Raw genomic sequence first — 52,025 nt, 5'->3', positions numbered from 1 at the left:
TTGTAACTGTTAAGTTTTACAAAATTATCAAACTATTCTTCAAAGAACGTTTCCATCTGCGCTGCATCCAAAAAGTCTATGTTTGCATTATTAACATGTTGAATTTGTTCTTGAATGGACTTGAGCTTCTTCACTTCTTCCTTAATCTTTCCAGTTTGTTCCTGGTACCACATCTTCAAAACATTAACGGCCTTGTCTTTCGATACCGTGTCCAGTTTTTCGATAGACTCCACTCCTGCAGCTTTCTTTAGGTTGTCTAACTCTTCTTGGGCAGCTTCAGATGTTATAGAAGGGACTTTGCTAAGATCGTCAGGTTCCATTCGAGCTGCAAGGTCTTCGTAATTTTTGGAGAAAACAAATTTGTCCAGATTTATTTTCTTTACAGTTTTGGAATGAAGAGCTCCGTCAGTGAAGTCGGAACGTTCATTGATTTTGTCCACTTTATCAATTTCTTTGGACAAAGCTGCGTAACGGTCTATAAGAATATCTTCGATTGCTTCCACGCACACCTCCACATCTTTTGGTCGTTCTCCTGTCCTAGCGTATATAGTTTTTAAGAAAGCCAAGGCCCATTGCAGTTGAGCAATGCCTAAAGGACAGTCGTATTTCTCACCGGAAAATACCATCCATATCACGGCTATGGCGTGATCCAGAAGAACATAGAACGGAGGACATTTGGCTATTACGTTTTTCACTTGAATGGGCTTAGGGGATGGTGGTAATCTGAAAGTGTATGGCATCGGGGTGTATTTACCTGTTTTCTCTGGAATAGTTGGTAGGGCAGATAAATAATTAGACCAGCTTGATTTTTTCCCTTTCTCGAAACAGTGCACGGGAAATGGTTTGCCTATTCTTACGTGAACTCTAGTGCTCTTTTCTTTTTTATCTTTCTTTGCTGTTTGTTCTTCTTCTTCAGCCATTTTTCTTTAAATAGTACTTGTAATTTAGAAATGTATTTTTTTAAAGTCACTTTGACATGATTTTGGGATTACATTTTATAAGTTAATTTATCTATGGATTCAATTGTCAAGTATGTCATATGAGTGTCATTTTTAGGGTCTCAGCTGGGTCTCGGCATAGCTAAAGCATAAGCTAAAGGACACATGTTTAGATTGGAAAGTGTCCACAAGGACAATTATAAATACTGTTTGGCGCTATTCTTACAACGGTCGCTCTCCAAAGCTTTTGATAATTTCGGAGCGGTTCGGCTTTTTCCTGAATTATATCGCCTAATATAATTTATTGAAATTTATTATTATTTTATTTTTATTTTCTAAATAAAATACAGTGTGTTGCATTTAAGAAACTTTATTTTATATAAGGTCATGTGTATGAAATACCTATGAAACATTGGAAACCGACGTTATGCCTCGATTCACGATGTTTTTTGCAGTTCACAGTTCATACAGCTTTTTAAGCTTTTAATGCTACTTTTTCACAATTATTACGGGTTTGAGTAAATAAAATTTAAATTAAACTCACAAGATAGCAATAGGTAATTACTTTGAAAATGGACGCTTTAAACACTTTTCAGTATTTTTTCTGGAAATGAGGGCGGGTTAAATTTTGAAATATTTTATAATTTTTGAAAATTCTGACTTTGACAAGAGAAAATTATTTTTGTTCTTGTTTGCGGCTGTTCTTAGCAACCGCTATAGCAGCGTCCCAGAAGGTATACGCCCTATAAGTTTCGGCGGTAAGCCGAGCATTCTAATTTAATTTTATCTGTAACTGTAACCTACCATGACTATTTAAACCATATAATTATTAATATCCACAGAAAATAATTTAATTTTAAATATATGAATCTCTATTTTATCAGCAAAGTTGATTTACTTTTCTCCGATATACAGGGTGTCCGGAAATTAATGCAACAAAATTTGGTCATAGATTCTTGAAAAAAATAGGTGACCCGTATTTTTTATTTTTGGTGAGTGGGTCCTTCGGATTTACAGCCCCCTGAATTTCGCCCCTAAAAAGATTTTTTTTAATATCTCAGGGCTCTGTTGGACATAAATCACTAAATTTGGTACACATTGTTTTACCATAAAATGACATTTTTTGATGCTATTAACAGAGTAAGTAAACCGCCCAGTAGCGACAGTCCCGTTTTCAATTTTCTTTGCGGCTACGCGAAATAAGTAGGTTATCTGTCATATTAAGAAGCGAAGTTGCCACTGTTGCCACTGTTGCCATTTATCAAATATCTCTATATACTTTATTATCTTATCTTTATTTCAAAAATACCTCAGGCAACGAATCGTTTTTTTAGTTATTTATTAGCTGTAAGATATTTTATACATTCAAATTTAGAAATAAGGATAAAACAAAACAAAAAAAATATGTACAAAACTTTATAATTAATTCCACTTCAAATTATGAGCAGTTTATACCATGTTTATAGGACCACTTCATAAGTTGAGCAGTTAAATACGTAGTCTATCTGTCAAACACGTCAAAAGAGTGAGAAAGAAAATTTGGTCCCACCACATCAAAAGAGCCGACGGTTTCTGTCGCTACTCGGCGATCCACTTACTCTGCTATTAACTTTAATTTATTTTCATCAGTGGCGTCCCTACGGTATTTAAACAAAATATTATTGAAGAAAAAAAAATGGTACGCCACTGTTTTTTTTAAATAAAAATTATTTTTAAAATCTACATTAAATTTGGAACAAATTTGATAACTTGACTTTTTTTTGGTACGACGCACCGTTTTCACGTAAAAAAATAAAAACCATTTTCATACATGACTAAATCGCTAAAATTTTACCATAAATTTCAATGGCAAAATTTTTAAAACGGCAAACTTAAGTTTAAAATAATTTTTTTATTTTCCAAAATCTTGTTTTTATTACTCAAGTGCGAACAAAAATGTCCAAAAACCTAAATCGCCATTTTTTAAATTTTGTTATAAAAATTTACATATTAAAATTTTAGCGATTTGGTCATGTATGAAAATGGTTTTTATTTTTTTACGCGATAACGGTGCGTCGTACGAAAAAAAGTCAAGAGATCAAATTTGTTCTAAATTTGAGATGTAGATTTTAATAATTTTTATTAGAAAAAACAGTGGCGTCCCATTTTTTTCTTCAATAATATTTAGTTTAAATACCGTAGGGACGCCACTGATGAAAATAAAAAAGTTAATAGCAAAAAAAATGTCATTTTATGATAAAACAACGTGTACCAAATTAAGTGATTTTCGTCCAACAGGGCCCTGAGATATTTAAAAAAAAACTCTTTTTAGGTTTCGCCCCTACAGGGGGTTGTAAATCCGAAAAGGTGGGCCACTGGCCAATAAAGAATCTATGACCAAATTTTGTTGCATTAATTTCTGAACACTCTCTATAATATATTAAGTAAAATACCTGTGTAGGGGCTTCAAATTGTTTATTCCGTATGACTGTAGTAATATAATAAAAGACTGTAAAAAATACACATGACTGGTAACTAGAAGTTCTACAAAATGATCAAATTATTCTTCAAAGAACGTTTCCATCTGCGCTGCATCCAAAAACTCTACGTTCGCATTGTTAACATGTTGAATTTGTTCCTGAATGGCTCTGAGTTTCTTCACTTCTTCCTTAATTCTTCCGGTTTGTTCATGGTACCAGATCTTCAAAACATTAACGGCCTTGTCTTTCGATACCGAGTCCAGTTTTTCGATAGACTCCACTCCTGCAGCTTTCTTCAGGTTGTCTAATTCTTCTTGAGCAGCTGCAGATGTTATAGACGGAATTTTCTCAAGATGGTCGACATCCATTCTAGCTACAATATCGCCGTAATTTTTTGAGAAATTAAATGTCTTGGGTATTAGAAATTTAGATTGAAAGGCTCCGTCGACAAAGTGAGAGCGTTCGTTGATTTCGTCCATTTTAGTCATTTCTTTCGATAAAGCGGCGTAACGATCTACAAGAATATCCTCGATGGCCTCCACGCACACCTCGACATCTTTTGGCCGTTCTCCTGTCCTGGAGATGATAGTTTTCAAGAAAGCTAAGGCCCATTGCAGTTGAACAATGCCTAAAGGAGAATCGTATTTTTCTCCAGAAAATACCATCCATATCACAGCTATGGTGTGATCGAGAAGAACATAGAACGGAGGGCATTTGGCTATGACGTTCTTTACTTGAGTGGGTTTAGGGGATGGTGGTAGTCTGAAAGTGTATGGCATCGGGGTGTATTTATCTGTTTTGTCTGGAATAGTTGGTAAGGCAGATAAATAATTTGACCAGCTAGATCTTTTACCTTTGTCGTAACAGTGCACAGGGAATGGTTTGCCGATTCTCACGTGAACTTTGTTTATAGTAAAAGAAGTACTTTTTTCTTTTTTGTCTTTTGATGCTTCAGTTTGTTGTCCTTCTTCTTCAGCCATGTTTCTCTGAATAGATTTGGAAATTATGTATTTTTAAAAGTCACTCTGAGATTTTCATATAAGTCTATCCTGACATAAATCACTCCTATGGACTAATGTCTGCGCTTATGTCACGATCCGTTTTTGAATTATTGAAAAATATTTTTCATTTGATATGTTTCTCACTTTAGTTATTTTTAGCTTGTTTCAAATGGTCAATATCGTAAGGCGTGTCTAGACCTAAAAAAAAATTGAAAATTTGGAATTTTTCGAAAAAAATTTTTGAAGTTTTTTAATTTTTAATTCAGAAACATAATATCTGCTTAATAAGGCAACATATAAAGACTGAGTCAAAAATAAGTACAAGTATTTTAGGGATTGATAGATCTCAATAAAGGAAACATATTTTCTCTTTATTGTTTTTCAAATAAGTTTTAAATATTTTTTACTAAAATTTTGAGAACCACTGGAGTTTTCTTTCTTGTAAGTGTAATCTATAACTTCTGTTGCTACGAGCCCCAACTTCTGTTGCTACGAGCCCTAAAGTATGTTGGGACAAGGTAATATTTTGGAATTATTGCCCTGGTTTTTCAAAATGACTGAAAAATATATGTTTAATTTTTTAAATATAAACATAGCAATATATCCTAAACAACTTGACAATATTTTTATGAATTTGTAAATCAATCCATATTTACAGTAGAGGATTTTGTTCATAAAAGGACAAATTTGCTGACAACTAAATGTTGGGACAAGTATTTTTAAATAATTAATATCATCATAGGCGGCTTTGCTATAAACGTCACAAATGTCGCAAACTGTATACTTCAGCATTGACAGCTTGTAAGTGACTCGCCGATACTTGAGTAGTGAGATTTACTGTAAGTAATTTTAATTTTTTTAATTTTCAATTTTGTTAATTATTTAATTCAAAGTAATGGTCCGTGGGAAAGCTACAAATCAAAAACTACGCGAAATTATCATTCGTCAATACAGTACGGGAAAAACAATTCGAAAAATTTCTGATTTCGGTCTTTAATATAATAAAAAAATATGGCGAATCTGCCAACGTAGACGTTAGAGGTAAAAGTTCGGGAAGGCCAAAAGTTGTATCTCAAAGAGATTTACGAAATTTAGTAAAAATTTGCAAGTCTGCGAGAAGAAGTACTCTTCGCGAAGTAACAGTTAAATGGAATACTGTAACTGGTTTAAATATATCAAGAGAATGTTGCCGAAAATATATCCAGAAATGCGGTCTGGGGTTTTACAAGGTAAACTTTATTTTGTGTGGATAATCAATTACCTGAAGATTATTGATACAAATTTTTATTTAGGCCAAAGAAAAACCGCTACGACAGAAATTCAAAAGAAAAATCGCTACAATTGGGCAAAATCTAAATTATCGTGGACACAAAATGATTGGAATAAGGTCATATTGTTGCGAGCCGGTGTGGACTCGACCTAACCTCACAATATGGCCCGCCCTCGGATGACCTTAACATCGCATAGACACCGCAATGATTCATTCGTTCGAGAAGAATCGAGACCCACTAGAATGGACTCGTACATACGAGAACATTCGAAAACTTCTATGCGCCTAACGATCTTTGGACTATTCTAGATTTCTTTTTACCTGTCGGTATAAAAGCCGGCGGCAGTGGCCTAGAGAGGGCAGTTATAAATATACAGTTGACGCTAAAATTCAAAATAAATTCTTAGTTATAAATCGTTTGTAAATAGTTCTATAAGTCTTTTATCGTTATTATTTTTGTTCATTAGTGTTAAATAAATAGTGTTTAAATAAATTGTGACTTTCTATCCACACGGAACCGACGAAAAACGTAACAATTGGTGTCAAGTGTGGCGTGTGTGATAGACAAGAAAAATAAAAAGACTGACCATGGCTCTAAAAAAATTGTTGAAAGACTTGAAAGTGTCGGAATTAAAATGCATACTGGAAGAGAGAGAGTGCGAGACAGATGGAAAGAAAAGCATTTTGCAAGCCAGACTGAGAGACGTATTGGTGGAGGAAGGTGAGGATCCTGAAACATTTTGCTTTGAGTTGGAAGGTGACCTTGACTCGTCCTTACAAAAATTAGAAGATAAAATTACGAAAAATTCCCGGGAATTGCAAGACAATTTAAACGACAATTTGAATAGTAAAATAATTGACTTGGAAGTTAATTTAGAAGATAAAATCAGTGATAAAATCACAGAGAATTCTCAAAAATTAGAAGACAGTTTGAAAGATAAAATTATGGAAAATTCCCAGGATTTAATTAATATTTTAGAGGATAAAATCATAGAAAATTCTAAAGATCTACAAGCCAGTTTCAATGACAAAATACTTAATTTAGAAGAAAGTTTAAACAATAAGATTATAGAGAATTCTACGGAACTACAAGACAAAATAACGGAGATTGAGGAAGATGTAAATAGAAAAATCGAAATTTTAAAACAAGAAATAGAAAAGGCCAATTCACCAAAATGTCAAGAAACATCGGAGGCACCGCTTGGGCCAATTATTTTTGCCAGTTTGAGGCCGCTGCGAGAGCGAACGGATGGACAATCGCTGAAGAGGCTACCGCTTTGACTGTCGCACTGCGAGGAGATGCGACTGATATCCTGCAGACATTGTCACCATCGGAACAGGGAGATTATCAGCAATTGGTACGACATTTAGAAATGAGGTACGGCCAAGCTCATTTGGAACATGTCTATCATTCCCAGCTAAAAAATCGCATTCAAAAGTCAAATGAGTCTCTGCAGGAGTTTGAAGCCGACGTAGCCCGCCTCGTTCGCCTTGCGTACCCTGCTACGCCAGAGAATGTTATGGAGCGGTTGGCAGTACAGGCATTCTCCGACGGCTTACGTGATAACGAGACAAGACAAGCACTTCTCCTAGCCCACCCAACGCACTTGGTGGATGCTTTAGCACGTGCCCTAGAATTTGAGGCCGCGAAACAAAGTTCTAGGTCTTTAGGAAGAGTACGGGCCATCGACGAATGTTCCGACGAATCCGTGGAAGGGATTGTTCGGAAGGTAATGGACCAGTACATGGGCAAGAAGGGACCGATTCGTTGCTGGAACTGCGGACAGGTGGGACACGTGCGAAGCCGTTGTAAGGAGAAGAACGAAGAACCGGCTTCGTCGAGGTCGGAAAACTACTAAGGGTCGAAATGAAGGGGCACACGTCGACCTGTACCCAACATGCCCCAACGAAAACTGCTCAAGTCGCCTCGCTACAACACAAATTCAACAGCATTTTTTGTGGATGGTTTTGTTGATGGAGAGTTCCGGACCATGCTGTTGGATACAGGTGCGACGAAAACTATCATCAGACTGGACATTCTTAAAACATCGAAGAAGGTAAAACAACACAATGGCGACTACGTACAGCTACAGGAAGCTCCGCTCTCATCCATGGAGAGGTAGATCTTAATTTTGTTATCGGAAGCACCTGTTTTAATCATCGAGTGTTAGTAGCAGACATCGAAGATGAACTTATTCTCGGAATGGACATCATGACCACTAGAGGTTTTCAGCTAAACCTCAAACAAGGAATTTTGAAAATAAATGAAGAAGAAGTGGTTCTGCATCGAAAATGTGAGGAGACGCTTCGTATGGTGGTAGCAGAAGATGTTTCGATCCCTGAGCGCTGTGAGACATTTTTGGATGGTTGCCTGGAAGGTAAAATGAATAATGGGAGTATTATTCTGTTGGAGCCAAGGAATCATGACAGCGAAATAGGACGAGGGGTCGCTGTTGGAAAAGCCCTGCTACGAGCGAAGAAGACTGTACCGGTGAGAGTAATGAACACGAATTATTATTCTGTATCCTTGAAGAAGGGAACCCCGTTAGGGTACTGTTGTTCGGTCTCCTCAGTCATTCGAAGCGTGGAGGCCTCCAAAGTTTCGACTTCAAAAATTCCGGACAAAATGGTGAAGGAGTTAGTAAACGTTAAGGGATTATTTCCTGAAAATAGTAGAAAATTGAGAAACCTGATAATCAAGTATCAAGATGTGTTTGATAAAGGAGAAGCAGGACAGAGAGGTCGTACCAATTTAGTACAACACAAAATTGATACCGGAGATGCACAACCAATCAAACAAAATCCGAGAAGACTTCCGCTCGCCAAACGTGAAGAAGCTGATAAAATCCTTCGAGAAATGAAAGAAGACGTGTCATCGAACCATCTAACAGCCCGTGGACATCGCCGGTAGTACTAGTAAAGAAGAAAGACGGTACCACCAGGTTCTGTGTTGATTATCGGCAGCTCAATAATGTTACCAAGAAGGATAGTTATCCCCTGCCGAGGATAGACGATACTCTAGACACGTTGGCGGGATCGACAATATTCTCTACCTTGGATCTGAAGACTGGATATTGGCAAGTCGACATGGCGCCTAAAGACAGGGAGAAGACAGCGTTCTCGGTGGGCTCCGGACTGTGGCAATTTACCGTCATGCCTTTTGGATTGTGCAACGCGCCAGCTACCTTAGAAAGACTAATGGAGTCTGTGTTAAAGGGACTATCCTGGACCACCTGTTTAGTGTACCTGGATGACATTATAGTGATGGGGAAATCCTTCGACGATCATCTGAAGAATTTGGAAGAAGTTTTCAAGCGACTTGCGAGCTCTGGTTTGAAACTTAGCCCCAAGAAATGTCATCTGTGTCAAGAAAAGGTACACTACTTGGGCCATGTAGTCTCCTCCCAAGGAGTTGCGGTAGATCCACAGAAGACCAAGACAGTGGAAGAGTGACCGATACCCAAAGACAAACATGAACTCAGAAGCTTTTTGGGGCTATGCACATATTATCGCCGTTATGTACAGGGTTTCACCACCATCGCAAAACCATTGACCAGACTTACCGAAGGCGAGAGGCGTTTCTCTTGGGACTCAGATTCTGACGAGGCATTCCGAAGATAGAAGAAAGCCCTGACTAGTGCGCCTGTACTTAGCTATCCTCTTGGCAACGGAAACTTTATATTAGATACCGACGCTAGCAATGTTGGATAGGCGCTGTTCTGTCTCAGATCCAGGATGGTCAAGAAAAAGTCATTGGTTATTTTAGTAAGACCTTGTCAAAACCGGAAAGGAACTACTGTGTAACCAGACGAGAATTACTAGCAGTAGTTAAAGCAGTGGAACACTTCTACAAGTATCTCTATGGAAGAAAGTTCTTGTTAAGAACAGACCATGCTGCTTTGAAATGGCTGTTGCAGTTTAAGAATCCTGAAGGGCAGGTAGCTAGATGGATTGAACGATTACAAGAATTTGACTTCGACACAGAACATCGAGCTGGGGCAATCCATCGAAATGCCGACGCACTTTCCAGAAGACCTTGCGCTAAGGACTGTAAGCATTGTTCCCGAGCAGAAGAGAAAGAAGTGAAACTCCTAAGAACAACTGTGGTTAATGATAGTTGGCAACCCGAAGATCTTGCAAATGACCAAACCAGTGACCCAGAATTAGGTTTAGTAATTAACTGGAAAAACACAGGCCAAAGACCAACGTGGGAAGAAGTTTGCAGATATTCGCCGAACGTAAAGTCGTACTGGGCCCAGTGGAATTCCTTGGTAATAGATAACGGACTACTTCGCCGTGTGATCGGAGAGACCGGAGGGACAAGAAGAGAGAAGGCAGATCGTCATTCCAAAGAAGAGAGGGTCCCAGAAGTCTTGGAGGAAGTTCACAATGGAACCAGCGGAGGACATCTTGTGTTACCAAGACACTTGGCAAGCTGCGTGAACGGTTCTACTGGGTGAACTGCAAAGAAGATGTGAGGGCCTGGTGTAAGAAATGTGACATTTGCGCAGCCATTAATGGGCCACAAAAGCGTGGTAAAGCCCCTATGCGCCAGTACAATGTTGGTAGTCCCTTCGAACGAATAGCGATCGACGTGGCTGGTCCTTTCCCGGAGACGAACGATGGCAACAAATACATTGTGGTAGTAATGGATTACTTCAGCAAATGGGTCGAGGCCTACGCGTTGCCAAATCAAGAAGCGTCCACGATTGCTGATGCCCTTGTTAAAGAATGGATCTGCAGGTTTGGTGTTCCCATGGAGCTTCATTCAGATCAGGGAAGAAACTTTGAGTCCAATCTGTTCCAAGGCGTCTGTGAAGTCCTGAACATCCGCAAGACCAGGACGACTGCTCTACATCCACAATCCGATGGGATGGTTGAACGCATGAACAGAACTATCAACCGTTATCTGGCCAAAGTAGTCTCTGACCACCAAAGAGACTGGGACAAATTTCTTCACCTGTTCCTGTTGGCCTACCGTTCATCCGTCCAAGAATCTACAGGGCAAACTCCAGCCAGCATCGTTATGGGACGGGAAGTGCGCCTACCCTGTGATCTGAAATTTGGTTGCCGACCGGGAGAAGAAGTCGCCGGAGAAGATTATGTCCACACACTACGTCAAAGGATGGACGACATTCATCAGAGAGTCCGCCTAAATATTCAAAGTGCTAGTGACCGAATGAAGGAACACTACGACATTCAAGCTGAGCATGGAGGATACCAACCAGGGAAGTTGGTGTGGCTATATAACCCGCAGAGACGTCGTGGGTTATCTCCGAAGCTACAATCCTCGTGGGAAGGGCCATACGAAGTCATGGATAGAATTAATGACGTCGTATACCGTATCAGAAAATTGCCAAAAGGAAAACCGAGGGTAGTCCATTTCAACCGTTTGAGCCCCTACCAAGGCGAAATAGAAGATCGTGCTGGGACCGTGAGAACCTGCAGCTTTGATCCCCCTGATTCGGAGATGTCCTTTGACGATTTCATGGCCCGATACAACAGCAGTGAGAAGGCTCGCTATGGTGTAACCAAAGAAGATCAACGAGACCTCTTTTCCGTGCCTCCTGATTATTCGCTCGCTCATTGTGTGGCTCGAGATTTGCGGATGTCCAGAGGAATCGCTGCGACGTTCAATGAGAAGTTTGGGCGTGTCGGAGAACTACGCCGACAGGATCCAGAGGTTGGAAGCGTCTTGAGGCTAACCGACAATGCACATGGTCAAGCAAGGCACATCTTCTACCTGGTCACCAAGGAATGGTCCCCGAGTAAGCCGACTTATCTCAATCTATGGAAGACCCTGATTGAACTGAGAGAAGCCCTGCTAAACAACAACATTGCACGATTAGCCATTCCGAAGCTGGCGTGTGGACTCGATGGTTTGAGTTGGCGTACAATCCGGAACATGATTGAAGTCTTGTTCAGATTTACGGGAATCGAGATCCTCGTTTGCTGCTACAACCCAAAGCTGAGATCGGGAGAGAAAACTGTAGACTGCTATTTCTACCAGACTTCGCAATGTACCAGGGGCCAGCTTTGCAAATACCTCATTCACCGTATACATCTCGGGACGAGCATGTGCCTAAGAAGGGGGCAGTGTTGCGAGCCGGTGTGGACTCGACCTAACCTCACAATATGGCCCGCCCTCGGATGACCTTAACATTGCATAGACACCGCAATGATTCATTCGTTCGAGAAGAATCGAGACCCACTAGAATGGACTCGTACATACGAGAACATTCGAAAACCTTCCCTATGCGCCTAACGATCTTTGGACTATTCTAGATTTCTTTTACCTGTCGGTATAAAAGCCGGCGGCAGTAGTAGCCTAGAGAGGGCAGTTATAAATATACAGTTGACGCGCTAAAATTCAAAATAAATTCTTAGTTATAAATCGTTTGTAAATAGTTCTATAAGTCTTTTATCGTTATTATTTTTGTTCATTAGTGTTAAATAAATAGTGTTTAAATAAATTGTGACTTTCTATCCACACGGAACCGACGAAAAACGTAACAATATTTAGCGATGAGTCTAAATTTGATGTTTGCGTTGGAGATCATCGAAAACGAATAATACGAAATAAAGCAGAAGCCTTTCATAAAGATTGCTTAAAGAGGGTTGTTAAATTTCCTAAGGGGATTATGGTTTGGGGTTGCATGTCAGCAAGAGGTTTGGGCAAATTAAATTTTATAGATGGCACTGTTAACGCCCAAAAATATCAACATATTCTTGAGACCTCACTTTTGCCTAGTGCTCAAGAATTGTTTCCAAACGAAGACTATATTTTCCAACAAGATGGAGCATCGTGCCATTCAGCAAGATCAACTAAAAATTGGTTCGGTAATAATAATATAAAACTTCTATCCCATCCTTCAAGTAGTCCGGACCTCAATGTTATAGAAACTGTGTGGCATAAAATGAAGCAATATTTAAGAAACCACCCTCAACGAACAATTTTTGATTTGCGGGCAAAACTGCAGGAAATTTGGGATAATTTTTCTCCTCGAATGTGCCAATCTTTGGTAAATACAATGCCATTAAGAGTTCAGGCAGTTGTTAAGGCGAAAGGTGATGTAACTCGTAACGTATTAAACAAATTTCTTGTTGTGCTGTCCCAATATATAGTTGTCAGCAAATTTGGCTTGATTTTTGCAAAATAAGCTATTATCAAAAGTGATTTGTTTGCAAAGTTATAAAAATATAGTAAAATTGTCTAAATCATATTGTAATATTTGAATTTAGAACAATATACAAAATAAATTGAGTCGTTTTAACAAATTACTTTTTTTATTGCTAACAAGACCTTGTCCCAACATATAGTTGTTAAGGCTCGTATATTAACAAGATATTATGAGTTATAACTAAAAATTAAAAACATTTCCAATGTTTTTTCAGAATTTTTAGACGTGTTTCTGGGTCGAAATATACTACCCCTAAAAATATTTGCACTTATTTAAGATTCACCCTGTATAGTAGATTATATGTACAAAAAAAGAAAACCAAGAAAAGACTCAGTGTTTCTCAAAATTTAAGCGAAAAATCAATTTTGAACTTCATAACTTGGTTATTTTGGACTTTTGAAAAACAGTAGAAGACCAGCCTTCAAAATATTTGCACTTATTTACAGTACTCATTATATACAGTATATTTTGTGATTAACTAGTGAATTAGAAAGATAAATTACATTCTAATAATATTTTTATCAACTATTTACTGATAATTTGGGATACTTACAGTTCATACCAAATAAACTTTTAGTCACGTGATTAAAAGTTTTATTTTTATTTATAACAATTTATTCTTAATAAATTGTTACAATGACCTTTTTTAACGGAGCACATATAAATATTAGATCTCTGGTGCATAATTTCGATACGTTTAAAGACCATGTTCTAAGTAATGATTATTCTGTGATCGGAATTTCAGAGACGTGGTTGACGCCTAATATTAACAATGAAATTATAGATGTTCCGGGATACAATTTTGTAAGACAGGACAGGCATTCACGGGGGGGTGGTGTTGGCTTGTATATTAAGAACCAATTCATTTATGATATTTTACGTGGCGAGTCTGTGGATGTTGTTGAGCATCTTTGGGTTAAACTTGAATGTGGCGCAAAAACTCTCATTATAGGCACTGTATATCGGCCGCCTAATGCAAATAATAATGAATTTATATCATACCTAGAGGATATGCTTATTGATTTTTTTACACAAAACAGCGAAATAATATGTTTTGGTGATATAAATATTAATTTAATAGATAATGACAGCTCGCAAACCATACAATTTCAAAATGTAATCAAAACTTTTAATCTTGAGCAAATTATTTCTGTTCCTACTAGAATTTCATGTACTAGTTCTACACTTATTGATGTGATTTGTTGTAACACTGAATATGTCCAGGATTCTGGTGTGAAGGATATAAGTGTCTCGGACCATTTTCTGGTTTACGTAGTATTAAAATATATAGAAAGGAAGCCTAGTCAAACACCTATTAAATATAGAAATTTTAAAAATATGAATTTAACTAATTTTCAATCGGATCTTGAGAGTGCTCCCTGGGATTTAATTTTTGGTATGGATGATATTGACGAAAAAGTTACATTTCTGACTGATCTCATTCTAAGACTTTTTGACTGTCACGCGCCTATGAAATTAATCAAGTGTAAAAGATATGCATATAGTCCGTGGATAACAGACAATGTAAAATATATGAAAACGCTTAAAAACCAGGCATTAAATCGTTATCGTCGAACAAAAAATCCTGAACATTGGAATTATTACAAGCAAATGAGGAATTTAACAACATCAGCAATTAGATCAGAGAAAAAAGCATACCTTAACTATAAGTTTCAAACCTCCACAGCCAAGGAACAATGGAATGAGCTAAGACGACTTAATATACTGTCTAACAAAACTAGTAATATTCCAGAAAACCTACAAAATGTCAATGAAATTAATGGATATTTTACCCAAACAACAAAAACATGTAATATTCCTAAAAAGGATATCTTAGACTATTATAATAACAACAGTTTACTTCCTCAAAATTCTTTTTCTTTTTCTACTGTGTCAGAAGATTTAATATCTCATATTATTCTGGCTATTAGATCTAAAGCCTTTGGATCCGATGATCTAAATATCTCTTTGATATCTTTTTGTTGTCCTCATATAGTGCCTTATATAACTGATATAATTAATTCTTGTATTCAGAGATCTTATTTCCCAAAGTCTTGGAAACTTGCTAATGTGACACCATTACCAAAAAAAAGTAACCCCACAGAATTCAGCCATTTACGTTCAATTTCAATATTACCAACTTTGTCGAAAATATTAGAAAAAGTAATGGAAACCCAAATTCGATCCTATCTTTCAGTTACTAGTATCTTGCCCATTAAACAATCGGGGTTCAGAGCTGGTTATAGCTGTGGCAGTGCTTTGACTGATGTTGTTGATGATGTGGTGAGAGCCCAGGATAAGAATAATGCTACCGTACTAGTACTTCTCGATTATAGTAAAGCCTTTGATGTGCTTAACCACATACTTTTAATACTTATTTTAAAATACATAGGTTTTACAGTAGAAGCTTCATCGTTTATAAAATCATTTTTGACAGATAGATGTCAACGAGTTGTTTGGGAGAATAACTATTCAGAGATATTGAGTGTTTCATCTGGAGTCCCACAGGGTAGCATTTTGGGTCCTCTCTTATTTAGTATATATACCTCAAATTTTGTAGGGAGTCTTAAGTACAGTGGGTATCACCTGTATGCCGATGACACACAAATCTATATATCTTTTAATCAGAATCAAGCTGATGCTGCACATAGAAAACTTAACTCTGATTTGGATAGAATATTGAAAGTATCCTCGGATCATATGCTTGATTTAAATCCAAGTAAATCAACTGCTCTATTGTTCTGCGCGGAGAGTTACCGGGATATGATTATGGAGCATGTTAGACCTAGATTAGGTGATAATCTTATCTTATTTCAGAAGTCTTGCAAAAACCTTGGTCTAGTCATGGATAATAAACTAAAATTTAACGGACATATCACCCTCTGCTTGGCCAGAGCTTTTTCAAAATTAAAACTAATATATTCACAGCGGCACTTTTTATCACAAAAAACTAAAACAATCTTATGTGACACGCTTGTTCTATCTCATTTTAATTATCTAGATAATGTATATGGTCCATTTCTCGACTCAAAAGATAACAACAGAGTACAAAAAATCCAGAACTCTTGCGTAAGATTGATCTGCGGAATAAGAAGAAGACAAAGAGTGTCACATAAACTTAGAGAACTTAATTGGCTTAACATGTCCGAACGTCGTCTTTTGCACTCGGTATGTTTTTTCTATAAAATTCTGAAACATAAATGCCCACCTTATCTTTACAACAAATTACAATTTCGTACAGATGTGCATAACCTAAATATCCGCAGACAACATCTTCTAACCATACCCGCTCATAAAAAAGAATTCTTTAAAAAGTCATTTTCCTACCAAATTGCTACGTCAATAAATAAGTTCACAATTACTGATTTTTCGAGGTCTGTCCTGTCTTTCAAAAGAAAAATTAAGAATCAACTGCTCCCGGAATGAATTGATATAATTTTTAATTTTTTTTTAATCCTCTTGTGCTATTTTAAGTAGAAAGTTCTAAGTTTATTAAAGATTGTTGCTTTTTTGTGTCGTAATAATACTTTTTGTACGGTCTTTTTTTTTAGTTTTGTATGATATTGATTTGTGCAAAATTATATTATTATTGCCTTTTGTTTGGTAATATTGTTGTATATTTTTTTTTCGTGGCCTCAACAGCACCTTCGACTTTGAAGGAAGCTGACTGTGCCTTTTGTTCCAATTGTTAAAATAATTTATATATTATGTATTTTGTATGTGATTTGGAACAATAAACCTTTTTTTATTATTATTATTATTAAGCTTGACCGGCACAGCATATTTTCTTTTAATCAAAATATTTTAGGAAACAAAAATTATTATTAATTAATTATAAATATATAAACAGTTATCATTTACATCGACAATAATCACCTTCTTAACAGGTCCATAACTTCCGCTTTCTCGTTCAATATATTCTAATATAGTTGCGATGAGTTTTTTACGGCTATTAAGCTATCTTGTCCATTTCGCACTAAAAGCGGTTCTAAAAAGAACAATGTTAGACTGCAAGGACTGCTAGTAAACAATTTACAGCTTAAAGTATCACAACAATATTTATTTGAACCAAAAATTCGTAATACAAAACTAAAGTATCAAAACGAATGATAATGTCAGGAAATAAATAAATAAATGCGGCAACTTGGCAGTTTTTACAGCAGAGCTACCACCTGAATCCCCAGCGCGAAATTTAAATAACATTTAGTCAGCTCGGCGCCGAATATGTCCATAGTTGGCAACAATGAATTTAAAAAATCGCGCCCTCGATTGCGTAACTAAAGGTTTAATTAATATCAGATATACTTATTAAATTTAACATCACCGTGTTATGGAATTTGGAATTTGAGATTCGAGAAACCCCTCCTTATCGAACCTCTACACCCTACAGTAAATCCGTTTGCCAAAAATCAGCTTTAAACGTCAAGCAGTTTAAGCAGAATCGTGATTACTCAATGGTCATATTTTATGAAACACCCTGTATAATTTTTTAAAAAATCTTAAAATATGTAAAACAACAAAATAAAATATACGCGTTTAAGAGTTTTTCCGAAAAACTCACTGGTTTTTAAATAAAAAATATTTTAATATTTGAGGGATAGTTTCACCCCCTTAGAATTCGAGTTTCGAAAAATCCCTTCTTATCGAACCTCTACACCCTAAAGTCAATCTGTTTTCCAAAAATCAGCTTTTTACGTCAAGCGCTTTAATCATGATTAATCTTTGATCGTGATTAATCAATGACCAGATTTTTCGAAACACCCTGTATACATTTTTAAAAAATCTTAAAATATGTAAAAAAACAAAATAAAATATACGTGTTTAAGCGTTTTTTCGGAAACTTGACCGTTTATTAAATAAATAATATTGTAATATTTGAGGGGTGGTTTCACCCTCCTGGAACTGGAATTTCGAAAAATCCCTTCTTATCGAACCTCTACACCCTAGAATCAACCTGTGTGCCAAAATTGAGCTTCTTACGTTGAGTGGTTTGAGCAGGATCGTGATTAATCAGTATGTCAGTCACTTATATATATATATATATATATATATATATATATATATATATATATATATATATATATATATATATATATATATATATATATATATATATATATATATATATATATATATAAGGATTTTATATATTAGCACAGATAACACGTGTGTGATATTAGTATAGATAATTTGGCAAGAGTTGACAACTCTAAAAAATCTTAAGTCGAGTTCATACGCATACGCGTCCATTTGTCGTTCATCGTTGCGTCAAACCAATAATATTGAAATATGATATGTCATTTTTGAAATACACCAATAAAACCGGTTAAAAACAACAAGAGACGACGTCATGACGTATTTATTTATAAATCCATCCACAGTTAACTTAAAAAATATTAGAATCTTTTTTTATTGAAATAAATGGATTGGTATGGAAGTCATCTGCTTTTTTTCTGTCATAGTCTGTCGAAATCTTACCTGAGAAAAAAAACAGAGTTTATGTTATGTAGAATCCTAATATGCCATATAGGACGTTCAAAGGGCCACAAATATTTTATACAGATAAATCATATTTGCTAACAAAGGCAACCAAAATTTTAGATTGTGTTACCATAAGTAATTCTTCATATAAGCGCCAAATATGACTCTTATAGTGTGCTTATAGTAATATATAATAACCCTGTATTCCAATAATACTGCATTTTCGTTTCAAAGATTTATTAAAAAATATAACAGTATTTACACAATAGTCAACAAAAATAAAAATAGAAAATTACAACCAGTCTTATAAAATCGAAGAACTATAGAGAACTAAAGAGGATATCCTACAGAAATCTTAAAAAAGAAAATTAATAAAGAATATGGCTAAGAATTTAGTACCCTTTTCCTTCCAAGTCACCACTGACAGGTTGCCATGCCCCACCTTCAGCTTCTCCAGAATACGTCTGCTCTTCCAAAGCCTTGGCTTCGTAAAAACTTCCAGATCCACCTCCAATTCCCGCTTCGTAACCTTCGTTGGAAGGTAACTCTGCTCCACTTTCTTGCACTCCATAACCGTTACCCTCGTAAGAATGATGGTCTTGGAAAGAACCACCAAATCCACCAGAATCACCTCCACCTCCGTCTCCTGAATGGACCTGTACTGGATAAGGTTTCGGAACCTCCACTGGATATGGAACCTTTTTTTCGATTACTTGAGGAACGGGATATGGAACTTTGACAAACTTGGTTTCCACTACGGGATATGGTTTTTCTATGTGAACTGGATAGGGTTGTGGAATGGGTACTTTGACTGGGTAGGGTTGTGGAATGGTTATTTTGCTGTCTTTGGTGATCTTGATCTCGTCTCCAGGAACGTGGCCTTTGGAGTACTCGCCCAGGTCGATGAGGTCATAGTGCGGATAGGAAACGTGGTTGTAACTTTCTATATCTGGTACTCCTTCAAGTTCGATTTTTCCGGATGAACCGGAAGAGGAGAATAGTATGCCTGGAAAAGCCTTTGCTGCGCTGAGGCAGCAAATTGCTATCACCGTTGTCTGAAACAAAAACAGTATTAATTATAATTTTACGAGTATATGGTAACTGACCCAATTAGAGTCACTGCCTTAATTATTGTCAGATTTCGACATTTTTTTAAAAATTCTTTAAAAATTAAAAACACACTCAGGGAAAAGAATCCATAATACAGTATGTCCCCGGATTGTCTTTACGAGAGGAAAAACTTTTTAATTATTGAGATTTTGAGAAAAATGCATTCCTCACATAAAAATTTTTGCTTCTTCTAAAATGGCATTAGAAAATGAAAGTTAGAAAAAACATGAAATAGTATATTACATACCGAGGAGGGAAGTGTTTCATTACTGTCGAGAGATTAACTAAATCTAAAGACAATAATGAAAAATTTCCTCCGAGGTTGGTATACTATTTTATTTACAACCACATCATTAATTAAAAAATTTGGGACAATATTTTATTTTGAAAAAAAATAAATATGCGAAAATTTGTCGTTTTCGGTTTTGACATTTCCATATCTATAGTTACCGGTGGTTGTTATGGCGCAAACCTGGGGGGTGACAGTAAACCGGAAAATTGGAAACAGTTGTGGCGCGGTCCTACCCAGGCAGAAAGCATGGCCTTCTAGACAGTCCTAGACAAAAATCTGAATATTTCTATATGATTTCCGTCAATTTCTGTTACGGAACATTTTTATGCACGTCGGCGTCCTCTTCTTTTGTCTGTGTGTCAGCCATGTGTCAACTCCCGAGGCCTCTGGCAAGGTCGGGCGCCATTTTAATTTTTGCCGTTTTAGATTTGATTGGAAGTTTGTTTATGATATTTCGGCTGAAATTTATAAGTACAAAGGTGTTTTTTGATATAAAGTTCCTTGTTAACACTTTAATAAAGTATATATGGTATTAATTACATGAAGAAAATGATGAAATCGACGTTTCTGCGTGTAGGAGGTATGGGCCATATTATATGTAAAAATAGGTAATATATTAACTGTTTTTATATTTTTTTAGCTTTAGATCTAAGGATCTTGGGATATTCTTTACCAAGGATTTTTCCGTATCTCTACTTTAAACATCGGTGATTTGGAGCAATTGAAAGCAAGTTACACAAGATAAATTATGATTATTGAACTATTATTAGCCTACATTGATTATCTACAAGATGAACAGAAATGCGTAATTACATATCACATAGGTACCTATTATGTATTTTCATAGCAATAATGCTATGTATGTAGATTATTTTTTTTGTAGATTATTTTTAAAATACGAATGAGGTATTAGATGTATATGTATCATATTTTTTATTCATTTTATTTTCATTCAAGTCCTGTTTGATTTAATTCACAAAAGCCTTATGTACCTATATTTATGTTTTTTACATATTTTTTTTGATTCCAGGTTTTGCGTGGGTTCCTGTTGTCTTTTTCCTGCTTCCAGTTAGTTTTACGCCCGTGAAGCTGTGAAAACATTTATTTATCTTCAAGTTTCTGTAAGTCAGTGCACTGTTACTTTACTAATTCACTTTAACACAGCATCTCTGATGTTATTTAAATATTTTGATATTTATACAGTAGTTTATGTGTTTATAGCTCTTTAATTGTGCTGATTTGCATATTTACATTGTTCTAAATTCCAAATAAATATTTTTGAGTAATTTTGTTGTATTATTAACTACTAGAAAGAGTAAAAAGTATATTAACCCTCCTGAACAGCCCGCCATTAAAAACCGGAAACGGAAATAAATTTCATAAAATTGAAATTGTCATGTCGATGTCATGTCAAATGTCCCAGCCGCCATATCTGAAAATTAGTTACCCAGGCAGCCACGCTGTTTCCATAATTTAACATTGACTTGACACTTCTTCTTGTATTTATTATTTTATGGTGCAAACTTTCAACAGCAAAACAAACAACTAAGTGACAGTTTTGAATTTCTCGTTCGCTTTTTCGAATTTATATAACATAGAAAGCCAGAATGTTGACGGAAAGTTCTGATAATGAAGACTACTTTAATATTTGTACTCCACCAGAACTTACAGAAGCTGCAAAAAGAGCAGAAGCCAGTTTACTTCCAGAGAAAAGTAGGGGGCGATATGAAATAGCATTGACAGTATACGAAAAATGGTGTGCCGAAAGAAATGCTAAGAATTTTGCTTCGGAGGCAGTCTTGATGGCATATTTTAGCGACATGGCAAGGCAGAAAAAAACCATCTACTCTTTGGGCTACGTATAGCATGATACGGACGATGCTAGAATTAAGTTAACATGATTTACATTACATTTGACTGACATATCAAAATATCACAAACTCGTCGCTTTTTTAAAACGCCAGATTGTAGGTTTTAAGCCAAAGAAGTCTAGCATTTTTACCTTCAACAAATAAATGTATTAAAATCTTCAATTACTGTTGTTATTCTTGTTTACTTTTTTTTAATGTTAGGTAAGTATTTAATAAAGATATTACAAGAATATTTTGCTTAATTAAATGAGGCGAGAAATAAGAAAAACCGAGTGAGGAAAATAGGTGAGGGAAATGGATGAGGGAAATGGAAGAGGGAGGAAATGTAGATAATTTGACACTTTCAGTTTTTTTAAAAGTCAGTAGATTATTTAAAAAAATATATATCTGGAAATGCCACCATAAACCTTTTTTTATGGGATTTTTAAATGGTATTTTTAAATGGGATGTTTCATACTGGAATATCGACTATTTTAGTTGGAAGGTAGGTAGACTTTGGCCAAAAACCACACCATTTCTAATAAAGTAAGTAAAAAGATTTTTCACAACAGGGTTGCTGTATACCCCCAACATTATTTAAAACTTATATTGCCAAGACCTTACATCTATGGAAAAGAAAATGGACCGGAATTGGTATAGAACTAAATGCTACCTAGTTCTATATATTAAATAATATATTAGATTATATTTATAGACCATATGGTTTATAAAACATATGGTCTAATTAATGATCCAACTATAACACTAAGTTACGTATCAAATGGATCGTAAAATTTGAAGTTTCAGAGATACTTTTCTAAGATGATTACAGATATTTCTTTAATTAAAAACAAATAAAAAATTTGGAGTATGTACTAAGGACTATACTTTATTTTCCACAAATTATTTTTTTAAGAATCTGAACGATCTAATTTGAAGTAAAAAGAGAGAAAAGAATTGTGCAAACATTTTGATAGAATTTTTAAATTAAAGTGAAAGATATTTACGCTTGTTACAGATAGATTTTTTATGATCAACGGTTTACTTTCACTATAAATTCTCTTCCGACATTTTAGTTCCCTTTCTTTACATCGAATGGTTCATCTCATCAGCAATTTATAGTTATTCACCAGTTCAGTTAGTTTGCAACACTTGCTTTATCTGTATCTAATTACAGATTTGATTTACAGTGTGCCATATATAAAAATGAAGAGAAGATAAATAGATGACTAAATTATAGGAAAATCTTGCAACTTTCTGAATTCTAATAACGAGTTAATAGTTTCGAAATCTAAAACTGACCTTCCGAAGATATTTCTAAAAAAAAAGAATTACCTTGATTTTGTTATTTATTTTTTTTTGGATTTTATTATAGACATCAAAATCAAGTGTGAGTGGATCGGGATGATTTTTTTATAAAAGGAGCACCCTGTATATTATTGCATTTGTGGCTTCCTTTCAGTTCACTTTACATAATCCTGATATATGAGTAAATATATTTCGATAGTTTCAGAGATATTAATGGTAAATAAAAATATACAGGATGGCGCACCTCATTCGCCTCGGTTGATTATACGAAAACGGAAAGATGTAGAAACAAATTTTTTATGGGTATATGTAGAGAGATAATGTGGCATTATTTAAAATTATTTTCAAATGTACAGGGTGTGGCAGAACTATGATCCATACCAAAGTTATATTTTTTCTAGTTTCTTAATAAGTGTTTAATATGTTTAAATGCTTTGGTTTTTGAGATATTTAAATATGCTTGCTATAATAAAAAAGTTTGTCTACACCCTGTACATTACTTTTCAGAGTTAATTCTTGTGCTGACTTTGAAGCCAGAAATATAAAATTTACTAAAAAATCTTATTGCTTCCTTAAATGTATACAGGGGTATCAAAAATTGCTGGCCTATTTTAAATATTTATTTTACAAAAAAATCTTTGTTATTTTAAATATAATTTTTGATTAATCTGCTTCGACAAAAAATACAGTGTTGCATTTGAAATAACGAAGTTTTTATGCTTATATCTTATTCTCTTGGCTTGAAAGTCAGCAGAAGAATTAATTCTGAAAAGTAATATACAAGGTGTTAACACACTTTTTTATTATAGCATGCATATTTAAATATCTTTAAATATTTCAAAAACCAAAGCTTTTAAACATATTAAACCCTTATAATAAATGCCTTATTTTATGCTCAAGAATCCAAAAATGAAATAAAATACCGGGTGTTCCATAAGAAAAAATATAACTTTGGTATGGATTTTAGTTCTGACACACCCTGTACATTTCAAAATAATTTTAAATTATGCACATTGCCTTCCCACATATACCCATAAAATATTTTGTTTCTACATCTTTACGTTTTCGTATAATCAACCGAGGCAAATGAGGTGCGCCACCCTGTATATTTTTCAAAAATCCTTTTTAAAAAAATATTAAAAAACGGGTTCTTGTAACCGGTCATCAAAATCAAAACTATATTAGGTATTTACTTTAGGTGGTCTGTACTTAACTTTGCTATAAATATGGTAATCGTAAATCATACAGGATGTTCAAAATTCTACTCTAAACTTTCTAAAATATAAAATCATTGTTCTTCGTTTTTTTTAAACGAACCCCCTTTAATAACACCCTGCATATTATTTTCTAGTAAATGGGGTATTAAAAAGTAAATATTTTTATTTATTTAGAGAATTACACTTTTTTTAATGATTTGGCAGATATTCGCATTTTTATATTTCATAGGGCATTTTCTACAGTAAATTTTTATCAAAGGCATGCAATGATTTTTCTCTCGTATTTTACTGTTGCAAGAGCCATATGAAATAAATCGCGAGTATCTGCAAATAATAAAAAAATAGTATACAGGGTGTTCCATTAAAAAAAACGAAGAAAAATAATTTTTTATTTTAGAAAGTTTGGCATTGAATTTTGAACACCCTGTATAATTTCAGATTACGATATTTATAGCAAGGTTAAGTATATAAAGTAAATACCTAATATAGTTTTGATTTCAGAACAGTTCTTGTATTTGTAATATTTTTTTAAGAAAAGCTGAAAAATATAATATATTTCTTTAAAACTATCAAAATAAATTTACGAATTTTATGATCTGAAAGAAAACCAAAAATGCAATAATATACAGGGTGTTCTATTTAAAAAAAATAATCCCGATCCACTCACACTTTTTGAGCCACCCTGTAGAAGTGTTTTTAGTGTTTCTGAAATAGATCCTAGCACATAATTTAGGTCTGCACTTAAACAAAATTCCCAAGTTTTTTATTCTAGGAGCTACAGATGCCCGATGCACGATTGCCGAACCCTATACAATTAAATAATTAAAAATAATGACAACATTTTGATGCAATTCAATCAACTTTGATTGATGATAAAAAATGAAAAACTGATTTTTTTTATAACAACGTAATCACTTATTTGACACATATTTATACTTAAATGACGCACATCGATCATTTGCTTTTGACAGAACGCAACGTTTGACGCAATAGGAGGGTACTTACAAGGGTGATCATGTTTCGACACCAAGGAATTAGAATGAACTGACTGTCGAAATAATAGGAAGCAAGTATTTATATTCGGGCGGAACCAAGAGTGGCTCTAGCACACAGTGTAGTCCGTTTTGGTTTTCCTGTTACCCGTGTGTAAGAAATTGTTACTTTCTTCTTGTCCTCTGAGGTGGTACCGCAAAAAGTCGAGACACGCGTCGCATCGTCCGTTCTCTGATATAATACGGCTTGAAACGTAATAGGTTGTGGCCAGTGACGGTACCAATTTAGTACTATCAGAAATACGGGTATTTGCCGAAAAATAAACTGTGTCAAAATTAAGCCAATTGATAGCAAAACAATTTAGCAAAAAAAGATACGGCTGTTTATACGGGGGTTGTATTTTATATTTTGCATATAGAAACATAGTAGGTGCCTGTCCCTGTCAACATATCCCAAGTAGCATTTTTAGAACACAAAATTGCTACCAAGATAAAAAAAAGAATCTCTGCTGAGAAACATTGCGAAACAGTTTCGTCACATTTTTTATACATACGTTAGAATTAGAATTTAGAATAAGTGGGAGGGGGGTTAATCTCTGCGACCTTAGAGATCTATTGTGTCCCCCTTTCTTGAGTATAACTCATCATACAGGCCGTGTAGACGAAACGGTAGCTTGTGTCGTCTGTTGGGTTTAGAGGTAGGTGGTAGGCTCCCGACCCTTGGAGGAGGTGGTAACTTGTATGCCACTTGCGGAGGATGGTCTCACGCAAGTGTCAGCCACCTCTCCTTTAGTTCTCTTTGGGTTTGGCCCCTTGGAACTTTCATTCTTACTGTTTTCAGTGTCGCTATGGGGTTTCCCCACAGCTTCACCGGTGATGTTTTTATTACTATTATTACCAGATCTCATAGTGTTCCCATGAGTCGCTAGGGACAGTCGGTCCACTTCTACAGAGCCCCGCATGTAGAAGTAAGGGATAAAATACAATGGGGTGCCCCCCGGTGCCCAAGGTTGAAGCTGTCCGTTAGCCCCGCCCGGTATCGTTATATGTCTTGGTGCAATTCCCTGGCCACGACACTACAGTCAGGGACAAGACGATGAGTGAGATGCTTCTTAGACCAAGCCAAGTGCTAGGGGGGATTCCCCCAGCACCTGACCAGGAGCTTCCCCACCAACGACAAGGTCTTGCATCTCCTAGGGGAAGTATACATACGTTTCGCATCATAAATCGCTTTTTGTTTCGAAACATTTTACCAAAATATGGTTTCGCTACATAAGCTAAATAAAGATTTTAGTGTCACAAATTTTTGGAAACTTTTAAGAAACGGACTCGAAACTCACATTTACAGATTTCGTACCTATACATTTCACAAACATTTTGGAAATAATGTTTCCATTTATTGTCGATTCATTTCCGAAACACGAGTTTCTGTCTTTTTAGACACAAATATGATATAATGTAGATGATTTGTGTGCGACTCCATGTCAAATTTTATAAAATAATGAATTAAAATTCCGCCATATTGGCTAGTGATAGCACTTTTAACTAAAAATATATGTTTTTATCGGCTGTTGAGCTTTTAAACTCATAAGAACGCGTTCTACTTACATTGATTTATATATTTTTATTTTCAGAAACTCCATATAGAAATAAAAGTAAAAATCTATATTTCAAACGAAAATATTTTCTAGCAACAAATAATGATATACAGGGTGTCCCAGAAATAAGTGCAAATATTTTAAGAGGTGGTAGATCTCGATAAAAGAAACATATTTTCTCTTTATCGTTTTTCAAATAAGTCCAAAATAACGAAGTTATTTTACTTTGAAAATTTCCAAAAAAAATATTTTTTGCTGAAATTTTGAGAACCACTGGATCTTTTCTGGATTTTCTTTCTTGCAAATTTAATCTAATAAATATGTTGCCATATTATCAAGAAATTATGTTTTTAACTAAAAAAAGTTCCAAAATATTTCGCACTTTTATTTTTTTTTCTCAAAAAAAACCTCATAGGCGTGTTTCTGGGGTTGAACTATACTACCAGTTAAAATATTTGCACTTATTTCTGGAACACCCTATATAGAAGGGGCATTCAAGATATAGAAGTACGTTATATTAAATTAAACGATGAATTTGCTTTTGCCAGAAATTTTTTGGGCGAGAAACCTAAAAATAAAGATCTTAAGGCAGAAAAATTATGGCGGAGGTCGACATTGTTGTGTGACGGTTGTTTTCATTTTAAAATTCACATGGTGCCTATATTTGTCAAAAAGGCGGATCATGTACTAGCAACAATTTCTCTGCAAGATCCAAGAACTGTTATTAATAACAGACATCAAACAGCTCTTATTATTTTGCACAAAATAATGATAATGTGACGAGGAAACAAATCCTTTATTTTCCCAAAAAAAAAAAACATTATATTTTTAGCCGACAATACCAACAGGTATGGTAGGCTATTAAGATCGGCAAATTTTTTTTTAATTAATTTCGCTCAAAATAGTCATAAATGACCTAAATACAAAATATTTGCATGGTGTCTGTCTGTCTGTCTGTAACACGATAACTCAAAAACCGCTAAACCGATTTTAACCAACTTTGGCACAAAAATACTGTGGCACCCGAGAATCTGGCCATTAGTTTTTGGTGGGGTGGGGGTTGGTAAGGGGGTATGGGAGGGGGTTAATAATTAAAAAAAATCGTAATGCCAAAATTACAGTAGCTAGCGAAACGCGGTTTTCAATTTAGGAATAATATTTGCAACAAAATTTGTAATAACATCAAAATCAGTCAAAGTCGCAGTTTTGGAGATATTCCGTGTTTCCGTAGTCCGTTTTTGAGAAAATCCGTGTGGAGAACTCTAAACTCCCATCGGACGCGCCCCCAGGTGGCGGATAGGCGAAATAACCGCGGACCAAAATTGGAAAAATTCCTTTACTTTGAAACTAGAAGATCTGCCCACCAACTTTTTATTAACATATTTTAATATGGGGGGCTATACGTGCCTTCCGGCGCCAATTATTTCGAATCTAATGTTATTTTGTTTACAATAACCAATACATCGACCCACACAATTGATTATCAAACAACAAGTGAGCATCAAAATTGGCTGAAATATCGTTAGGCGTATTTCAAGAGATTTGGAAATAAATTGCGTATATTCAATACCAATTATTTTTTGGTAAAACAGGAAGTGATAAAAACAGCTGAATACGTCAATTAATCCAAATATATGTCACATTCTCATTCACAAATTATGTATACCGTATTGTAATTTCGTTTTTTTTTCTGAAAAAATAAAAAAGTTATAGGGGGTGAGCCACGTTTGAGACGCATTCGGTATACCATACTATATAAGGTGTTCCAGGCTATAAGCGCGCAGTAGAAATTTCTAGAGTATATTCAATACCAATTAAACTTTTAGTTACGTAATTATAGACATATTCGGCATCGGGCTGACTAACTGGAATTTAAATTTCCGGCTGTGGATTTAGGTGGTAGCTATGCTGTAAAAAATGTCAAGGTGCCCAATTTATTGATTAATTTCCTGGCATTGTCTTTCGTTTTGACACTTTGGTGTTGTATTACGAGTTTTTGGTTTAGATGAATTGTGTTGTGATACTTTAAGTTTAAAAATTTTTACTACCAGACCTTGGAGTCGAAAAAAACTCTTGTAGTGTGAAGTGGTACAAGATAGCTTAATAGCCGTAAAAAACTCATCGTAACTTTATTAGAATATTTTGAACGGGAAAGCGGAAGTAATAGCCTTTTATGTCTCCTAAGTGCTGTTAGGAAGGTGATTTTTGTTCATATAATAAATAATATTTAATATAAATAATTGCGTCTTAAAAGTGGCTCACCCATATCAGTTTTTTAGTGTTTTAGTTAAAAAACAAGATGTGGTATCTTAATACACACACCGGAAAAATCTAGGGATATCATTTTTTTAAAGTTAAAAATAAATGTTTTAAATAAACAACAACATATTTGTAGGCCGATTTTTTCTACTTCGATTGAAACGAAGTAGTCACACTAGTTATTTCTAAATTTGGGATATTTGCAGAAGTGTTTGTGCATTTTTTGCCAAATGTATAAAAAGCACCTAGCATCAATTGTTCGAATTTAACCTGTACTGGCTATGCTTTTATGATAACTGGCCAGAATTCATTCAAATAACTCTGTTTAGTATTAAACGACATTATGGAGCATAGACATCTTAACAGAGACGAAATGCTAAGGGCCATGGGTATGCTCGAAGCTGGAATGCGCCAAATCGACGTAGCTAGAGCATTAAATGCAACGCAAAGTGTAATATCGCGATTAAGTGCACGCTACCGTGAAAGCGGTGATGTTGCTGAAAGGCACACAGGGCGACATCGCATTACTACCCCTCAGCAAGATCATTTTTTCAATTAAATGCTCGACGCCGACAGACTCTTACAGCACCAGAGCTTAGTTTAATTCTCCAGGAAACACATAATATGACTGTTAGTCCTGACACTGTTCGCAATAGATTAAGAGAGATCAACTTAAGAAGCAGACGCCCCAGGAGAGCTCAACCCTTAACGAGAGGAAATCGAGAGGTACTATATTTGTGGGCTCAAGATCATGTTCAGTGGTCGAATGAACAATGGGCCAATGTTCTCTTCACGGATGAGTCACGCTTTGGAATTCATCCGGATTCGAGAAGGCTTAGGGTATGGAGAGGACCGGGAAATCTTATTCGGTTGGATCATGTTCAGGTAGTGCACTCTTATCAAGATGGAACAGTTATGGTCTGGGGAGGAGTCCAGTTAGGCCGAAAAACCGATCTCGTTTTTCTTGAAAGGTTTCTAACAGGAATCACATATCGTGATTTAATTCTTGAGCCTATCGTGTTACCATATGCCAATGATTTTGGGAGAAACTTCATTCCCATGCATGACAATTCACGGCCTCATACAGCCAGAGTGGTAAGTGAGTTTATCAATGCTCATCAATTAAACATCTTACCCTGGCCGGCACAATCTCCTGACCTCAACCCCATCGAGCACGTATGGGACGCGGTCCAAAGAAGAATTTTGAGAATGGGTATGCCTCGTGAAACTCGTAGGGATCTGGTTCGGGCCGTGAATGCAGCGTGGCAGGCTATACCTCAAGAAGAAATCGACAACCTGATCAGGAGCATGGAGAGACGATGTAGGGCTGTAATGAACAGTAGAGGAGGCCATACCCTTTATTAAGTAAAATTGGTTTTATCTTTTTTTTTAATTTACAGTTTAGAATAAAAAAAATGTGTATTTTTTTGAGTTCAATAAAAATCAAGGTAAATTTGAAAAATTCGGTAAATTTCGCATTTTTATTTCCAATACGTCCTGTAAACTATTTGTTTATTTTAATTTTATTATATCAGAAATGCAAATAATAAAATTACTGACGATGGCTGGATAAAATTGTAATATCCCTAAACTTTTCCGGTGTGTGTATATGACATAAATTAGGAATAATTGACATATTCAATTGTTTTTTGTCACTTCCTGTTTCACCGGAAATGACTACAACTTTTTATTTTTATAAGACACCCTTGGCATATTTCTACTTTATTCAATAGAAAAAGACACTCTGAGGAGAATGACAGATTATCAACTTTTGACATTCTCGCATATGGTTTATTTGAAATTGTAACATGCGGTTCATAACGACAATTTGACTAGAAATATTAAGTGTGTGGTACCAAATTGTTCGTACGTATATTAAAAAAATTCTTTCTCGAAATATTTATGCTAATGAGCCCTTCTTCCATTGTTATAAAATTGATATATGAGTAAAAATACGATTTGGACATCATTTAACCGACCAGGACAAGACACGAAAAACATTAGACGATCAAATCTATTTTTCCAAGGTTTTTTGAGTAAAAATTAATATTTTTAATACAGACATTCTAGATTGAAATTTAAAATGCGATTTTTAAGCGAGAATGTCAAAAGTTGACATATGATATGTCATTCTATTCAGAGTGTCATATTTTTTTATCGAAATACCGAGGGTGGCATTAAAAAAGCCAAAGTTGGTGTCATTTCCGGTGAAACAGGAAGCGACCAAAAGTATTTGAATACGTCAATCAATCCTAATTTATGCCATAAACTTCCCTCGTAAACGTAAAATATAATAACCCGTATACAAGAATTATATATTTCGATATATTTAGATTGTACTCATTAAATTTGATCTTTTTTTACTCATAGTAACATGCACAAGAAACTGTTTCAGTGGAAAATTCATATTAGTTTGTTTTCCTTTTAATCTGTAATCTAGATCGTTAATTATCCAATAAAAAATTAATGTAGTTCTGTAATATCGGACGCAAAAGCCACTGTGCTAATGAGAAACATATTACATAACCTAAAAGAGAGCAATAAGCTGAGATAAATTGAAGGAAACTGACGGAAAATGTATTTAGATAGATAAACCATTGGCGCACCTTAAAGAAGTAAAATCCATCAGCATCTTGCAAGGTACTTATATGTATATTATGCAATTTGTATATCCCCATAAAAGATTTTTAACATATTTTATGCTTACATGTAACAGATAACTATACAAAACGCATCACTAAGTTTTAGTTATAAAATGTTCATAATGCTAATAAATATTAAGAATAGAGTACTAAAATAATGTTGTGTAATACAGGGTGTCTCAATATTCCGTGGACATAGAAGCAGTACGTATTTTTGCAAAACAAGTTCATTCGCAAAATTTATCTCGATACAAAAGTGCTTTGTTTGTCTGGTTAGAAGGGATCAAACTTTGCAAAAAAATAATCACATTTTTTTCAGATATTTTAAGAACTGTTATTCCAGTTTCAATGAGATTTTGGGTATCTATATTTTGCTATGTGCTTTAACATTTTGCTTTTACAAAAGCCAAGAAAAAGTGCGGGAAGGGTACAAATTACCCCCACCTCTACATAAATTTTAGAACAAATATTTTCCAACTCAACAGACGACCGATTTTTTCCTTAAAATGGTAATTTTACTATTTACTACATTTTTGTTGTAAAAAAAGCCACTGCGCATGCTTTTTGAGGAAAACATTTTTTCCGAACCTGGCTTGCAAAAAAATGTTTTTTTTGTTATATCAAGCTATGGAGGCGCATAATAGTATATTATTCAACGACCATATAATGGTGGCTTTTATTCACGCGGATGAAGTTTATGACACGAGCCGCAGGCGACTATTGACGAGTAACATGGAAACAAAACAACTTTTCTTTAACTAGGTAGCTAACTAATTTAGCTTTAACTAACTAAAACAAAAAATATTTATTTACATTAACGGTAATGCTTGACAGCTGTTGTTTGGAGTTTGAATCGAGATATACGTGGAAGCCGTGAATAATGAAACCATTACTCACTAGTGAATAATGAACATTATTATTATTTCATAAACTCATGTATAATAACCTAATTATAGACGAGTTGTGGATAATAGTATATTATTGAACGAGCAATTTATGCTAGCCATTATTCACGTAGGGCGACGGTTGCGTCACGAACCGTAGGCGAGGGGTGCAAGTCACCCGAGTGACGAGAGTCACCCGAAGAGTGATATAAATTGCGAGTTGAATACTATACTTTGTCCATGGCCATTATAATAATTATAAGGAGTGTTTGAATTTGTATTTTTAATGTTAATCTTACTTAATATTAATTATTGTATTCATGTTTTAGGGGAAAATGTCACTACCTATTTAAAATTTGGCAATTTCAAACGTCAAAATTAGCTAAAAGACAATAAAAACGTCAATAACATCAGTTGCTATGCATCGAGAGTTGCAGTCATCGAACTATTATATTTTCAAATATTTGGGAAGTTTATTATTAGATGTGTTTTACGACATAACTGTATATTAGTACTTTTTTCTACCAACTTTAGTTGAGTACAGTTAGGGAATGCAATCCCGCAAAAAAATCTCAATCCAGCAAACCCGCGGGATTAAAGCAATCAATCCCGCGGATCCGCAAAATTGCGGGACTGTAAACAATAGTCATACATTTGGTCCTAAATGGTACAAAAGGCATTGTACATTTTGCATAGGCCTACAATATATTGATATAGTGTGTATCTTAAATTAGCTGTACAGAAATTTGGACCGATTTATACAGGGTGTTCAAAAAATATATTTAATATTAAATAAACTTAAATTTTATTATAATTTATCTACTTATTTTATAAATAAAAATATTATTCTGATGTAGAAGTTTTTTTTAACTTGTGTTAGTTATCTGCTTTTAGATACACTCTATATCAATAATTTTTGGCATATGCAGAATGTACAAAGCTTTTTGTACCACCTAGGATCAACGAGGGAGGACAACAACTTAGGACAAAGGGGACGTATGACTAAAAATGCATATTTTTCGAAAAAAATGTCAATTTTCCTTAAAACAAAAAAAAATAAATAACCGATCAAATTGTTTTTTTCTAATTTCAATACAGATTAGTCGTACTTGGTAAAAATTTCGATTTTTTAAAACTCGTAAATTTGCGGTAAAAAAGATTCTTGACCAAATTTTTAAATAAATAAATAAATAAATGCCTTCATTGATAAAAAATTTTTCAATTTGTAGACAAAGGTAAACTAACAAACACAGTAAAAAAAACAAGGTATACAAACAAACAAAAGATAATACGAAACATTAGATATACAAATAATATTGTCAGTCTTATTGTTAAAATAAACATTTATAAATGTTTACAATGTCAAAGAACAAAAGAATAAAAATAATATTCAATCAGCATCTGTCTTTTTGTTGTTTTGTGCAACTAAAATTGGTAATTCGTGTTTTATTTAAAGTTATATATGTATTTGAATTTCATTAATATTATTTCAAGTTCTTTTCATGGAAATATCGTACCAACATTTTTTAGTCAATCAGGAGATTGATTTTTGTTCCGTTACAATGGCAACTAAATATTATACTAATAACACGGATTCGGAAAACGAATTTATGCTTTAGCAATCCTTCAGTCTAGAAAGTTTTTATAGGGAGATATGTAATGATCCTTAAACTTTTGTTGTAGCAATCCAAGACTTGTTAATTTGGCCGCTTCTGCTATCTTTGGTGGTGTACAGGGATCATTATCACTCTCACTCTCATAATTCATTTTTTGATTTTAAACGAGTTCTTGATATGCCACTTAATAATCACTACCTATTTAACATTTGACAATTTTAAACGTCAAAATTAATAAAAAGAAAAGATAAGAAAAACGTCAAATCATCCACGCCGCGCATCGGTATGTTGTGAGTGTCATGTTGGGCATAGCAACAAATGTAAAGTAAATGCAAAGTGTGATTTATCATAATTCACTGTTATCAGCTGTTATATTTCACTCTATTACAAATATGGGCCCCATATTCCTTCAGCTAGGAAGTAGAATATTGATTTATTACTAAGTGGTTGTGGACAAAATCTATTATGCCCTACTAATCTGGCGATTCCTTAGTACCACAAATAATGTTTGACAATAAGCTTCATAAAGAGCTTAATAAATTTTAAATTAATTAACATTCGGGTTTATTTTTGATTGAGGCCGTTGGTTGTCGGACACACGAAGCAGTTTTGTATAAAGGTAAATTATGTGAAGTTAACTTATTTTGATCCAAAAAATACGTAGTTGTTCTATGCATCCACGGAATATTGGAACTCCCTGTATATACACACACCGGAAAAGTGTAGGGATATTACAATTTTATCCAGCCATCGTCAGTAATTTTATTATTTGCATTTCTGATACACTAAAATTAAAATAAACAAAGGGTTTACAGGACGTATTGGAAATAAAAATGCGAAATTTACCGAATTTTTCAAATTTACCTTGATTTTTATTGAACTCAAAAAAATACACATATTTTTTTTTATTCTAAACTGTGAATTAAAAAAAAAAGATAAAACAAATCCTCTACTGTTCATTACAGCGTCTCTCCATGCTCCTGATCAGGTTGTCGATCTCTTCTTGAGGTACAGCTTGCCATGCTGCATTCACGGCCCGAACCAGATCCCTACGAGTTTCACGAGACATACCCATTCTCAAAATTCTTCTTTGGACCGCGTCCCATACGTGCTCGATGGGGTTGAGGTCAGGAGATTGTGCCGGCCAGGGTAAGATGTTTAATTGATGAGCATTGATAAACTCACTTACCGCTCTGGCTGTATGAGGCCGTGCATTGTCATGCATGAGAATGAAGTTTCTCCCAAAATCATTGGCATATGGTAACACGACAAGCTCAAGAATTAAGTCACGATATGTGATTCCTGTTAGAAACCTTTCAAGAAAAACGAGATCGGTTTTTCGGCCTAATTGGACTCCTCCCCAGACCATAACTGTTCCATCTTGATAAGAGTGCACTACCTGAACATGATCCAACCGAATAAGATTTCCCGGTTCTCTCCATACCCTAAGCCTTCTCGAATCCGGATGAATTCCAAAGCCTGACTCATCCGTGAAGAGAACATTGGCCCATTGTTCATTCGACCACTGAACATGATCTTGAGCCTACAAATATCGTACCTCTCGATTTCCTCTCGTTAAGGGTTGAGTTCTCCAGGGGCGTCTGCTTCTTAAGTTGACCTCTCTTAATCTATTGCGAACAGGGTCAGGACTAACGGTTACATTATGTGTTTCCTGGAGAATTAAACCAAGCTCTGGTGCTGTAAGAGTCGGTCGGCGTCGAGCATTTAATTGTAAAAAATGATCTTGCTGAGGGGTAGTAATGCGATGTCGCCCTGTGTGCTTTTCAGCAACATCACCACTTTCACGGTAGCGTGCACTTAATCGCGATATTACACTTTGTGTTGTATTTAATGCTCTAGCTACGTCGATTTGGCGCACTCCAGCTTCGAGCATACACATGGCCCTTAGCATTTCGTCTCTGTTAAGATGTCTACGCTCCATAATGTCGTTTAATACTAAACAGAGTTATTTGAATGAATTCTGGCCAGTTATCATAAAAACATAGCCAGTACAGGTTAAATTCGAACAATTGATGCTAGGTGCTTTTTATACATTTGACAAAAAATGCACAAACACTTCTGCAAATATCCCAAATTTAGAAATAACTAGTGTGACTACTTCGTTTCAATCGAAGTAGAAAGAATCGGCCTACAAATATGTGGTTGTTTATTCAAAACATTTATTTTTAACTTTAATAAAATGATATCCCTAGATTTTTCCTGTGTGTGTATTTTGATATTTTTTGAACTCCTTGTGTATGATTTTTGTAAAAGTCAAATGTTAAAGCACTTAGCAAAATATAGACACCCAAAATATCATTCAAATAGGAAAAACGGTTCTTAAAACATCTGAAAAAATTGTTTATTTTCAATAGTTTGTATAGAAGTATCTTTAGTATACCTCTATACAAAGGTACCTACTTTTGTATAGAGTATATACGTATACTATTGTGTCCAATGAACTTATTTGTCCGCGAAATATTGAGACACCTTGTGTATGCCTTTACGTCTTAAGCAAATAAAATCTTTCTCCTAGCACTACTTCTTTAGGTCTTTTAGTGCTGTCTTTCCTGTACAGTTGATAATTTGTATTTTATGACCATTATGACATGTTTATAACTATTGACTGTCAGTCTCTCTTGTTTTACGACGACTTGTCTTTATTTAATACTGTCTATCCTATTTCGTAGCATATTTCGACAAAAATTATTTCTGGTTAAATTTACTGTATAATTTTTTCTATCTTAATATATTATATATTAAGTTCCGCAATTTATATTTTCTTAAATAATTTGAAAATATACTGCACTGATGACTTATTTTAGACAATACATTATCTAAGTCGGTTCATATTTTAAACAAAGATAAAGTAAAAGTAGAGTCGTGCATCATTAAAAACAGTGCTTGAGGTATCAGATCGTTAAGTTCTTTAATGAACGATTTAATTATTCTTTGTGTTTCAAAATAAATTTAAAATATTTTTTATGAAATCAGACTATAATACAAAGATCTTTGTCATGGAATGTTGATAGCATTTTTAATGCAAAACCAATTAAAATTTACATTAAATAAGATTATAGTGGTATTATAAAAAGTATTTTAATATATTTAAGTACTTGTAATCTATTAAATAATACCAACTCTATTTACTTTTCAGTATTTTAGATCATTTATGTTAAAAGAATACAGGAAATACTATTAAATAAGACATTTTAATCATGAGGGAAGTAGTAATATATTTCAAATTAATTTTCTTGTTAAGTATCTCAATTACCTTCTCGTTTATTACCTATAATTTAGACGAATTTTTGATTACATCGGGTAAACATGGTAAGTCGAATAAAAATGATGACGGGGTAGGCGTAGCCGTTATTTGAAATGTAAAATATTAAACTTACTATATCAAAATATTTAAAATTTCCAAACAATACACTTGTTTTAAAGACCATTTTATGATACTATCATAGTATAAGGAAACTAGTAGCTTTACTCTTTGTCAAATCCTTTGTTCTTTTTCTGCCACTTTATATGACCTTGTTCTCGCGTCCCGTGACCACTGACGTAGCTGTATAATAGTCGTGGTCTATAACTAGGCAAATTCACTAGGCACTCACTCGTCATAGTTTCACAGAGATGTATTTAGGACAATATGAGTTCACAATAAAATAAAATAAAAAAAATTGATCATCGAGTAAAAATTTGCCTGAAAACAGAATATTTTCACATTTCGTGTAAGTAACAATTCTTCTGTATCTGAAACTCTTCTGATGGGAAGAAATGCGGAAAAAATATATAATGACATATTTTTATATTATTATCTATTTCAAAGACTTTCTACAATTTTTTTTAAATTTAAAATAAGTTTAATTTTAACATTAATGTGTTTGTTTTGTAGTAATATATTGGTTAGGTGATTTTTATTGGATAACTAATACCTTGAACCACCACATTGTACTAAATAATAAAATAACATTTTTAAACTTCAATAATTGCTAATAAACATTACAGAAATTTCAAAAGAGAAAAGAAGCAAGAACAATGAGAAATAGCATCACTACTTTCTCACGTAATAAAAGAATATTTTTTTAGTTATTGTTACCCAGTCCCGAAGGTATCAGAAGAACCGGGAATTAATATTTCGAGTCCCGGTTCTTTGATATCCGAAAAGAACCGGGCAACCGGGGAATCGCAACCATATTATCAAGAAATTATATTTTTTAACTAAAAACTAAAGCAGATTTTTTTCCAAAAATAATTGCGTAGAAAAATCCTCATATTTTTAGCGCCAAAATAGACTACCGCTAAAAATATTTGATATTTGATTTTTTTTACTTATTTAAGACTCACCCTGTAGAGGGCGATTCACGGTTATGGTACGTTATAGCGTGTCCGGAACCGGTAATTTCGGTATCATGCCTCTAAGGAACCGGGATTTCCATTTTTTTTTGGTATTTTCGATACTAGCAAATTTTTGTTCAATGATGGTGCAGCTCGTTAAACAGCAAGCAAGGGATGGTTGTCAAAAGTAAAATCGATAAAAAATTGAGGTTTAAATGAAAATAATATCAAATTATTAAGTAGTAATCAGTCATGAGAAAATTAACCATAACACACACAATGACAAATGACACTCAAAGCACAATTTTTTAAATTATTACTACAACCAATAGCAGCAAGTAAGGCACTCATTTTTTTCCCAATCCGTTTCTGTGCTGGGACGCAACGCTCGATCCTTGCAGGTCAACGGACGGAACTCAACTGAAACTAGAGATGGGCAAAAGTAACCGGTTTTTTGAATAACCGGTATTTTCCTCTAAAATAACCGGTTATTTAAAGGTAGTTTTTTTTTACCAGTTAACCTAATAACCTTGCATTACGTTCAATAACCTATAGCCGGTTATTTTTAAAAAAAATCGTACTTGTTTAAAACAAGTAACAATTAAATATTAGCTGTTTGAATCGTAAATTTCGAAGAAGCGAACGGCACGAATCTTCCCAATATTTTGACGATAACGGGAGATCCCGCTCCCGCTCCCAAAACGAAAATATATGACATCAAACATCAAATGTCAAAATTAAATCAGGCATCAGGCGAACCCTGATAATAATCAAAACAACGGCCGAATGGCCCTGACAGGTCAGGCCGTAAAACAAAGTACTAATGCCATAGACTACTACTAGCCACAAGCTAGCCAAGTGATACGAACCTAACTTCAAATAGATTCTCTAAATTCTACATTTAAATTTTAACCGACTTTAACGGATTTTCAACGGTTCTTCAAAAGTTTTCCATGGTTTCGCCCAGTTTCACCCACGTTTCACCGTAAATATATTTTATTTGTAGTTTGAAGTCTCTCTTGAAGCTTAGACTAAGAATACAAAATTGAAGTTCAAGTAATGAATGAAGATAATCTTTCATTATTTATTCATTCAGTCTCCTTATTTTTCTTTGGTATTTGATTAAAATAACTTGGTTGTAGATTGTAGAACTTGTGAGTTGTATGGTTTATTTGAACGTTAAGTAATTACTAGTTTTAATATCATATCCATGTCTACTCAAAAAGTGAGGTTAGCATTTTTATTTAAATTCATTTTTGTACATATACATACTTACATTGCTACAATCTCTATTTAATCATGCGATTTAACTAAGTTTATTATCTAAATTTGAAGTAGACCTATGGAGTGTAGAGGTAAGTAAACCTATAGGAAAACTAAATATTTAGTTTTGCTAGGTTAGGTTATTTGAATAACCGGTTAATTTGTGTCGGTTAATTTTGTCAAGTTATTATTTTTTAAAGATAATTCCGGTTAACCTATAACCGGTTTTTTACCAATAACCGCCCATCTCTAACTGAAACGCTTTGCAATCTGTCGATATCCGACAGGTTGTAAAAACTGGCAGGAAATATTTGGGAGAGTGCAACTACTCTTTTCCTTCTACTATGATACTATCATAAGTGTAGCTTCCCCCACATATTTAGATACTCTCTCTAGATTTTGTAGTTGGACCCATTGTTGCCTATTGCTGGCTATACGGGCCAAAGTTACACTGCTATTTTACTAATATCATGGACTTATATCAGGTTTGTTCTTCCTCTTGGTGTCTTAACTCCTCGTGGGTACCATGCTGTAATTTTTGTGGTCCATCTGTTGTCCGTCCTTCTTGCCAGGTGTCCTGCCCATTGCCACTTGAGGGATTTGATTCTGAGGTTGACATCTATAACCTGGGTCTTTTGTCGTATCCACTCTATTCTTTTACGGTCTCTCTTGGTTATTCCCAGCATATTTCGTTCCACTGACTTTCTTTCGTTGTGCGCAGGGTTCGGAAAACTACATGTTACTTTTAAAAACTACATAAACTACATTATATGTAGTTAATGTAGTTTATGTAGAGGGTGTAGTTTATGTAACCTATGTATGTAACTTTCAAATATCAAAGGTTTGAGGTGAGGTTATAATAAGTTGAAGCTTTAAAAACACATAATGTATTTAAGAAAACAGAAGAAATATGGCTTTAAATATAATATTTACATCATATTATCTCTATTACACCTTATATAAAGGAAAATTATTCATAATATCAATACATAGTTTATTAACGTAGTTTTCATGTAGTTAATGAATAGGAAAAGACGTAGTTTTGGAACAAAAACTACACGTAGTTAATCAGGTAAATTACGTCTTAATTAACTACTTCCGAACTGGTTGTGCGACCTGCAGTTTCGTTATAATGTCCGTTTTATGGTGCGTTTAGACCATATACGTATTACTTTTTACAAATATACTCAGGGTTCCCTATTTAATCCCGTGTGCAATTTCTGTGCCGTAAGAAAAGGACAACATAACCCAGCTCCATATTAAAACTGCATAAGTCTATTTCACCCGGATATGGATTGAACTGCGATTGCGCCAAACTCCGATTGATTGTTGTTTTAGTTCTGTTTGGATTACTTTTTATTTGTGCGCGTAAAAGAGTGATTTTGTTTAGTTTATTGTTTCCAACTATTTTTTGATATTTTTCCAACTCCATGATAATGTGTTATAAATAATAAAAATATAAATAAAATTGAAGGTTAGGGGTAATGTCAGTCAACCATTTCCCTTTAAAAACATCGACCAATGAAAACTTCTTCAGGTGAGGCATGCTCAGTTAAATGAATATCCGGGTGAAATAGACTTATGCAGAATTCCATATTGTTCTTTCACTGTTTGGGCTTCACTTTTTGGAGATTAGGCTGAGTATATTTGTAAAAAGTAATACGTATATGGTTTAGACTTGAGCACGCACGCACTGATCCTCCGCGAATGCTCAAATGTAAACGGCTGTGCGCGCACGCTATCTCTGAATCTGTCTGTGCGCGACCAGCCGCGAACGTGAGCCGTCTGGTGTCGGTTTTTGGTCCGTGTTCAAAGGGATTTTATGTGTGCGCGAACGCTCAGTTTGGACCGGCACTTTGTTTGTCTGCGTTCATGCGTGCATGTGTGATTTTTTTTCGTTTTCTTTATTAAAATTATGGAGTGGATCAATGAATCTTCGTTATTATTAATTGAAAAATATGAAAAGTTGCCTATATTATGGGATGTTAAACATTCTTTGTATTATTAAAAAAAATATAACGCATGGCAAAACCTTGTAAATAAAATTAATATTGAATATGTCGATATTAATAAAATTGCTATTCTAAAATTTGTATCTTTTGTTCGTAATTTTTGGTGTTATTAAATTTTGTAAATATTTCAAGTCGGGCCTGGTCATTCTTGTAAAGTTTTTGAACTGATCATAGCCCTCCTCAGACACTAAGTTGTTGCAGTAAATTATATCGATTTCTAAAAATTTTGGTTTGCCACCAGCAATAATGTTTTCGATTTTTCTTCTTTTTAATAATTAAGCTGTGCATAACAATGACTTCAGCCTCGACTATTTCTTGGTCGTCCATTATTTTCGCCAACACAACACTGCTGTGCGCCCACAAATGGATCACTTCATTCGTCGAAAAATAAGTTTTTAATTTGAACGGAGCCGAGAGCGCGAACGAATGCCGTGCGTGCTCAAGTCTAAACGCACCATTAAGTGTCCAGGTTTCGAATGCAGAGGTCATAACTGGTAGTACATATTGGTCGAAAGTTTTCGAAGAAGAAAAAATCATTCAATTTATGATACTATACATGTATAGAATTAAGTAAGGCACAAATATTTTAGTTTGTAGTAGGATATTTAAGCATCAGTGACACGTTTATGAGATTTTTATGGCGAAAAAATGTGGAAAATAGTTCATTTTTCTTAAAAATTGTCATGTGTATTTTACAAAGCATTTTAGAACTGCGGTTTATCTTAAATTTTGCGATATCTATAATTTTTTTATTAGCAACAAAATAAATAATATTAAACGAAGTAATTAATATGAGGTATTTAAATTTGGAGTAAAAGTGGGTCTTGGGATTATAATAGACAAAATCTATTTTTACATTTTTTATGAAAGTGAATATTAGTCCGAGATTGTAAGAAAGTCGTCACAGTGTGATGATTACAGACAGGCTAAATCTACTCGTTACAATGATATCAAACGATACCATAAGATTGCAAAAACTGATATATGTTAATTGAGTATATAGTTAATTATAATTAAAAAATATTATTTTGTAACATCTATTTCACAACTTTATAAGGAAGAGGACAAAAATTAATTTACAACATTCTATTGCTATTAAAGTTAGTTGTTAGATTTGTTTTATTTTGGGCAATTATTATTATAGTTATATTCTTGGGTCATTATTCTTATTTAAATTTAGTTATTCTTTGTCATTATTATACAGGGTGTTTCAAAAAGCATTTGCCATATATCGCGGGGAAATTCCTCTCGTAAAAATAAGATTTATTTTTCGTATTAACATAGATCCGATTCTGCTTTGTTTCACAAGGTTAGTCTTGTTTTACAAGGTTAGTCTTCAAGTCTTCATCTTTTTTCGATTTATTATAATTTTCTTCCAAGTGCTTGTAGCGATTTGAATGAAATTTGGAGGGTAAAAATTTCTATGAGTGCAACATATTTTAATGCTAAAAAGGTGGTGACATATTCACCAGGGACGTGCACATGGGTTATCACTGGAATATTTTTCTGAAAAAAAATATATATACAGGGTGGCGCACCTCATTCGCCTCGGTTGATTATACAAAAACGGAAAGATGGAGCAACAAAACATGCTATGAGTATATGTGGGGTGGCAATGTGCACAATTTAAAATTATTTTGAAATGTACAGGGTGTTTCAGAACTAAGATACCTACCAAAGTTATATTTTTTCTTATGGAACACCCTATATTTTATTTCATTTTTGGATTCTTGGGTCCAAAAAAAGGTATTTGTTATAAAGATTAAATATGTTTAAAATCTTTGGTTTTTGAGATATTTAAAGATATTTAAAAATGCAGGCTACAATAGAATAGATTATTAACACCCTGTACATTGCTTTTCAGAGTTAATTGTTGTGCTGACCTTTAAGCCAGAGAAATAAACTTTACTGGAAATTTTGATTGCTTTGTTTAATGTATACAGGGGTATCAAAAATTGCTGGTCTATTTTAAATATTTATTTTACATAAAAACTTCCTTATTTCAAATACAACACCCTGTATTTTTCTAAATATATCGAAGCAGGTTTAAATGCTCTTTCAAACTATATTAGGGTTTCCTATACCTATCTAGCTCAGATTTTGAATAAAGAGCAATTTTTCAATAAAATGGCAACCAAGATGGCTGATGTCAAGTTTCTAGTGACAGATAGCTATTTTGAAAATCAAAATTAGTTTATGGACTTTATTTAAATTTATAGCAGTTTATTTTTGTATAATTTGCTCACAGTAGTTTTTTAAATAATATTTATTAAATATGTATTTATTATTCTATCAAGAAAAACGAAGATGTAGTTCTTTCATTTATTTTACGTTCACTTGTAAATAAGTACCTATATGGATTTTCTATAAAAGAGCAAATTACGGCAAATTCATTTTCTAACGACAGGTTTTTATAAACCACGTACCTCTGCCTACTAGGTTTTTATAAACCACACTACCATAGTTCTGCGAAATAGAAAAGTATTTTTTCAAGGAAAGCTTATCAGGAAAATTCCTATTTGGATATCCTTGAGCATAAGCCCTTGAGGCTAAGAAGCAATTTTCCCCACAAAATAAAATCACTGGTAACATATCCATTCGTTCCACCAGCAGATACTGCTTTATTTTTCTTGATAAAATAAATAAATAAATAAATATGAATAAATAAATGACTTTATTGTCAACATTTTTTTCAATTTGTAGACAAAGGTAAACTAAACAAACAAAGTAAAAAAACAAGGTACACAAACAAACAAACAAAAGATAATACAAAACATTATACAAATAATATTGTCAGTCTTATTGTTTAAAATAAACATTTATAAATGTTTACAATGTCAAAGAACAAAAAAATAAAAATAAAAATAATATAATGAATACTTACTTATTAAACTACTGTAGCTAAATTTAAGTAAAAAAAAATCTAAATAATAATGTCCATAAACTAATATCGATTTTGAAAAGACTTACTAACTTTAACTAGAAAATTGCCATGGCGACACCAGCCATCTTGATTGCCATTTTAATGAAAATTTGTTTTTTATTCAAAATCTGAGCTAGATAGGTATAGGAAACCCTAATACAGTTTGAAAGAACATTTGAATCTGCTTGGATTTATTTAAAAAATACAGGGTGTTGTATTTGAAATAACGAAGTTTTTATGTAAAATAAATATCTAAAATAGACCAGCAATTTTTGATACCCCTGTATACATTAAACGAAGCAATCAAACTTTTCAGTAAAGTTATTTCTCTGGCTTAAAAGTCAGCGCAGGAATTAGTTCTGAACGGCAATGTACAGGGTGTTAATAATCTATTCCATTGTAGCATGCATTTTTAAATATCCTTAAATATCTCAAAAACCAAAGATTTTAACCATATAACCCTTATAATAAATATCTTTTTTTGGGTCCAAGAATCCAAAAATAAAATAAAATACCGGGTGTTCCATAAGAAAAAATATAACTTTGGTATGGATCTTAGTTCTGAAACACCATGTACATTTCAAAATAATTTTAAATTGTGCACATTCCCTCCCCACATATACCCATAAAATATTTTGCTTCAACATCTCTCCGTTTTCGTATAATCAACCGAGGCGAATGATGTGCGCCACCCTGTATATATCCGCTGACTTTTTTGTCTTGTGATTTTTCATTCGTATTTTACTGTTGAAAGCCATACGAAATTTTATTCCATTTAGTGATTTTTCTCTCGTATTTTACCGTTGAAAGAGCCATACCAAATATTACCGCGAGTATCTGCAAAACCGTTAAAAATTTTGAAATACTCTAAATACAAAAAATCTTCATTTTTTAATTCCCCCTCTATAGTGTTGCCTTTAAAAAAAAACGAAGAAAATTTATTTTATATTTTAGAAAGTTTGTGGAAGAATTTCGAACACCCTGTAAGATTTAAGATTACGATATTTATAACACAGTAAGTATAGACCATCTAAACTAAATACCTAATATAGTTTTGATTTGAGGACTGTTCGTGCATTTGTAATATTTTTTTAAGAAAGTCTGAAAAATATATATTTTTTATTTACTTATTAATATCTCTGAAACTATCAAAATATATTTACTCATATCTTAGAAATATGTAAAGTAACCAGAAAGGAAGCCAAAAATGCAATAATATACAGGGTGCTTCATTAAAAAAAATCATCCCAATCCACTCACACTTTTTTGAGTTACCCTGTAAAAGTTAAAATATGTTCCTGAAATACATCCTAGTATACTTTAGGTTTGCACTTAACCAATATACCCAAGTTTTTTTTTATTCTAGGACGCACTATTGCCGGACCCTGTAGAGTAGAATCCATGGACACAATTGCGCCACCTATTCATGCTGTAGTTGCATAAATGACACACAAGTGAACTATCTAAATATTTGATCCTTTTTATTCACACTGACTGAGTTTTCTTAGTATGTTATTATATTTCAACGCCTGCTTTGGCCGTTATTAGGAAATTACATAAATCGCAACCCATTGAGTGGAAAGTATACCCACTGAGATATTACAAAACGGCAGGAGTATTTAACGTAACGACATCTGTGTTTGGTTAGTTTTAATTAATATCTTACAACACTAGAGTAACTGCTAATTACTAAAAAACAATAAAAAAATGAAATGCCTATTATCACACTTGTGTATTTTTTTTCTTTTGTTCTTAGATACAAATATTTCAGTTTACGGGTTTTTAATTGTTAAAACTTGAAATATTAACTATATTAAATAATATAATTTTTGTCCAACATACTGTCTTGACCTATGCATGCGAAACCTGGACACTTAAAACGGACATCATAAGGAATGTGCAGGTTGCACAACATTCAATGGATTGAAATATGCTGGGAATAACCAAGAGACCGTAAAAGAATAGAGCGTAAAAGACCGTAAAAGAATAGAGTGGATACGACAAAAGACCCAAGTAATAAATATCACCCACAGAGTCAAATTCCTCAAATGGCAATGGGCAGGACACCTGGCAAGAAGGACGGACAACAGATGGACCACAAAAATTACAGCATTGTATCCACGAGGAATTAAGAGACCTAGAAGAAGACCGAACCCTGAGATGGGACCATGATATTAGGAAATTAGCAGGGATAACTTGGACCCGCATAGCCAACAATAGACAACCAATGGGCCCAACTACAAAGAAAATATCTAAATATGTGAGGGAGGCTACACCTTAATTGGAAATGGTTGAATAAGCGGAAAATGATAATGATGGTGACTCTGGCTATTTTTATAAATTTGTTACAACCAATATACGTTTTTTATATTAATTCTTAATAATAAATATATTCAATTACTAACACACCAATAAAATATATCGACCAAGCCTAATAGAAATAAATTAAAAAAAGCTACCTACTGGCTTAAAATGCAAAACAACTCCTCAGTTGTTCTTTACTTGTTTCCATAGCTTGTTTTCTAAACTTTTATAATATAAAACTCCGATACATAACTGTCATTACATAAATTCAAATTTGGAATTAACAGTTACTATATGATAAGACCAAAAATAATATAATTGACTCTATAAAAAAGGAATACATATTATTTTTACTAAGATTTATGTTGTGCGTTAATGATAGCCATACATTTATTTATAATTGCTTGCATTGGAAAAGCCCTCTTTATTTATTATTTTCGGGTTTAATATTTTCATTTTGTCGTTTGCTTGGTTGTATCTTTTTCTTGTTATTTTCTTTTTATTTCAACCATTTAGGCACAGATACTTTTTGTTTGTATTTTTCAGTGTTGGTTGTATTAGTAAAAAATGCATTATTTTGTATTTTGAAGGGTGTTAGTATGGTAAAGCTTCTCGAATTTTCCGAAACTAGTTGTATGTTTGGCATTGTTAGTTTTTTTTGTTAGTTAGTCGAACAGTTTGAAATACATACACATATTTAATCATGACTCTAAAAACGTTCTATAAACACATTCTTAATTATATTAATGCTAAGTTAAGTCATGAATTTTGTTAAAATTATTTTTATTAATTCCTAAAAGGTTATCTGAAATGAAACTATCGGTTTTAAGAAAATATGTTTTTTATTTAAAGAAAAATAAAAATAGGTATAAATTAAAAACAACATAAATTAGTTCAAGATGAGATGATGAAGTACGAAAATGTACGAGATGGTGAAAAAAGACGCTTTTTCAGACCTCAGTCGATCTTCCATTAAAAATGATGTCCTCCAAACTCGTGACCTTCCAAGCCACCTCCGAAACCCCCTTCAAAACCACCACCTTCGTGTCCCTTGATGAATACTGGAACATGCTTTTCTACGTAGACTGGAACTTTAACTGGGTAAGGTACAGGCTTATGTACAGGGTATGGTACAGGTTTTGGTACTGGGACTGGATGGGGAACGGGGTAAGGTACCTTGACAGGAACTTTAACAGGGTAAGGTACGGGTTTCTCGACTGGGTAAGGTACAGGCTTCTCTACCGGTACTGGGTAAGGTTTGGGTACGTGAACTGGGTATGGCCTGTCGACAGGGACGGCAACTTTGACTGGGTAAGGTACAGGCACTTTCTTTTCGTGGTAAACTGGGTAAGGTTTGGGTACGGGTACGGGAATGGTCTTGGTGATGGTGATGGTTTTGTGATGGCTTTCTTCGAAGCCGCCTCCGCCATAACCGCCTTCGAATCCGCCGCCTCCAAGTTCAAGGCCTTCGTGTCCGCCGAATTCACCGCCTCCGTAGCCGAGGTCGAAGAGCCCTCTTTTGCCCTGTTTCTTTTCGGCGGTTTTCGTCTTTTGGGATTCGGCCGGTTTCGGTTCTTCGGCTTTCTTCTCCTTGGCGGCGGCGCCAAGGACTAAGAGAGCGAAGAACACTAGCGAGAGGCTCTGGAAAAAAAAGAATAAGCTGTTAGTATTATCGTTGATAGAGGGAATAAGAAGGTGCGCAACCTTATGGGCGATTTCGTGCCACAAAATATGTCAGAGATGTAGCTGGCGTTACCGTTATATGTCCGAGATTTAGTTTAGCTCGGCACCGCTGGGCTCTGATAGTCGTTGTTTAACACGAGACAGTGTAGCTAGAACTACGGATTAATCCGTAGATTTACGAATTTTGGGTACAGCACATTAATAATACGGATTTTCCATCATCAAATAATTTAATATATTATACGGTTAAACAAAGATGGACGTCAGAGTTGGATTCGAAATGAAGATCGCTATTATTTCATATGTAAAATATTTGGATAAATGTCAATAGTCGTCATTTCCCAGCCAAATAAATGCTTTTTTCGGTCATACAAAATATTAAGTACTTATAAAAGACTTTTTATTTTTGTTGTTTATTCTATGTTTTACAGGAATACATTTTCAATACATAAACACAGATTTTCATCCTAAAATGTTTTCGTCAAATGTATTACAGATCTTACACATTTTAATATGGCAACACTGTCGCTTCTACACCGTCTTCGATATGCCTTCGCTAGCCGAATTAGAGAAAATGAGTGTTTTATGTGTTGGCCGCAGAATGAGTAGGGGCTCCACCGTACAGCACTTGAGACGTAGTATCTTCACAGTTCTTTCAATGCTGATACTTTAAAAATCTAGCATCATTTTCTCAAATATTAATACACTTGACCATAACACTTTTAGTAAGCTCAATGATCAAGGTGACCTTTACAGGGACAATTTGTAATAATTTGCTGTCGGATAGACCTCTATGACGTTATATAGTTTGTATTATTGCTCTAAAAACTAGTCAAAAATTAATATTTCAATGAAAAAAAAATTGTTTAGGACAGGCGAATCATTCACACAATTAATTTATTAATTATATTCAGTAAAAATTATTTCTTGAAAATCGATTTGTCTGGATACTTTTTTCTAAATTAAATATTAATTTGTGACATATTTTAGATGTCAATTTTTACTAAATAACTTATACAGGGTGAGTCTTAAATAAGCAAATATTTTTAGGGGTAATAGATTTCGACTCCAGAAACACGATTATGTTTTTTTCGCAAAAAAAAATTGAAGGCTTGGAATTTTTTGAAAAAACTTGAACTTTTTTCAGTTTTTAACAAAGAAAACATAATTTCTTGATAATATGGCGACATAGGTAGTAGATTAAATTTTCAAGAAAGAAAACCCTGAAAAGATCCAGTGGTTCTCAAAATTTAAGCAAAAAAATAGTGAGAAGAAAATATGTTTATTTTATCAAGATCTACCAGCCCTGAAAATATTTGCAATTATTTATGACTCACCCTGTATAAAGTTTGACCCTAACAAAATAATTATTGTGATTACCGAGAACAATGTGATGCTGTCTTTTATTAAATCATACGCTATTAGAATTTTTTTTTTCAAAAGGGAAGTTTTAAGAATTTCTTTAAAATGTGTATTCATTAAGAATTTTAATTTTTTTATTTGACAATGACAATTACTAGTAAAAAACTATGATTCTTTAAGCAAATGCTCGTTTAAAAATTGTTTCTCTTCTTATAAATTGATGTAATATTTTAAAAATATAATTGATTCAGATATCAAAAATAATAAAAAATATGAAAATAAAAACCAAATTTACAATTAATTTTTTTTTGAAAATATATTTTTTGGAAATAAATTTTGAAAATATATTTAATATAAATAAAAATAAGTATTTATATCGTAATTAATAAGATTAAAAATTATTTTATTTAACGAACAGCAAAAAAATGTCCTATTTTATTATAAAGTAATATTTTATTCTAAAGTGACCTATTTTATTATAAAGTAATATTTTATTACTCTAAGAATATTCTTTAATTAATTAGTATTGTTCATTTTTGACGTTTTAACGAGAAATTATTTTTGTAGTTATGTAGGCTAAACAATTTTATATTCCAATTTTTTTCATCAGAAATACAGATTAATAAATAAATATTTAAAAAATTGTTAAAAGTTTAAAATTATTCTTTACAAAATATAAATAAAACCGATTATTTTTCTGATAATTTAAACGTTCTGTTACACTTATTTTTATTTGTTGATATATTCAATCAATAAATTCAAATGTTATTCAATTATAGAATATTATTTTTTAAATTTTAAGGAAACTATAATTATTAATTATCTAAAAATTTAAATATATGTAATTATTTTTAAGAAAAAACAATATTTTTTTCTTAATTTTTAGAAATTTTAACATTTTTCATGAATTACATTTTTATTTATTTAATAAGCGTAAATTAATATTATGATTTAATCTTTAATAATAACATTTATTTTAGTAATAGATATTTTTTCAGTTTTTTTTATAAAATTAATATTTTTGATATTGTAAATTTAACATTAATACAATATTTTTTTTTCTTAATTTTAAAATTTTTTTTTATCAATATCATTTGTTCATTATTTTACATTTTGATTTAATTTTTAGGTCTAAATTAATTATGTCAATCCATAATAATAAACTTTTTTTAATATTTTTTTTCAGTTTTTTTTATAAAATTAATATTTTTAATATTGTAAATTTATTAATCATTCATTTAAAGTTGACAAACAAATCTAAAATTAAATTAAAAAATTAATTTATCATTTATTTTTATAATTTTCCTTAAAGTTTAAATACACTTTCTGATATTAGTTTTTAAAATCCTTTAATTTTTTAATAATTTAGTTATCTTAATTTTTTATTTATTTATTAAAATAAAGGAAGAGTAATATTAAAATAGAATAATACTATTTAATAGTAATAATAATAGATGAACTGAAAGAAAAAATATTTTCAATCAAATTAATAATATCAGATGAAAAAATCTCAAATTTAAGAAAATGAATTTTTATAAATTAAACCACCAAAACATATTACTTTTTCAACTATTTCCCTGAAAATTTAAATGCACTTCTCATTAAAATTTAGGTAAAGTGTACCATTCCTTTCAAACCGATTTGTTTACATCTAACCGGTTTCCACGATCACTGCTAAACGCACCACCATCGAAAAAAAGAACACTCGATCGCAAATAGACCATATCAACAAATCTACACTTACTTGGAGTTTCATTTTTTGGTCGGATCGCCCAAAGAACGACTGTTGCCTTTCGGACCCCCGACCCACTCTTTTATAGCGGGTTCGTGGCAAAAAGCCGTGCTACCCGCGGTACGTGTGTGCGTGTGTGTATGCAACCCCCACCCCCCCTTGAGTATCGTGCAATACGGCGGTGCCTAATTGCGGAAAAAAGAGTTTTTCAATGCTACAGCAGCTTATAGGCCGCCCGCTCTGTCTCAATACCTTAGTATGCGGATAAAATCAAAACAAAGCCGATTTCCAATTACGAGAATATGCACTT

At 33.6% G+C, this 52,025-nt stretch overlaps 2 protein-coding genes across 2 annotated transcripts in view; both read right to left on the bottom strand.

Moving 5' to 3' along the window:
* Nucleotides 1-981, bottom strand: part of LOC115874584 — a 1,041-nt gene extending 60 nt beyond the window's left edge. Inside the window, exon 1 of the mRNA XM_030889778.1 lies at nucleotides 1-981. This exon is cut by the window's left edge and continues 60 nt beyond it. Within this exon, the coding sequence (XP_030745638.1) occupies nucleotides 33-920 (888 nt within the window). The 5' untranslated portion in view covers nucleotides 921-981 and the 3' untranslated portion in view covers nucleotides 1-32.
* Nucleotides 982-18,568: 17,587 nt separating this feature from the next.
* LOC115874469 lies at nucleotides 18,569-51,801 on the bottom strand. The gene is made up of 3 exons (XM_030889619.1): nucleotides 51,728-51,801; nucleotides 47,914-48,579; nucleotides 18,569-19,385 (listed from the first exon to the last, which is right to left on the bottom strand). Exons 1-3 carry the CDS (start codon nucleotides 51,737-51,739, stop codon nucleotides 18,723-18,725), a joined length of 1,341 nt encoding a protein of 446 aa, XP_030745479.1. The 5' UTR covers nucleotides 51,740-51,801; the 3' UTR covers nucleotides 18,569-18,722.
* Between the last annotated feature and the right edge of the window lie 224 nt (nucleotides 51,802-52,025).

This window comes from Sitophilus oryzae, unplaced genomic scaffold (genome assembly GCF_002938485.1).
Source record: "Sitophilus oryzae breed Bouriz unplaced genomic scaffold, Soryzae_2.0 scaffold_1297_pilon_pilon, whole genome shotgun sequence".
In the NCBI taxonomy this organism is placed as follows: Eukaryota; Metazoa; Arthropoda; class Insecta; order Coleoptera; family Curculionidae; genus Sitophilus; species Sitophilus oryzae.
Note: the sequence above shows the minus strand (reverse complement) of the source record. Positions and strands in the feature narration are given on the sequence as shown.

Bases quoted from the DNA above. Each gene is read 5' to 3' on its own strand.
- LOC115874469 (XM_030889619.1), bottom strand. The intron at 19,386-47,913 runs TAATGGAAGATC...TTTTTGTTTCAG, and splicing joins AGTTTGGAGGACATCATTTT to ACAACGGTGATAGCAATTTG.